The sequence below is a fragment of the Bos taurus genome, chromosome 14 (assembly GCF_002263795.3).
Source record: "Bos taurus isolate L1 Dominette 01449 registration number 42190680 breed Hereford chromosome 14, ARS-UCD2.0, whole genome shotgun sequence".
In the NCBI taxonomy this organism is placed as follows: domain Eukaryota; kingdom Metazoa; phylum Chordata; class Mammalia; order Artiodactyla; family Bovidae; genus Bos; species Bos taurus.
Genome location: NC_037341.1, coordinates 77440206 through 77496213, shown reverse-complemented (window position 1 = coordinate 77496213; position 56008 = coordinate 77440206). Strand labels below are relative to the sequence as shown.

At 40.5% G+C, this 56008-nt stretch overlaps 1 protein-coding gene across 3 annotated transcripts; it reads left to right on the top strand.

The window, feature by feature from the left end:
• Positions 1-11123: 11123 nt before the first annotated feature.
• Positions 11124-55461, top strand: LRRCC1 (leucine rich repeat and coiled-coil centrosomal protein 1). Of its 3 annotated transcripts, none has more exon segments than NM_001206791.1 (19): positions 11124-11271; positions 13885-14090; positions 14366-14431; positions 21146-21313; positions 24658-24833; positions 24928-25134; positions 30259-30455; positions 30727-30874; positions 31977-32125; positions 39287-39491; positions 40241-40380; positions 41286-41487; positions 42068-42253; positions 43000-43174; positions 44387-44550; positions 48932-49140; positions 49232-49369; positions 52642-52777; positions 54629-55461. In NM_001206791.1, coding segments are annotated over 19 exon segments (3084 nt in total). In that variant the 5' UTR covers positions 11124-11182; the 3' UTR covers positions 54752-55461.
• Positions 55462-56008: the final 547 nt, after the last annotated feature.

Below are 56008 nucleotides of genomic sequence, written 5' to 3'. Positions count from 1 at the left end.
AGTCCACACACCGCGGGGAGGAGTCCACACACCGCGGGGGGGAGTCCACACACCAGAGTCAGAACTCCACACACCGCGGGGAGGAGTCCACACACCGCGGGGAGGAGTCCACACACCGCGGGGGGGAGTCCACACACCAGAGTCAAAACTCCACACACCGCGGGGAGGAGTCCACACACCGCGGGGAGGAGTCCACACACGGCGGGGAGGAGTCCACACACCAGAGTCAGAACTCCACACACCGCGGGGAGGAGTCCACACACCGCGGGGAGGAGTCCACACACCGCGGGGAGGAGTCCACACACCAGAGTCAGAACTCCACACACCGCGGGGGGGAGTCCACACACCAGAGTCAGAACTCCACACACCGCGGGGAGGAGTCCACACACCGCGGGGAGGAGTCCACACACCGCGGGGGGGAGTCCACACACCGCGGGGAGGAGTCCACACACCGCGGGGAGGAGTCCACACACCGCGGGGGGGAGTCCACACACCAGAGTCAGAACTCCACACACCGCGGGGAGGAGTCCACACACCGCGGGGAGGAGTCCACACACCGCGGGGGGGAGTCCACACACCGCGGGGGGGAGTCCACACACCAGAGTCAGAACTCCACACACCGCGGGGAGGAGTCCACACACCGCGGGGAGGAGTCCACACACCGCGGGGAGGAGTCCACACACCGCGGGGAGGAGTCCACACACCGCGGGGGGGAGTCCACACACCAGAGTCAGAACTCCACACACCGCGGGGAGGAGTCCACACACCGCGGGGAGGAGTCCACACACCGCGGGGGGGAGTCCACACACCAGAGTCAAAACTCCACACACCGCGGGGAGGAGTCCACACACCGCGGGGAGGAGTCCACACACGGCGGGGAGGAGTCCACACACCAGAGTCAGAACTCCACACACCGCGGGGAGGAGTCCACACACCGCGGGGAGGAGTCCACACACCGCGGGGAGGAGTCCACACACCAGAGTCAGAACTCCACACACCGCGGGGAGGAGTCCACACACCGCGGGGAGGAGTCCACACACCGCGGGGGGGAGTCCACACACCAGAGTCAGAACTCCACACACCGCGGGGAGGAGTCCACACACCGCGGGGAGGAGTCCACACACCGCGGGGGGGAGTCCACACACCAGAGTCAGAACTCCACACACCGTGGGGAGGAGTCCACACACCGCGGGGAGGAGTCCACACACCGCGGGGGGGAGTCCACACACCAGAGTCAGAACTCCACACACCGCGGGGAGGAGTCCACACACCGCGGGGAGGAGTCCACACACCGCGGGGAGGAGTCCACACACCAGAGTCAGAACTCCACACACCGCGGGGAGGAGTCCACACACTGCGGGGAGGAGTCCACACACCGCGGGGAGGAGTCCACACACCGCGGGGGGGAGTCCACACACCGCGGGGAGGAGTCCACACACCAGAGTCAGAACTCCACACACCGCGGGGAGGAGTCCACACACCGCGGGGAGGAGTCCACACACCAGAGTCAGAACTCCACACACCGCGGGGAGGAGTCCACACACCGCGGGGAGGAGTCCACACACCGCGGGGGGGAGTCCACACACCAGAGTCAGAACTCCACACACCGCGGGGAGGAGTCCACACACCGCGGGGAGGAGTCCACACACCGCGGGGGGAGTCCACACACCAGAGTCAGAACTCCACACACCGCGGGGAGGAGTCCACACACCGCGGGGAGGAGTCCACACACCGCGGGGAGGAGTCCACACACCAGAGTCAGAACTCCACACACCGCGGGGAGGAGTCCACACACTGCGGGGAGGAGTCCACACACCGCGGGGAGGAGTCCACACACCGCGGGGGGGAGTCCACACACCGCGGGGAGGAGTCCACACACCAGAGTCAGAACTCCACACACCGCGGGGAGGAGTCCACACACCGCGGGGAGGAGTCCACACACGGCGGGGAGGAGTCCACACACCAGAGTCAGAACTCCACACACCCCGGGGAGGAGTCCACACACCCCGGGGAGGAGTCCACACACCGCGGGGGGGAGTCCACACACCACGGGGGGAAGTCCACACACCGCGGGGAGGAGTCCACACACCGTGGGGGGGAGTCCACACACCGCGGGGAGGAGTCCACACACCGCGGGGGGGAGTCCACACACCCCGGGGAGGAGTCCACACACCGCGGGGAGGAGTCCACACACCGCGGGGGGGAGTCCACACACCGCGGGGGGGAGTCCACACACCGCGGGGGGGAGTCCACACACCCCGGGGGGGAGTCCACACACCGCGGGGAGGAGTCCACACACCGCGGGGAGGAGTCCACACACCGCGGGGAGGAGTCCACACACCGCGGGGAGGAGTCCACACACCACGGGGAGGAGTCCACACACCGCCGGGAGGAGTCCACACACCACGGGGAGGAGTCCACACACCACAGGGGGAAGTCCACACACCAAAGGGGGAAGTCCACACACTGCGGGGAGGAGTCCACACACCACGGGGGGAAGTCCACACACCTGGGGGAGGAGTCCACACACCGCAGGGAGGAGTCCACACACCACAGGGGGAAGTCCACACACCACAGGGGGAAGTCCACACACCGTGGGGAGGAGTCCACACACCACGGGGGGGGAAGTCCACACACCTGGGGGAGGAGTCCACACACCGCAGGGAGGAGTTCACACACCAGGGGGGAGGAGTCCACACACCGCAGGGAGGAGTCCACACACCACAGGGAGGAGTCCACACACCACGGGGAGGAGTCCACACACCACAGGGGGAAGTCCACACACCAAAGGGGGAAGTCCACACACCGCGGGGAGGAGTCCACACACCGCGGGGAGGAGTCCACACACCACGGGGAGGAGTCCACACACCATGGGGGGAAGTCCACACACCTGGGGGAGGAGTCCACACACCACAGGAAGGAGTCCACACACAGTGGGGAGGAGTCCACACTCCGCCAGGAGGAGTCCACACACGGGGGCAGGGAATGAGTCCACACACCTCGGGGAGCAGTCCATCCACCACGGGGAGACGTCCACACACCATGGGGAGACGTGCACACACCATGGGGAGAAGTCTACACACCGTGGCGGGGAGTCCACACACCTCAGCGGGAGGAGTCCACACAGCACAGTGGTAAGTCCACACACCACAACTAAAAAGTAGCCAGCACTCACCACGAGAGAAAAGCCCAAATAGCAACAAAGACCCAGCACAAAGTTAAATTAATTAATTAAAAATAAATAAAATTTAAATTAAATAAATAAAATTTTTTTAATTTTTTAAAAAGAAAGGAAAGTGGAAGAGGAAGGGAAGCAAAACCATTTTTTTCTTTAGTGTACAGGTCTCCTATTCCTACGCCTGTGTGTGGGCTCAGTCGCTTTAGTCGTGTCTCTTTGCGATGCTTCAGATTGTAGCCCACCAGGCTCCTCTGTCCATGGGTATTCTTCAGGCAAGAATACTGGAGTGGGTTGCCAGACCCTCCTCCAGGGGACCTTCCCAATACAGGATTGAACTCGCATCTCCTGTACTGCAGGCAGATTCTTTACCCACTGAACCACCTGGGGAGCCCTCTATTCCTATAGGAACATAAAATACCCTTTTGTTATAGGTGAAAAGTGAAAGTGAAGTCGCTCAGTTGCCATTTCCTTCTCCAGGAGATCTTCCCAACCCAGGGATTGAACCCGGGTCTCCCACCTTATAGGCAGATAGATGCTTTACCATATGAGTCACCAGGGAAGTAAACTGCATTAAATCCAGGTTTCCCAAATTGGAAAAAAAAAAAAAAAAAACTTAGTGAAGGTAGCTATCTCCCTGCTTGTGTAGTGTGACTTTGATCTGCACTCTCAGCCATGCAGAGCTGGGGATGGCTTGCCCTAGAAGGGGAACACAGTATTATTCCCTCAAAAGATCTTTTGGACCCTCTGTTACTTTCCTTGGTCATAGGATCAAACTTTTGTTTAGCCCTTAAGAATGGGTGCTCAAACCTTATTACTACCTGCCTATGTACTCCAGTGTCTGTGGCAGGTTCTAGGTGTCCATGGAGCACAGGTAGGGAAGCAGTGAAATGTATAGCAATGGAAGATGGGAAAAAAAATAATTTTGTAAAGTTATTTTATTGTTTCCTCATGTGAGCAAGGTTTCTCATTGATGGTCACTGTTAATAACTTGAAGAGATTACCATTAAATGTTTTTGAATTAAAATGTTAAGTGTGTGTGTTTTGTTGTTCACTTCCGTCCAACTCTTTGAGATCCTTTGGACTGTAGCCCACCAGGCTCCTCTCATGGGACTTCCCAGGCAAGAACACTGGGGTGGGTTGCCATTTCCTTTTCCAGGGGACCTTCCAGACCCAGGGATCGAACCCACATCTCCTGTTCTCCTGTATTGCAAGCAGATTCTTTGCCTGCTCATTTTCAATATGAAAATTCTTTTAGCTTCAAAATTAATTTTTGAAACCATGTCAGTTCAGTTCAGTTCAGTCACTCAGTCGTGTCCAACTCTTTGCGACCCCATGGACTGCAGCACGATAGGCTTCCCTGTCCATCATCAACTCCCGGAGTTTACTCAAACTCATGTCCATCGAGTCGATGATGCCATCCAACCATCTGATCTTCTGTCGTCCCCTTCTCCTCCCACCTTCAATCCTTCCCAGCATCAGGGTCTTTTCAAATGAGTCAGTTCTTCTCATAAGGTGGCCAAAGTATTGGAGTTTCAGCTTCAGCATCAGTCCTTCCAATGAACATTCAGGACTGATTTCCTTCACGATTGACTGGTTGGATCTCCTTGCAGTCCCAGGGACTCTCAAGAATCTTATCCAATGCTGCAATTCAAAAGCATCAATTCTTCGGTGCTCAGCTGTCTTTATAGTCCAACTCATGACTACTGGAAAAACCATAACTTTGACTAGACGGACCTTTGTCAGCAAAGTAATGTCTTTGCTTTTTAATAGACTGTCTAGGTTTGGAGAAGGCAATGGCACCCCACTCCAGTACTCTTGTCTGGAAAATCCCATGGATGGAGGAGTCTGGTGGGCTGCAGTCCACGGGGTCTCGAAGAGTCAGACACAACTGAGCGACTTCACTTTCCCTTTTCACTTTCAAGCATTGGAGAAGAAAATGGCAACCCACTCCAGTGTTCTTGCCTAGATAATCCCAGGGATGGGGGAGCCTGGTGGGCTGCCGTCTATGGGGTCGCACAGAGTCGGACATGACTGAAGTGACTTAGCAGCAGCAGCTTAGCAGCTAGGTTGGTCATAGTGTTTCTTCTAAGGAGCAAGTGTCTTTTAATTTCATGGCTGCAGTCACCATCTTCAGTGATTTTGGAGCCCAAAAAAATAGTCTGTCACTGTTTCCACTGTTTCCCCATCTATTTTCCATGAAGTGATGGGACCAGATGCCACGATCTTAGTTTTCTGAATGTTGAGTTTTAAGCCAGTTTTTTTCACTCCCCTCTTCCACTTTCATCAAGAGGCTCTTTAGTTGAAACCATATGCATTTTAGAATAATTTTGTCAAATTCCATAAAAGATTCAGCTGGGACTCTCATAATGGAATTTCATTTGAAGTGTATTTAGGGAAAATTGACACCTTTATAGTAATGATTAAAGGTTTCTCTTGATTAAACTTTTTGAGGGAGCAGGGGGAAGCTTTTCTCTAAGCTTCAATTTCTTACACAAAACTTTGCATACTTCCTATTACTTATTTTACAGCTTACAATTTTAGTTGCTATGTTGATTTAGAAAATCCAAGGAAATTATATCTTATGCAAATAAAAGAAGCTTATCTCTTATTTTTAAATTCTTAAAACATATTTTTTTCTTACAGCATAAGTTCTAGTTCATTTCAAAAGAAAAAGAGGAATCCTGAATTTGCTCACGACTTCAATGAAAATATTTCTAATGTTTCATATTAAGCATGATATTTGCTATAGGTGTTTAGAAAATGCTGTTTAGTTATCTATACCATTGTCTACTCTTCACTTGCTAAGATTCTAATTATGAAAAAAATATTGAATCTACTAAACAACCCTTGGCTTCCTTAAGATAACTATGGTTTCTTCTTAATCAACTAATGTAGGATACATTTTGCTCATTTTTGGCTTAATGAATCTTCCCTCTTTTTTTCTGTTACTCCAACAGTTTCTCCATTTTATCTTAAAAAAAAAAAAAAAAACCCTCTGTTTTGTAGAGTTTTCCTACAGTTTTTCTAGTCTCTAGCTCTCTTTCTTCAGGAGCCCATAGTCTCTTACTCCCTCTGGTGTACGACCTCTGTACTAACGGCCAGGATGGGAAGGCAGTTCCACAGTCCTTACTTTCCTGTAAGAAGCCTCAAGTCCGGGCTTTCTCCCAACCTAGCAGAATTGTGCCTGGATGCTCAACAAGCCTCTAGTCTCTTTTCTTTTGTTCTTAGCTCCCCACCCCATCCCCACCACCCCGCAAAGAATGCCAAAGCCAGCCCCTCTAGCACTCCGTCAAAGGCCAGGATGTTCTGGCACGCTCTGTCCGTTGTTTGGAGGGGTGATGTACACAACCAAGTATAACTGGAATTCGTGAGCGATGCCGATTTTTTCAAGGCCACAAGTTACAAAGGAGACTGACCTTCTGTGCCCACGTCACGGACCTGATGTTCTGTACTGGGACCTGAAAGTATCACATCTTCATAACGGTTTGAAAGCTTTGGGTTTTATTTTGCAAAAAGCATGTACACATTTTATGTGGTTAAAAAGAAAAATGGTTTTGTATCTTGTCTGAAAAAATTGTCATAAAAGTGCCAGTACAGTCTAACAGAAAAAGATAAATGTAAATTACAGGATGTATAATGCCACCATTACATTTTGGTCTCATAGGTATGGGTAAAACACAAGAGGATATTTAAAAAGTATCAAAATGAAGAAAAAGTCAACAACTCTAGTTATCTTACACCCTGCATCCAAATCAGTCAACAAAGCTTGTAACATCTCAGGTATTTTTCTTTCCCATCAGTCCCACACCTAGTGCCTTCGTCCAGGTTTTCATTTTTCTCATCTGGTTTATGCAACTGTATCTTAATTTATGCACCCGCCACCAATATTTTCCCTCCAATCCAGCCTCTACTCAGTTTCTATACATATTATAAAACACAAATCTAATCCTGTCAGCTTCCTGCTTAACTATTCCTCCTTCTCATTTTCTTGCATCTTCTCCCGACCTCACTCTCACAACTGTGGGACCAGCACAGCATCACCTCATCATCACCTTTCTTCACACAAATATCAACTCCTAAGCTGACAATGGTTGGTTCTCCAAGATCTGAGTCAAGCCTAACTTTCTACCTTTCTGTCCTCATCTCTTGCCTTCTCTTGCATGCACACACATACACACACACACAGACACACCCTCACCACACACCAGCCTTTCTACACAACTTACCATTTACAGAATAGATACTATTATCTCTACCTCCTCAACAATACCAGCTCATCAACCTGTCTATCTCATGCTTGATTACACATTGATAAGATTGCTTCCAAATATATTGCCCATTTTGCAACCACAAATACTTCATAGATATCATGTAAAGCAAGTCAAAGGCAGACTGAAGTGCAATTCAAAAATGTAAAATATAGGGACTTCCCTGGTGATACAGTGGATGGGAATTGGACTGCCAGTGGGGGAAATGTGGATGCAATCCCTGGTCCAAGAGGATCCCACAAGCAGTGGAGCATGCACAGCCAAGTGCCACAACTACTGAGCAGTGCTTTAGAGCCCGCCAGCTGCAACTACCGAGCCCACAAGCTGCAGCTGCCGAGCCTGTGTGCCGCAACTACTGCAGCCTGTGCTCCACAGCAAGAGAAACCAGCGCAATGAGCAGCCGCTGCACCGAGACCAGGAGCGGCCCCAACTCGCCACAACTGGACAAAGCCCATGCACAGCAACCAAGACCTAGCGGAGCCAAAAGTAAACAAATAAATAAGCTTTTCCTAAAAGGAATTTTTTTTTTCAGTGTAAAATACAAAATAAAATTGCAGTGTCATTGCTGAAAGGGGTTGATTACAGATTATTTAGCATGATATTGTTTTTTTTTTTTTTATTTTAGAGCTGAGATCTTCTATAGAAACTACTTTAACAATCCTTTTTGCAGATAATTAGAAGCAAAACTTCAGGTTTCTAAGCATTATTGATTTTAACAGCCAAATAATAGAAATATAATTCACCAAATTATCATTCTGAAAAAAAACCAATCTTTCGGTACTGAGGCAATTCAGATACAATCTACAAGTTTTAAACTTGACTAACTATAATAAATATTTTGATTAATTAATTTAATGAATTATAATGCACTTAATTTTGGAGGAAAGATCTAGTACATTTAAAATCAAATGATTTATTTCTTATATCAGTTGTTTGTTTCAGGTTAGATTATAATACTTATCCCAATTGAAAAAAATCTCTATTTTAATTAACATTCAGTTATCGTATAAGTGACTTACCTGTCATCTAATCCTATCTCCTCCATAATTTACTGACCTAAAACAAAACTGTTTATTTAGCTTCTATTTCTGTTATTTGGCAATTTGCACGTGTTCAACTAAGTGCTTCCAGACTCATGCATGCATCTGTCTGTCCTTAGCTGGGGTGACTTATTTCTGCTCCATGTAGCTTGCTCAAATAGCAGCTCAGGCAGTCTTCCAAGAGACAGAGCAGAAGCATGCAAGACATCTTGAGGCCCAGGACTACAATTTCAATGAATTCTACTAACCAAAACAAAAAGTCACATATAAACCCAGAATCAAGGAGCTAGTAAAGAGTTCATACCTCCACCTTTTGTTAAAAGGAGCTGCAGACACATGGTAAAGCATGTAACTGTAAGAAACAGTGAATTGTGGCTACAAGCTTTAGAATATAATAGGTACATCTATACAGCATGTGACTAATGACAGTTAAGTCTGTAAATATTTTCCATTTTAGATTAGAAAGTTAGGCCTTTATTTAGATGGCCAATGTTGACACTGTTAATCAATAAACCATTTATAATAAGAATAGGAAAGAGCTTTATTCCAACCAAACTAAGGATTATAGCTCAGTAGGCACAGATTCAAGAAGAACTTAAATAATGTTCTGCTGGGCTGCAAAATGGGGAAAGTCTATATAGGCAAAAACAGCAAAATTATATAAATTCCTTGTCCAGAATTAGGATTGGAGCTGGCAAGAAGTATGGTTGCTTATTAAACAAGGATTTGTTGGGGTCTGAAATGGTTGCATAGTTACAAGGGGAGATTTGTGACCATAATGTTGCAGCTGGTGGCCACTAGCAGATACTGTTTTGAAAACAGCTGGTGGTGTCCTAGAGTTTGACAGAGCATAGAAAATTCAAATTCTCAAAGATGCAGAAATGTGTTGGAAACCACATCCACAATGGCCACTCAGCTCCATTTTGAATCAGTTAATCCATTTTGATTTTTAAATGCACTCTCTCATTTAATGGTGAAAGCAGATGTACTCTGCATGTTTGACATAACATAGAAGTTCTAGTTAGCATAAAGACAAATCATATAAAAGCCAGAATGACTTCTGCATGACTTATTATATGAAAATTTCTTCCATCACTAATGAGAAACCACTGAAGATTTTAGTTCAGGACACTGGCAGGTCCAGGGTTGAGCTACAACTTTTGACTCCATTTAAAGATACTCCCAGTGGCCTTCCCAGGTGGCATGGTGGTAAAGAATCTGCCTGCCAAGGTCGGAGATGCAAGAGATGCTGGTTCAATCCCTGAGTTGGAAAGATCCCCTGGAAAAGGGAATGACACCCCACTCCAGTATTCTTGCCCAAAGAATCCCATGGACAGAGGAACCTGGTGGGCTGCAGTCCATGGGGTCACAGAATTGGACAAAACTGAAGCAGCTAGGCACACAGATCAACTGAAGTGAACTGAACTGAATCTCATGGTTATTTTAGCCACACTATGGTTGTGTAGGGCTTCCCAGGTGGCACAGCGGTAAAGAATCTGCCTGCCAATGCAGGAGACATGAGATGCAGGTTTCATCCCTGGGTTGGGAAGATCCCCTGGAGGAGGGCATGGCAATACACTCCAGTATTTTTGCCTGAGAAGCCCATGGACAGAGGAGCCTGGAGGGCTATAGTCCATGGGGTCACAAAGAGTTGGACACGACTGAGTGACTGAAAACAACACAACAAAATTTTCCCCATGCCACATAGAATAATCTATCCAGGAGTGTTCTTTGACCTTACCTGGGCCCTGTTTGCTTACCTGGAATGACATTCTACACAGAACACACTGTAACCTAGTAAGACCCTGCTCGAGCATCTATTGATGACCTCATTTTAGAAACTTTCCCCACTACCCACAGAACTGTGCAGCTGGCCATAAATGCTATTGTGCTATTCCAAGTAACAGCATTGCTGCACAGCGGTTCTTCATTTCCGCTACTGAACGATGAATGCTTCCACGAACGAAAATGGGCTTGAAGTCCCTGGCACAAATAAGGCATCTCACAAATGTCTGTGGAATCAACAGGAGAGCCAATAGCCCCCCGGAGGAGGGGTGGGGAACAACTTAAAGATACGGAAGCCTATGCTTTGGCCAAAGAACTGACTCATTGGAAAAGACCCTGATGGCTGGGGAAGATTGAAGGCGAGAGGAGAAGGGGACGACAGAGGATGAGATGGTTGGATGGCATCACCGACTGAACGGACATGAGTCTGAGTAAACTCCCGGAGTTGGTGATGAACAGGGAGACCTGGCGTGCTGCAGGCCATGGGGTCGCAAAGAGTCGGACGCGACTGAACTGACTGAAGTGAAAATCTATACGTCTGTAAGAACAAGCTGCTGTGAAATCACCTTCAGAAGTCAGTCGCCCACAATACAAAAACCATACAGAAGAGGCACACAGGAAAGACCTATTCATTCCCCAAAAACCCAACGGCCCGCAAGATGTCTCGCTTTACGGTAAGTCCCGAGCGTTCGCCATAGATGCCGTAAAAGGGAAGGACGCCCTCTGTGGAGAATCTCCGGCTTCCGGCTTCGCGACGCCGTCCGGGCGGGAAAGGGCCCTCCGGCGGTTGGAGGGGGGGGTTTTCGCCCCGCCCCGTCGGGCCGGGCTTCCGCCGACCCGGGAGGCGTGTTCTGGGCTTTCAGGCCCTGCGCTGGGCGCCGGTTACGATCCCGCTCCCCGTCTCCGGTGCCATGGAGGCACCGGGGGAGGCGGAAGTCGAGAATGAGGACGGCGACAGCAACTGCGGGGATTTGTGCTTCATGGACAAAGGCCTGCGGAGGTAAAGGGCGCTCCCGCCGGCGGGAGCGGCCCGCGCAGCCCCGGGCGGGGGTCATGGGCCTCGGGCGGCCTCGGGGGAGAGCGGAGGTGCGGAGCGGCTTCTCCGAGGCAGCGCCCGAAGGCGTCTGGCTTCGGCCGCCGCTCCGCGCCACAGCCGCGCTGCTGAGGGGCCAGCCCCGTGTCCAGCGGGCCGCCCGCCCTCCGCTCCGGGACTGCCCGCGTGCCTGCCAGCCTTTGCTGGCCCTTTCTTCACCGCTGCTGTTCGTGTGCTCGCTCTGTTGTTCCTGGTCCTCCCGGGTTCTGTCCTCTCTGCTCCTTCCCTGTGACGGAAAGTGGCAGCGGAGTTGTCTCTGGCAGCTGTGAAGTAAGACTTGGTTTTGCCTCGGCTCTTCATTGGTTTTGCCTCGGTTCTCTTTGCCCCCATTCTGATTTCTCCTTTGCAGAGCGCTGTGATACGTGTATTGTTCACGTTTTTTGAAAATGCTACCGATTTCTCTCATGCAGCCCAAATATGTGCACGATACTAGGCCCTTGGTTCTGCGTTGCTGATTGGCCCCTGTGTGCTTTTTTTGTCTCACCCCTCTCCCTTTTTCCAGTTGACACCCTGTGATTAGGCACCGTAAGGCCCCAGGCAGGCAGTTCTGTGCCACCGTAGGCTTGTCTTTGCCTTTCCCCATACATGGTTTCTTTGTTGCCTGCGCTCTGTGCACACCCTGCTGATGATCAAAGCAGCTTGTTCTGGATCTCGATCTAAACTTTGCCAGAAAATGCCACGAAGATGTTTTTTCAAAGGAATATTTACATTTATAATTAATAATAGCTGCCACGTTGAATGCCATCTATGTGTGTGACTGTATTATCATCAGTCCTCAGAATTGTGCAAGGTAGTAATGTTACAGGGGACATATCTGAGACTCAGAAGATCTTTATAATTTTCCCAGCTTCATGAAGCTGGTGGACTAAGTTTGAATTCAAAATCATTTCTGTCTAATTTCACAGTCTGCTTTTTCAGACAGTTAACTATACTACGATATCTGCACAATATTAATTTCTGGAAACAATGTTTCAGAAAATAAATGGCTGTCATTAAGAGGGTGTGTTCCTAGCATAAGGTCTGGCACTAAATAATAGCTCATCCTGGGTCTCCTGCATTGTAGGCAGATTCTTTACTGTCTGAACCATGAGGGAAGCCCCAATAAATGACAAGCTAGATAATTGGAAAATATTAGAAATAATCACATTCAGAGAGTGCTAGTGTGAAATTTCGGAGAAGGCAATGGCACCCCTCTCCAGTACTCTTGCCTGGAAAATCCCATGGACTGAGGAGCCTGGTGGGCTGCAGTCCATGGGGTCGCTAAGAGTTGGACAGGACTGAGTGACTTCACTTTAACTTTTCACTTTCATGCATTGGAGAAGGAAATAGCAACCCACTCCAGTGTTCTTGCCTGGAGAATCCCAGGGACGGGGGAGCCTGCTGGGCTGCCGTCTGTGGGATCACACAGAGTCGTCTATGGGATCACACAGAGTCGGACCCGACTGAAGCAACTTAGCAGCAGCAGCAGCATGAAATTTAGAAAGGCATAACCTTTTTCTGCGAGGGGTTCTCATGAGCTTCGGTCTGAAGAGTAAAGCGTAAACTGAATGATCTGACAACATTTTCAAACTTTATGCGTTTCAATTTTAAATTTGAGATTCTTAATACTAATTTGGAAGCAAACCTGAATTCCTTGTTTTCCCTTTTTACTCCTTGACTGCTAACTCATTTTCCTGCTGTGAGATTTCCTACAGCTTTACTGTAACTGCTACAAAACATGGAAGAGATGCCCCTGATTTTCTGTGTCCCAGTTCCAGCATATCTAAATTATGTACACTGTAGCTTATATTCCTAGAACTCCTGTCTTCCGAAGAGACTCTAGTTTAAAATAGCAGCAGTTCAGAGAATGAAAAGATGAGTTCCATCTAGAGGAGATGCAGTCCAAGTTTCAGCAAGGGAGGACAGAGACTGTTTCACTACAAATGGCAAGAGTTAGTGGCTTATTTTGAAATCAACTACATTCTGAGTTAAACAGACATTGCAGACAGTGATGAGAGTAAGATTGTAAACTCAAGTGTCAGATCCATATTTATCCTGGCTCTATTAGGTGATTTGTTCAAGAACTTGGACAAGTTACCTACTTTCTGTAAATCGTATCCTTAAATACCTACTGCTTGGAGTTGTGAGGATTAAACGAGCAGGGGGAAACAGGTTTAGAGAGACTAATTCATTTACTCAAATAACATAGCAAAAAAAGTGCAGATTTGAACTTTTATAAATAATGCTTTTGCTTTATACTGATGACTGTTTGCATATAAAACCAAGAAATGCCCAGCATCCCTTTCCTTTCTTGACTGAGTTACTTATTTATATAAATGGTACCAAATGCAGGCTGGTTGTAAGAAACATTGCACCTTATGAGACATTTCAAAGCTAGCATAAGTACGAAGAATTTTATTATAGAATGAATAGAGTACCTGCATACTATCTACATGCTCTTTGGTTAATTTTAGTTTTTTTGGTCATGATTTTTAAGAACATTTTTTACTTGTTTTTAATAATATATATTTTCCTTTGTAGCATTTCAGAGTTATCTTTAGATTCAGCTCTTCATGCCATCAATCTTCATTGCAATAACATCTCGAAGATCACATCCATTGATCACGTTTGGAATTTACAACATTTAGATCTGTCATCTAATCAAATAAGTCAAATTGAAGGACTAAACACACTGACAAAACTATGCACTTTAAATTTGTCCTGCAATTTGATCACAAGAATAGAAGGTTTGTAAGTGCTTTTCATGTATTACTTTGGGTAAGGGAGATGATAAATATTCATAAATTTTTCAAAGCTGACTCTAAAAGTCATTATATAAAAAGTTTTTTTCTAAAAAAGTTACCAGTTTTTAAAAAAATTATTTTGCAAAATATCAATAAAATTGATTTCATTGTTATCAGATTGTAGATGTGCTTCAAAGCAATCTGAAATAGTATTGAACCAGTATATAACCCTAATTAGTTGATTATTTGAATCTTATAATGACTTTATTTTATTTTAGGTCTTGAAGCACTAAGTAATCTGACTAGACTGAATTTATCTTACAACCACATAAATGATCTTAGTGGTAAGTAGATAAGCTTCTGTTTTCTATAAAGCTGAGTATTGGTCACATGTAATGAGTGATATAGCTCTGCATGTTGTAGAACTGAATAATCCAATTTTTGACTTAAAATCTCATCTAGAGTGTTTCTCAGTCATATTTTTTTGATGGAGCTAAAGCTATAGCTGAATAAGAACTCAGGAGTGAAAACAAGAGTAACAAGTTACAGGAAAAATTTGGTTAGGAAGGACGTACTTTGGGAGAGACGTACTTTTAATCTTAGAGAATTGATGAGTTATCTGTTATCAATGTATAGAGAGGAATAGTTCCAATAGAACTTTTCACAGTGATGAGAATACTCTGTGTGTGCTGTCTGGTATGGCAACTAATAGACGGATGTGCCTTTGAGCTCTTGAAATGTGACTAGTATACACTGAGGAACTGAATTTGTAATTTTAGTTAATTTTAATTAAATTTTTATTTCAGTTTAAAAAGCCACATGTGGCTAGCGCTACCACGCTGGATGTAGCATAGGTGTGTAGCATTCCAAAGGCTATAGCAAATTGACTGTCACAAAAGGTTTTTTCTCTTTGATGTTTCCATGTCTAAGAACATTAAAAACTGTTAATCTTTTAATGACTTACAGTGATACACTAACAGTGAGCAAAATTTTATGATTATTCTTAAAATAATACGTCAGAACCAGGGAAATTCTGTAATTATCTTCATACTGCTGCTTGTCTGTCAGTCAGTCAGTCTCGTCCAGCTCTTTGCAAACCCAGTCTCTGCCAGCCTCCTCTGTCCATGGGACTCTCCAGGCAAGAACACTGGAATGGGTTGCCATTCCCTCCTCCGGGGGATCTTCCTGACCCAGGGATCGAACCTCTGTCTCTTGCATCTCATGTATTGGCAGGTGGATTCTTTACCATGGAGCTATCTGGGAAGCCCCTAATTATCTTCATCAGATCAGATCAGATCAGATCAGTCGCTCAGTTGTGTCCGACTCTTTGCTACCCCATGAATCACAGCACGCCAGGCCTCCCTGTCCATCACCAACTCCCGGAGTTCACTCAGACTCACATCCATCGAGTCAGTGATGCCATCCAGCCATCTCATCCTCTGTTGTCCCCTTCTCCTCCTGCCCCCAATCCCTTCCAGCATCAGAGTCTTTTCCAATGAGTCAACTCTTCGCATGAGGTGGCCAAAGTACTGGAGTTTCAGCTTTAGCAGCATTCCTTCCAAAGAAATCCCAGGGCTGATCTCCTTCAGAATGGACTGGTTGGATCTCCTTGCAATCCAAGGGACTCTCAAGAGTCTTCTCCAACACCACAGTTCAAAAGCATCAATTCTTTGGCGCTCAGCCTTCTTCACAGTCCAACTTTCACATCCATACATGACCACTGGAAAAACCATAGCCTTGACTAGACAGACCTTTGTTGGCAAAGTAATGTCTCTGTTTTTGAATATGCTATCTAGGTTGGTCATAACTTTCCTTCCAAGGAGTAAGCGTCATTATCTTCATAATCCTTATCAATACTGTATTTGAATCAGTCTTATTTCATTTGTTAGCTTTTCTCCCCTGCTAGGAAAATACTATCCTATGCCAGGAATTTAGTACACAAAAAATAAAATACAGTGACCTAGTCCCTACCCTTAACCAAAGTAGCAACAGTATTTTAATTTGTAAAAACATTTTTTCCCCCAAAACGTAAAAGTGTTAGAATTGAGTATTAACCATAGCTCTGTCTCTGCTGTATGATGTTGGGCAAAGTATATTGTTCTTTGGATGCAGCTTCCTTAACTGAAAAATGTGAATCTTGGATAAGATAGTTTTACTCAACAGGTATTTATTGAAGATCATTCTATCAAGCACTATTTAATAGTGATGAAAAAATATTATAACAAATAGATAAGTTTCTTGTCACAGGGCTTACATTGTAGTGGGGAAATAAAACAAATGAGATCATGTCAGCTCCCTAAAAAAAATAAGCAAAAGATTTGAGCAGACTCTTTTCCAGAGGCTATCCAAATGACAAGCACCAAAAAAAAGTTTTGCATCCTTAGTAATTAAGGAAGTGCAAATTAAAATCGCAGTGAGATCCATTTCATATCTCTAGACCAGATATAGTTAAAAAAACTTAAAGTACAAAATGTTGATGAGATAGATTAAAGCTTTCATACATTACTAGTAGAATTCAAAATGGTAAAACTACTTTGGAAAATAGTTTGAAGGTAAGCATATAATCATGCATTTCTACTCCTATGTGTTTACCTAGCAGAAATGAAAACATGTCTAATCAAAGACTTGTATATGAATGGTAAAACGATTATATTTCTTTTTAAAATTATCATGTTTATATGGGTATTCATAAACTCCACAATTAGAAAACACCCATATGTCTATCACCTGGTAAATAGATAAACAAATTGTATTACATCCATAGGATGGGTTATTACTTGGCAATAAAAAGGAATGAACTATGGGGTCTTCCCTGGCAGTCCAGTGGTTAAGACTCCATGTTTCCAATGCAGGAGATATGGGTTGGAGCCCTGATCAAGAGTCTAAAACCCCATTTGTACAGCCAAAAACAAAAAGAGAGTGAACTATTGATATATGCAGCAACATAGATAAATCTAAAAATGTTATAGTAAGTTATGCTAAGTGAGGACTTCCCTGGTAGCTCAGTTGGTAAAGAATCTGCCTACAATGCTGGAGACCCCAGTTCAATCCCTGAGTCAGGAAGATCCACTGGAGAAGGGGTAGGCTACCCACTCCAGTATTCTTGAGCTTCCCTGGTGACTCAGCTGGTAAAGAATCCACCTGCAATGAGGGAGACTTGGGTTGGCTTAAAACTCAACATTCAGAAAATGAAGATCATGGCATCTGGTCCCATCACTTCATGGCAAATTGATGGGGAAAAAATGGAAACAGTGGTGGACTTTATTTTCTTGGGCTCCAAAATCACTGCAGCCATGAAAGTAAAGGATGCTCCTTGGAAGAAAAGCTATGACCAACCTAGACAGCATATTAGAAAGCAGAGACATTACTTTGCCAACAAAGGTCCATTCCGTCAAAGCTGTGGTTTTTCCAGCAGTCACGTGTGGATGTGAGAGTTAGACCATAAAAAAAGCTGAGCGCGGAAGAATTGATGCTTTTGATCTGTGGTGTTGGAGAAGACTCTTGAGAATCCCTTGGACAGCACGGAAATCCTAAATCAGTTCTGAATACTCATTGGAAGGATTGATGCTGAAGCTGAAACTCCAATACTTTGGCCACTTGATGCGAAGAACGGACTCATTGGAAAAGACCCTGATGCTGCAAAAGATTGTAGACAGGAGAAGCAGGGGATGACAGAGGATGAGGTGATTGAATGGCATCACCAACTCAGTGAGTTTGAGTAAGCTCCAGAAAGCTGTAGTCCATAGGGTTGCAAAGAGTTGGACACAACTGAGGGACTGAACTGAACTTAGGCTAAGTGAAGGGAGCAAATCACAGAAAATTATATTGTATGATCCTGTTTTGTGTGATATTCTGACAAAGGCAGAGATACAAAGGCAGAAATGAAATTAGTTACCAGGGACTGAAGACAAGAGAAGACTGATTTACATAGGGACACAGTGATTTGAGTGATGAAAATGTTCTTCATCTCCATTGTAAGGGTAACATAACCATATATGTTTGTTAAAGCATATAAATTCTATGTATATATTTTCTATATAGAAAATATATAATTTTGTTGTTGTTCAGTCACTCAGTCATATCCAACTCTTTGTGACCCCATGGACTGCAGCGTATCGGGCTTCCCTGTCCTTCACCATCTCCCAGAACTTGCTCAAACTCATGTCCATCAAGTCAGTGATGCCATCCAATCATCTCATCCTCTATCGTCCCCTTCTGCTCCAGCCTTCAATCTTTCCCAGCATCAGGGTCTTTTCTAATGAGTTGGCTCTTCACATCAAGTGGCCACAATATTGGAGCTTCATCTTCAACATCATTTCTTCCAGTGAATATTCAGGATTGATTTCCTTTAGGGTTGACTAATTTGATCTGTCTGCAGTCCAAAGGAAAATATAATAAAACTATAAGTTTTAATAGATAATTCTTGTAATGACATTTTATCTGTTTAAAAACACTTTAGTAGGTAATGACAGTTTATATTATTAAGCACATGCAGAGACACGAAGTTGTGATCAAGCTTGCCAGGATAAGGAACAGGAAGAAGTCTCCTGCAACTAGAGCGTAGCAAATGATGGATTGATGTGCTAAGAAAAGAGGTGGGAAAGTAGGCAAAGTCAGATCACACAGAGCTTCATAAGCAGGGTGAGAAATTGGCATATTATTCGAAGAACAGTAGGAGGCCATTGAAAGGCTTTAAACCAGTAAATACTTAATCTAATCCATCTGCTTAAAGAATCACTGGCTGCTGAGTGGGTGAAGAAGAATGAAGTTTAGTAGGACAGGAGCTAAAGGCCAGTGGCTAGTTAGAAAGCTGTTTCCATGGTCTGGGTGTGAGGTTACGGGGCCTTGGACTAGTATGAAAATAGTGTAGAGGGGTAAATACATAAAGTTTACATGTGGAGTTCATAGAATTTGCCGATAGACTGAGATGAGGAAGTGAAGGGAAGAGGAATCAAAAGGCATTTTAAGAGTTTTCTTTCTAATAATGAGTGGATGATGGTGCTATTTCCTGACATGGGAAAGATTGGAGCAGGGGTAAGAATTGTGGATTCTCAAATTTGAGAACCTCGTAAGGTATACGTGTGTGTGTGTATGTGTAGGGATAAGAATTAAGGATTCTGTCTTAAATTTGAAAACCTCATTGGAGGGGGGTGTGTGTGTGATCTGCAGTTTGGGGGTAGGGCATCACGGTGGGTGTTGTAGATTCGGGACTTCAGTGGTGTTTGTTGCCATGACTCTGGGAGTTTCTGAGAGTCTGTGGCTAGAGGAGGAGGACCTGCAATGAGCCCCCAGGGGCACTTTAAAATTGAAACATAAAAGGGACGTGAAGTTGCAACTTAAGAGAAATAACAGGTAACAGGGAACTGGAACTCGGAAATGTGATGGTGAATTGAGAAGAAATGTTGAGTACGCATAAGAATACATGACAGGCAATCTGATCTTGTAGTGAGTGGTCAAAGAAGACTTCTGAGGGTGTGACAGATGAACAGAAGTTAGTGATAAAGCCTATGAAGAAAATAAAAGAGGCAGCTCTGTAAAAAAGATAAGTAGAAGTTAGCAAGAAACAAAGATCATTGAGGAGAAAAGAGTATTCCAGTCAGGTTGAAGAAATGGAAGGAAAAAAAGGAAGGTGAGTCCTTTTACATTATTATCAATAGTGTTAGTATAGTACTGTAATGGTCTTCCAGAATCCCCTGCAATGCGGAAGATCTGGGTTCGATCCCTGGGTCAGGAAGATCCCCTGGAGGAGGGCATGGCAACCTCTCCAGGACTCTTGCCTGGAGAATCCCATGGACAGAGGAACCTGGTAGGCTACAGTCCATGGGGTCACAAAGAGTTGAACACAACTGAGCAATTAAGCATGGTACTATATTGTGTACTTATGCTTTTATTATTATGTTAGGGCAGTTTTTGTATTAATTTTTATATTTTTTCTTCCTATTTGTGTTAATGTTTTCAAATAACTAGAAGTTTGTGTATTTATGAATAGAGAGTACTAAGCCAGGCAAAATTGGAAAACTAAGACCTTCAGTGGAGCAGAGTAGAGAGGTCCTTTTGAAAGAATGGCCCTTCTGAAAGAAGGGAAGCTAGGGCCTGCTGCTGCGGGTGATTCTCCTCTCATTGAGGGGTGCTCCTCCTCTCATTGAGGGGTGCTCCTGGAGGTTTTGACTGCCTCGCTGCTGCTGCTACTGCTGCTAAGTTGCTCCAGTTGTGTCCGACTACGTGCGACCCCATAGACAGCAGCCCACCAGGCTCCGCCATCCCTGGGATTCTCCAGGCAAGAACACTGAAGTGGGTTGCCATTTCCTTCTCCAATGCATGAAAGTGAAAAGTGAAAGTGAAGTCGCTCAGTCGATTCCGACTCTCAGTGATCCCATGGACTGCAGCCTACCAGGCTCCTCCGTCCATGGGATTTTCCAGGCAAGAGTACTGGAGTAGGGTGCCATTGCCTTCTCCGTGACTGCCTCACACACTTCGGTTAAACCTTGCTCAGCACACTCAGTTTTGAGTAAAACTCTGACCCCTGTGCACCGCAGCTGAAGTGCAGGCCGGCCAGGAGCTGTGCCGGCACCAGAAGCCTCTACTTCGAACCTAGTTTCTGACATCACGTTGCTCTAGATGAGTTTATGTGAGAAACGTTACCAGGGAACTAAATCAAAGGGATGATATTGGTGTTTATTTTATACTCAACCCAATAAAATTGAAGTATTAGCTTATGTCTGATAATTTAAAAAGGTGTGTTGGTTGAGAACTTGGAAGCCATTGCCTTATTCTTATTCTCTTAAAAGTGCATGGGCCTGGGGAGGCCCATTTTTTTGTTGGAGGAGAACCAGAGCCTAGGTACCCCGAGCTCTGGCCTCGAGAGATGCCAAACCCTCGTTTCTTCAAAACAGCAGCTCACTTTGCTAATACCCTGTTCGTTGGCTAGCTCTTTGCAACAGAGTCTTATTAATGCAGCTCCTTTGCCTCTTTAAATAAAATGAATATGAAAGTTATTTTTAATTAGCTGTTAGAAAAATGACTGCTGTGACATCACAAGAGCGTTGTTTGTATTGCAGGTTTGATGCCTCTTCATGGAATTAAACATAAACTTAGATATATTGACCTGCACAGTAACTGTATCGACAGTATCCATCACCTACTTCAGTGTACGGTAGGATTACACTTCTTGACTAATCTTATTTTGGAAAAAAATGGAGAGGATAATCCTGTCTGTCATTTACCAGGTATGAACGATTCACTTAATACTTTTTATAACAGTGATATTAAAAGCCTCTTTATTTTCTGCATCTACTATCTATGACCTCCTTGAATTTGTCTTAAACTTTGCAGTTTCATATTTTTGGAAGAATATAATTACACATAAATTATTAAGACTAAATTACTGTTAAAAGAGGGATACAAGCTGAAGAGATAAGATTGTATTTAGACAGTTTTATATTTAATAAATGATGCTTCAAAATTAAATTGTGTTAATGATATATCCTTATAGTATAATGCTGCTGCTGCTGCTGTATGTCGCTTCAGTCGTGTCCGACTGTGCGACCCCAAAGATGGCAGCCCACCAGACTCCCTCGTCTCTGGGATTCTCCAGGCAAGAACACTGGACTGGGTTGCCATTTCCTTCCCCAATGCATGAAAGTGAAAAGTGAAAGTGAAGTCGCTCAGTCGTATCCAACTCTTAGCGACCCCATGGACTGCAGCCTATCAGGCTCCTCCGTCCAATGGATTTTCCAGGCAAGAGTACTGGAGTGGGGTGCCATTGCCTTCTCTGATAGTATAATACTAAGCAACCATAAAAAAAAAAAAAGAATATAGAATCTCTATAGCTATTGATAGTTATCTCCAAGATATACCACTGTTAAGAGAAAAAAAAGCAAGCAAGTTGCAAAGCAGTGTGTATAATAGACTACTATTTGTGTTCAGAGGATAACTGTGTGTGTTTGCTGACTATACATATAAAATAGCTAGAAGGATTCACAAAAAGCTGATAATAATAATTAGCTTCAGTATTTGGTGGGTAGGGATCAGGAAATATGCAAAGGGCAGCTGAAAATCAGGAAATGTTAGAAAAACTTTTTACTGTCTTCTGAATTTTACACCATGTGAATGTCTTAAATTATTAATAAGTAATGATTTTTTTAAGAAGACAGCTTAAACTTAATATGATGTATAGAAGATGCTACTGAAATGCCATTTGATCTAATTGGAAATCATTGAGATCCGTGAAGATAAAGTGGACCAGACTGCCATTTCTAGAACTCATTTATCTCAAATTGCTTAACCTAACATCTGCTGGATCATGGAAAAAAGCAAGAGAGGCAGAAAAACATCTATTTCTGCTTTATTGACTATGCCAAAGCCTTCGACTGTGTGGATCACAATAAACTGTGGAAAATTCTGAAAGAGATGGGAATACCACCTGACCTGCCTCTTGAGAAATCTGTATGCAGGTCAAGAAGCAACAGTTAGAACTGGACATGGAACAACAGACTGGTTCCAAATAGCAAAAGGAGTATGTCAAGGCTGTATATTGTCACCCTGCTTATTTAACTTATATGCAGAGTACATCATGAGAAATGCTGGACTGGAAGAAACACAAGCTGGAATCAAGATTGCTGGGAGAAATATCAATAACCTCAGATATGCAGATGACACCACCCTTATGGCAGAAAGTGAAGAGGAACTCAAAAGCCTCTTGATGAAAGTGAAAGTGGAGAGTGAAAAAGTTGGCTTAAAGCTCAACATTCAGAAAACGAAGATCATGGCATCCGGTCCCATCACTTCATGGGAAATAGATGGGGAAACAGTGGAAACAGTGTCAGACTTTATTTTTTGGGACTCTAAAATCACTGCAGATGGTGACTGCAGCCATGAAATTAAAAGACGCTTATTCCTTGGAAGGAAAGTTATGACCAACCTAGATAGCATATTCAAAAACAGAGACATTACTTTGCCAACAAAGGTCCGTCTAGTCAAGGCTATGGTTTTTCCTGTGGTCATGCATGGATGTGAGAGTTGGACTGTGAAGAAGGTGAGTGCCAAAGAATTGATGCTTTTGAACTGTGGTGTTGGAGAAGACTCTTGAGAGTCCCTTGGACTGCAAGGAGATCCAACCAGTCCATGCTGAAGGAGATCAGCCCTGGGATTTCTTTGGAAGGAATGATGCTAAAGCTGAAACTCCAGTACTTTGGCCACCTCATGCGAAGAGTTGACTCATTGGAAAAGACTCTGATGCTGGGAGGGATTGGGGGCAAGAGGAGAAGGGGACGGCAGAGGATGAGATGGCTGGATGGCATCACTGACTTGATGGACATGAGTCTGAGTGAACTCTGGGAGTTGGCAATGGACAGGGAGGCCTGGCGTGCTGTGATTCATGGGGTCACAAAGAGTCAGACACTACTGAGCGACTGAACTGAACTGAACTGAACAATAAGATTCAAACGTAGAATATGAACATACATTCTTAAGATCTTTTTGGATAGAAGTTGGCTGAAGAGGCTCTAGTCTCATTAATATGCAGTTATAAGAAGGCTTTTCCCAGAATGGAAACCTGTTTTGATAGTTTTACTTTGCAGAAGAATATGTTAGGTTTGAGATCACCTGTTTTCCTCAGCCCACATAATAATAGAATCTCCCTGAAAATCAGAACAGATTTCTGTTTGGGAGGGAAATCCTTTTCTTAGAAGAAAACCTTATCCCTAAGACAATTTATTTTCCTTTACTAACCCACAAGCTGGATTTATTTTTTTCTAATAATCTCATCTCAAGAGCCTCTAGTTCCAATAGTTTGAACCCTTGCTTTTCACTTTCTTTCCTAGACAAGGTGTTTCTCTGAACACAGTTGCCCACTCCCCAGAGTTATTTGTTACTGAAATTACTTTTCTTTCCTTAAAATTTCTAATGTTAATTTGCTAGACTTCTTTCTTTTGGAGTTTTTCCAAACCACTTTACTTGCAGTTGAGCAAAATTAATTAAAGCATTTTTGTTAGCCTAAAAACCAAATTAATGTTCATTTGCCAGATTTCTCCTATTTAATTGTACTTAAGGAAGATGATCATATTCTTAAATACTCAATAGATTGACTATTTTCATCCTAGTTATATGTAAGAGGAGAAAGTGGAAATGTTTAAGGTAGTTAATACTTATAGACTCACTAGCAAAATTTTGATCTCTGATTGTTATTCTTAACATCCTGATTTACATGTGTACTAGTTGTATTACAGATAAGGAAGAGGTATGTTTGGCCTCCTGTCTAGAATACATTGCCACTTGTTTCGTGCATTTATACCTTTAAGGCAGTTTTATGAACAATGCAGAAATGATATTAACTTTCTGATTTCATCAGGATGATTGTTTAGAGGGATTTGGGCATAATGTTTTGTTTGTTCTGTATTTAATGATTGCACACTGGAGAAGATGAGTAGATTTTGTTAGTTTATTAGTTCCATTCCAGGACTAATTTTATCATTCAGGTGATATATGTGGTAGCTGATAAGTTTACTTTATTCTAAACGTAACTAACCTTTTTTTTATGCTTGAGTTTTCATTTGAATGATTTGTTTCCAAGGATACAGAGCAGTTATGCTCCAGACTTTGCCACAGCTCAGAATCCTAGATTGTAAGAACATATTTGGTGAGCCAATAAATATGGCAGAAATAAACTCATCACACCTACAGTGCTTCGAAGGTCTTTTGGATAATTTAGTTTCTTCTGAGTCTCCCCTAAATATAAGTGAAGATGAGGTATAGTACTGTTTTGTTTATTCTAATGTAAAGGGTGTTTTCACATTTTAATAAATATAAATGTAAAGGGTTCTGGTTTGCCTCCGTGTCCCAGATCACTGACGGGATGCCAGTGGCGCCCCCCGTCGGCGACACAGTGCCCTTGGATCAGTTTCCAAGCACACCGACAGACACCGGTTTGACATCGCTCATGTCTGTGTGTCCCTCTTCTGAGCCAGAGAAAGTGAATCATGAAAATGATCTTCAGAATGAGATGAAACTGCAGAAATTAGATGATCAAATTTTACAGCTTCTCAGTGAAGTAAGTATTTTTCCTGCTTTTCTAAGCAGTGTGTTTGTTGAAGAAAGAGATTAAGAAAATGGGCAATAAAATTGCATACAAGCTGACCAACCAGAAACAATCTATATTTCTGGCATTGGTGTGTATGTTTATCTTTTTCCTTTAAAATTGTGTTGTCTTGTAGTACTAGTAGTAACACACTTTTTTCACTCATTTTCCTCAAGGATCTTCTTCAAATCTTATGTAGTTCATTGGGTGTTCTGCTGTACTTCACATTGGTTCCATCCATCTACCTTTTACTTCAAATAAACAGAACTCTTTGGATTCAGTGCTTACTAACACAGAGGGTGTCTGAGCAACTTCTGGCCTCTACTTTCTCTTCAGTTGTTTTTATAATCAAAACCACTTCTTGAATTTACAGCTAAGTGGCAAGTTAAAATTCCTGCTTCGATTCCTGAGAGCGGGTAATAGAAAATGCTTATATGATTATGGTTCACTGGTTTGTAATAATTCTGAACTCTTATCTTTAACACTAGCAATGCTTAATAAACATGAAATCTACCTTAAGTGAGTACGTGTATAAGACTGTAAGGATCCCATGTGCCAGAAATCCCTGGAGGCTTCAGCTTGGGCCAAGAGGTAGATCAGAGGAAAGCTGGGACGGGAGTGCTGGCAGATGCATTCCTTGGCATCACTGGTAACACCCTACTGAGCTAGTAGGACCTTCATCTCCTCAGAGCTCATCTTCCATCTTTTCCAATGGCCAACTCTCCTGCCCGTGTCAGAGCTTAGATTTAAGCTTAACATCCTCATTCGAAGTGAATTTTTCAGCTTCTCTTAGGCCATCCTCATTTCATCCTCACGACACTTCAATCAAGTAGATAAGGATTAATATATTGTTGTTAAATAGAATAGAAACTCAGTTTATTTGAGTCCTTTATTTTAGTGAGGTAGAGTTGAACTTCAAACTCAAATGTCCTAAGATCCACTCTGGTATCCTTTCTGCAGTCATATGTCTCACTCAGTGATAATTCTTCCTACTTTATGACTGAAAATAGGAGTCTAGTTCGTGGGGGCGGGAGAGGATAATTTATTGCTATGCATATGAAAAATGTTTAAGAGAAGGACCTCTTTTGTGCAGTGCTGTGCTTAGTTGCTTAATAATGTCCGACTGTGTGACCCCATGGACTGTAGCCTGCTATGTTCCTCTATCCATGGGGATTCTCCAGGCAGTAATATCGGAGTGGGTTGCCATGCCCTCCAAGGGATCTTCCCAACCCAGGGATCGAGCCCAGGTCTCCCACATTGCAGGTGGATTCTTGACTATCTGAGCCACCAGGGAAGCCCAAAAATACTAGAGTGGGTAGCCTATCCCTTCTCCAGGGGAACTTCTGATCCAGGAATCAAACCCACATCTCCTGCATTGCATGTTGATTCTTTACCAGCTAAGCTGCCAGGGAAGCCCTTCTTTTTTACTACCTTACTGTAAAGGGTAAACATACAATTTGAATTTCAATTGATATATACACTTAAATTATAAGTAAAGTCATAAAGTTACTGAAAATGTGCTATAATATAGTGATAGTTATTCTTCCTAATTATTGTACTTTAATTATTATACTAATTGTGAGAATTCTTTCTGTGAAAGACTGCTTTGTCTTTAGGTTTTCATTTTTCAACACCATTTTATTATGAATGTTTTAAAACTTAGAGCAATATAAGAGACTTTCTTAGTGAATGCCAGTATACCCACCAATTAGATTCCACTATCAATGTTTTACTGTATTTATTTCATCATATGTCTATCCATTTATCAAACTATTATTCTATGACACATTTCAAAGTGAACTATACATGTCAGTATTCTTCCCACTGTAAATATTTAAGCCTGTGTATCTATAGAGTTCAGTGTTTTTTTTTAAAGTATTTACATTTACTTTTTTTTTTTTTTTTAACTTTTGATGTAAAATAGAGATGTTTGTATTCTCTGAATTGGCTCTACAATTCTCTAAATTGCCTGTTAACGCAGTTAACAGGCAATGAGTCTGATTTTGGTGTTGACCATTTGGTGATTTCATATGTGGAGGTGTCTCTTGTGTTGTTGGAAAAGGGTGTTTGCTCTGACCGGTGCGTTCTCTTGACAGAACTCCTGTTAGCCTTTGCCCTGCTTCATTTTGTACTCCAGGGACAAGCTTGTGTGTTACTCCAGGTATCTCTTGACTTCGTACTTCTCATTCCAATCCCCTGTGATGAAAAGGACATCTTTTATTAGTGTTAGTTCTAGAAGATCTTGTAGGTCTTCATAGAACAGATCAACTTCAGCTTCTTCAGCATTAGTGGTTGGGGCATAGACCTGGATTATTGTAATGTTGAATGTTTTGCCCTGGAAGTGAACCAAGATCATTCTGTTGTTTTTGAGATCGCACCCAAGTACAGCATTCTGGACTCTTGTTGACTATGAGGACTACTCCATTTCTTCTAAAGAATTCTTGCCCATTCCCTTCCATTTTAGTTCCTAATTCCTAAGATGTTGAGATTCACTCTTGCCATCTCTTGCTTGACTACGTCCAACTTGGTTTGGACCTAACGTGGACCTCAACATGGACCTAACATTCCAGGTTCCTATGAAATACCATTTTTTATAGCAACAGACTTCACTTTGACCCCCAGACACATCCATGACTGAGCATCATTTCCCCTTGGCCCAGCCGCCTCATTCTTTCTGGAGCTGTTAGTAATTGCCCTCCACTCTTCCCAGTAGCATATTGGACACCTTCCGCCTTGGAGGGGCTCGTCATCCAGTGTCATATCTTTTTGGCTTTTCACAGTGCGTGATGGGATTCTCGTGTCAAGAAAACTGGAGTGGTTTGCCCTCCCCTCCTCCAGTGGACCACACTTGTCAGAACTCTTCACTGTGACCCATCCCACTTGGGTGGCCCTGCGCGGCCCAGGGCTTCCTTGAGTTACACCAGGCCCTTTGCCACAGCAGGGCTGTGATCCAGGAAGGGAACTGAGCAGCAGCAGTAACAATGCGTGTTGCCCAGACTTCCAGGGAGGTAAACAGCACTGTCGTCTTAGAATGTTCCCTCACGCTGCTGCTCGCAGGCAGTCCTCTCCTGCATTCCACCCCCATCCCCACCACACAGTCACTTTTCTCGTGTTTTTTACCATATGTTATTTAATACTTCTTCCGGAACCTAATGTAAATGTAATTTTACAGCGTGTAACACTTTTGTGTAAGGCCTCTTTCACTCAGCATAACCTTGAAATCAGTCTGTTATTATGTGTACCGGTAGTTTGTTTTTATTGCTATGTAGTATTCTGTTGTGTGAGTATTCTAAAGTTTATTTTTCCGTTATCTCTATTGATATGCCACTGAATTCCTTGCAGGTTTGTGAATAAAACTGAACAATACAGTGCAAGTCTTTTTGTGAACTTATGTCTCCATTTCTTTTCAGTGAATAGCCTAGAACCAGACTTCCTAGATGACAGGGTAGGTGTTTGTTTAGTTAAATAACACGCTGCCCGTGCTTTCCCAAGGTGGGTGTTCACTTCACGCCCACCAGCAATGTGTGACTGTCCAGTTGTTCCACATACTCAGCAGGGTTTATTGTCAACATTGATCTTATTTTATCCATTCTAGTGAGCATATACAGGTATTAATTGTAATTTTAATTTGGATTTCACTGATGAATGGTGATGTTAAGCACTTTTTCGTGTGCTTATTGAATTTTTTGTGAAGTGTTCAAAAATCTTGCCCATATTTTTATTGAGTTGTTAGTCTATTACTGGGTTATAAGAATATTTTGTATCTTGAATGCTAATGTTTTGTCAGATACCTGTGAATTGCATGTTCATTTCCTTAATGGTCTATTGGTAAGTAGCAATTTTAATTTTACTGATTTTTGGGGGTCTATTTGTGGATTTGTCTATTTCCTGGCATTCTCTCCACATTTGCTTTTTATATTTTAAAGCTCTATATTTCTAAGCACATACACATTTATGGCTACTTTTTTTTCCTAATGAACTGACCCCTTTTATCATTCTTAAATGTACATTTATGTCTTTCCTCAATTTTGGAATTTTTGGACATCATTGCTTCAAATATTTTCCTGTCCCATTCTCTTTCCTCTTTTTTCAAATTTCACTTAGGCCTTTTGATGTATCCCACGGTCCCCTGCGGCTCTGTACATTTTATTAAATTTTTCCTCTGTGTTCTTCATATTGAATAATTTCACTGAGCTATCTTCAAGTTTACATATTCTTTCTTTTATCATCTCATTCTCTGTAGTGTGGCAGTCAGTTTTTACTTCAGACATTGTATTTTTTCAGTTGTAAAATTTCCATTTTTTAAATAATTTTTACTTTTCTGCTGAATTTTCTTTTCATTCATGATAAGCATTTTTTATATCATTGAGCATAGTTATGATCAGTATTGTAAAGTTCTTCTCTGTTTATTTTAACATTTAGGTCTCTGAGGTTAGGTCTGTTGATTGCCATTTCTCTTAAGAATAGGTCATATTTTCCTGGTTCTTCCTGTTGTGAGTAATTTTGGATTTTGTCCTGGACAGAGTGAGTGTCATTTTGTGAAGACTTTAGATGCTGCTATAGGCCTCCAAAGAGTGTTAATAATTTTGTTACAGCAAGCATTTAGTTTGCTTTGATTTAACTGCTGCTCTTTTGAATCCTTTACTGAACTTCCTGTTCCATACTTTCTAATTCTTCAGACTCAAAAGTTTGTGGTTTTTCCACTTGAGTTTTAAAACTCCCTACATAGTGCCAATTGTGGTATGTTCATAGGCTAAAAACCATAAGGCAGAAACAGTTAATTCTGGTCATTTTTTCAAGGGTCAGCTCTTCTTTAGAATAAGCCTGCTCTTGTTCACTTTCCAGGATCTCTAAGTAGTTTTTGTTTTATTTGTATTTCTGCCCTTGTTTGTAACTGTGATCTTGGGAGAATCAAATCTCATGGGATCATACTTGTCCATACTAGAAGCTGAATCCCTTGTCTTTAGTTGCAAACATACCTATTTTATAAATCCTTAAACTTGTAAAAAGTTTTAACATTTTAGAAAACGTCAAATTATATTTTTTTTACCAAAATGAACTTTTAAAATACTTTGTTGTTGTTGTTTTTTATTCTAGACTTCTAATTCTATAATAGATAATGTTCCTGAGAAAGATCCCAGACCAAAAAGAGACACAGATGTGACTTCTGAAAGTGACTATGGAAACAGAAAAGAATGTAGTAAGAAAACTTCTCGAAGATCAAAAATCCCCTATTATTCCAAAACTATTCAGACTATTAAACACCACAGTAAAAACAGCAGTACTTTTATAAGGTACTTCTTTTTTTGTTCTAGAAATTCAGATAAGACACACAGACGTTTATACTCCCGACTCCTTCCTTAAAGCTGCCTCGTGGTCTTATTTTTTTTACTTTCCTAATGTCAAAGATTTGACTTTTCAGCCTTGCCTGCTCAGGTTTGGTCAGTATATTCATATACATTTGTATAAAAGGATCTCTTTATGCTAGATTGTCATTACCTAAGTTGTAAAAATTATAAGTGTCATACATTTCTTTGGGTTATTAACTGTGTTTTTTATTCGCAGTTGTAATCGTAAAATGAAACCACCTTTCCTTAAAGAATTATATATAAGTTCGTCTTTGCCAAACAATAGTACATTAGAAGAATCAGAAAACCAGAAGACTGAAATAATGAAAGTAAACAATGATTGTCCAGAAGATGCCACTTACCGGGTATAATTTAAGAGATTAAGAAAAATTGAATATGAATAATCTTAGTTTTAAATACAAGTTAGTCCCAGAAAAATAATGCATGATTTTTTTAGCACAAAATATTTTATTGAGGGGATGAAGTTGGGTTATTTTCCCCATCCTGGTTTCCAGATTTTGTGTAATGTCACTATTTTTATAATTTTTAAAGGAATGGAAATTACACATTTTAGATCAGATTTTAATGAAATCATTTTGTTATATGCTTCAGAAGGAGAAAATAGGTCTAAATTTTCAAATTCTTCCTAAAACAGTGATTCCTAACTTAGGAGTCTTAGAGTCTTTTAAGTATCTAAGGAAATCTATAGTCTTCTCAGAGAAACTTTCTTAGAGAAACTCATAAAGTTTTTGAGTAATATTTTGAAAATAATTTCAGGGTGTTCATGGACTCTTTTGAAACCCAATTTTGGATGCATGGTTTCCAGATTTAGAGTCATTTAGGAATTTTTAGTACAGATTGACTTATAATTTTTACTTACTTTCCCTTATTTTACTTGTGAACAACTGGTTATACTTTTCATTGTAAAGTACACTTTACTTCCAATATTATGCTATTGGTTTTGCCCTTTTGTTCTCAGTTATAAAGGCCTTAGTATTTAGAAAGTAGTAATAGTCATTATGACAGTAATACTAGCAGTTAATGTTTATTGAAGGCTTCCCAGGTGGTGCTAGTGGTAAAGAACCTGCCTGCAAGTACAGGAGATGTAACATACGCTGGTTCGATCCCTGGGTCAGGAAGATCCCCTGGAGGAGGGCATGGCAACCCACTCCAGTATTTCTTGCCTAGAGAATCCCAAGGAGAGGAGCCTCGCGGGTTATAGTCCATAGGGTCACAGAGAGTCAGACACGACTGAAGTGACTTAGCACGCATTCACACATTCATTGAGTAGTTATTTTATGCCAGGCACTATTCTGCATGCTTTACTTTCATCTTTTGTTTAATTCTCACCGTAGCCCTTTGAGTTAGATACTTTTATTCCCATATTATAAACGAGAAAATTGAGGCAGTGAGAGGCTATGTAACTTTTCTGAGATCACATAACAAATATATTGGTGTATTTTTTAGGCACTTGTCGAGGAACTAGATGAAGAGAGAGAGAAGAGATGGAAAGCTGAACAAACTGAAAAGAAGCTTATGGATTATATTGATGAACTGCATAAACATGCGGATGAAAAAAAAGATATTCGTAGCCAGGCTCTTCTTACTACAGACAGGTAAGGGAAAAGTCTGTACACCTAAGGTTATCTCGGTAGGAGAAAAAAGTGCTGAACTTGGAACTGGAATGCCTTCAATTAGCTGCAGTATGATCGAAAACTATGCATGTGGTTTTAGTTTGAATTGAACTAGTTTTATTTAAAGACTTTGGGCTTTATCAGCTTTTTATATAAACAAAGGATTCAGGATATTAATTTGAGCCCTCAAGGTGGGAGATGTCAGATAGATAAAGTATTACAAGTGAAAAACAGGAAAAGCGTAGAGCAGGGATTGGCAGACTTGCTCTGTAAGTGGCAGGTCTGGGCAGACTTTCTCTATAGGTTTTCTGGGTCATAATCAGTCTCTGTGTGCTATTCTCCACAATGGACTTTGGTATCAGATAACCTAAGTTTCTTAATTCTAATGTTTTTATGCAGTCTTATTTCATTTCCCATTTTATCTTTTTTTTTTCTATATTATGTAATACAGGAATGTCTTATTCCAATATGTGAGAATACCACACAGTTTTTCTGAAATGACAATAACTTTTTTCTTCGGTTTCCTGTAGGCAATTATTTCTAAAGTTATGCTTTTTCTCAAAAGGTTAAAGGTTTTATCCATGGAGTTTCTTTTGATTTTTATCTCTTCTTACCCTTGAACAAGCACTAGATTTCTAGACTTGGTATTTACCAACAAATAGGCATTAGGAAGTTGCTCTTGGTTCCATTTCCTACCTATATATACAGTAGATAATCCCCTATCTACAGTCTTCATTGATTAGTAAGTTTGTGTATATGGGCCACAGCCCAATTCCCAGATTCTGTTTATACATATACCTAGTAAAGTTTTGTGGTCCTGATGTGGTATTTTCTAGCAGATTCTCTCATTCTTTGTACCTATGGAATATAAGGAAAATTGCAATACACACCATGTGTTCTATGAAAACCTCTGTAATTAGGCAAACTATGATGCTTTATGCTATTACTAGACAATCCACCACTTAGCCATCAATTTCTTACCTTATATGTTGTGGAAGTTGCTATTCCTGATAGAATAGTAACAACAGAATGGGTAACAGTCCTATAACCACTTAGAAGAAACAGCACTTCTATTTGCAGGAGGTGCACAGGTAGCCAGCATAGTTTAATGATAGATATATACAGACTGTGTGACTTGATGAGCCACAATCAGACAATGAAAGAGAGGGATTTATCTTCCTTTTTCATTTAGTTCTCTTTGCTTATTATTGAAATTCCTCCCAGATTTTGGCATTGTGTTTTCTCTTGTTTAGAGTCGTTTGTAGATACATCTTTGTTTTACTCTGCTTTGTAAGTATTATCTGCTGCTGCTGCTAAGTCATGTCAGTCACGTCTGACTCTGTGCTACCCCATAGACGGCAGCCCACCAGGCTCCCGTCCCTGGGATTCTCCAGGCAAGAACACTGGAGTGGGTTGCCATTTCCTTCTCCAGTGCATGAAAGTGAAAAGTGAAAGTGAAGTCGCTCAGTCGTGTCCGACTCTTAGCGACCCCATAGACTGTAGCCCACCAGGCTCCTCTGCCCATGGGATTTCCCAGGCAAGAGTACTGGAGTGCGGTGCCATTGCCTTCATGGAATATTAAAGGAAGCTGTGCCTGGGATTGCAAGCCAGATTCTGTTTTGATTGGAAAGCTTTGGACATGCCTCGTCTTTATCCTTCTTTAACCTCTCTGTTGTTGTGTCATGTTTCACATGTTACATATTCATTGTTCTCTTGAAAACTTAGCTTCAGTCTGTTCTGATTCATCTATCCCCCAAAATGGGTTTTGGAGATCAGATCCTCACCAGTCTTCATATTCCCTTATGTGACTTGGTAGGGACTCTGTATTCTTCATACCTACCGATACAGGTCTGACATCTAGGTACCAAGCTATTAGTACATATTATCTCAAAAACTGAGTCTTCTCTATTGTTTCGAGTCCTTAAGTTGTATCTGACTCTTTGTGACCCCATGGACTATAGCCCATCAGGCTCCTCTGTCCATGTGATTTCCTAGGCAAGAATACTGGAGGGGGTTGCCATTTCCTTCTCCAGGGCATCTTCCCAACGCAAGGATCAATTCATGTCTCCTGCATTGGCAGGCGGATTCTTCACCACTGAGCCACCTGAGAGGCCAAATCTTTGATCTCTACTGTGCTTTTAATGGCAAGCCACTTCAGTATTGCCTTGAGAATCCCATGAACAGTATGAAAAGGCAAAAAGATATGACACTGAAAGATGAACTCCCCAGGTCAGTAGGTGCCAATGTGCTACTGGAGATCAGTGGAGAAATGACTCCAGAAAGAATGAAGGGATGGAGACAAAGTGAAAACAACACCCAGCTGTGGATGTGACTGGTGATGGAAGTAAAGTCCAGTGCTGTAAAGAGCAATATTGCATAGGAACCTGGAATGTTGGGTCCATGAATCTAGGCAAATTGGAAGTGGTCAAATAGGAGATGGCAAGAGTGAACATTGACATTTTAAGAATCAGTGAACTAAAATGGACTGAAAGGGAAAATTTAATTCAGATGATCCTTATATCTACTACTGTGGGCAAGAATCCCTTAGAAGAAATGGAGTAGCCCTCATAGTCAACAGAAGACTCTGAAATGCAGTATGGGGTGTAATCTCAAGAATGACAGAATGATCTCTGTTCATTTCCAAGGCAGACCATTCAATATCACAGTAATCCAAGTCTGCCCCAGCCAGTAATGCTAAAGAAGCTAAAGTTGAACGGTTTTATGAAGACCTATAAAAGCTAGAACTAACATGCAAAAAAGATGTCCTTTTCATCATAGGGGAATGGAATGCAAAAGTTGGAAGGCAAGAAACACCTGGAGTAACAGGCAAATTTGACCTTGGAGTACAAAATGAAGCAGGGCAAAGGCTAACACAGTTTTCCCAAGAGAACGCACTGGTCATAGCAAACACCCACTTCCAACAACACAAGAGAAGACTCTACACGTGGACATTACCAGATGGTCGACACCGAAGTCAGATTGATGATATTCTTTGAAGCCAAAGATGGAGAAGCTCTATACAGTCAGCAAAAACAAGACACGGAGCTGATTGTGGCTCAGATCATGAACTTCTTATTGTCAAATTCAGACTTAAATTGAAGAAAGTAGTGGAAACCACTAGACCATTTCAGGTATGACCTAAATCAAATATCTTATGATTTTACAGTGGAAGGGACAAATAGATTCAAGGGATTAGATCTGATAGACAGAGTGCCTGAAGAACTATAGATGGAGGTTCATGACATTGTACAGGAGGCAGTGATCAAGTCCATCCCCAAGAAAAAATAATTCAAAAAAGCAAAATGGTTGTCTGAGGGAGGCCTTACAAATAGCTGGAAAAAAAGAGAAGCTAAAGGAAAATGAGAAAAGGAAAGATATGCCCATTTGAATGCAGAGTTCCAAAGAATAGCAAGGAGAGATAAGAAAGCCTTCCTCAGTGATCAACGCAAGGAAATAGAGGAAAGCAGTAGAATGGGAAACACTAGAGATCTCTTCAAGAAAATTAGAGATACCAAGGGAACATTTCATGCAAAGATTGGCTCAATAAAGGACAGAAATGGTATGGACCTAACTGAAGCAGAAGATATTAAGAAGAGGTGGCAAGAATACACAGAATAATTATACAAAAAAGATCTTCATGACCCAGATAACATGATGGTGTGATCACTCACCCAGCACCAGACATCCTGGAATGCGAAGTCACATGGGCCTTAGGAAGCATCACTATGAACAAAGCTGGTGGAGGTGTTGGAATTCCAGCTGAGCTATTTCAAATCCTGAAAGATGATGCTGTGAAAATGCTGCACTTAATATGCCAGTGAATTTGGAAAACTCAGCAGTGGCCACAGGACTGGAAAAGGTCAGTTTTCATTCCAATCCCTAAGAAAGGCAATTCCAAAGAATGTCCAAACTACTGCCCAGTTGCACTCATCTCACACACTAGGAAAGTAATGCTCAAAATTCTCTAAGCCATGCTTCAACAGTATGTGAACCGTGAACTTCCAGATGTTCAAGATGGATTTAGAAAAGGCAGAGGAACCAGAGATCAAGTTGCCAACCTCCATTGGATCATAGAAAACGCAAGAGAATTCCAGATACCATCTGCTTCTGCTTTATTGTATAACCAAAGCCTTTGACTGTGTAGATCACAACAAACTGGAAAATTCTTAAAGGGATTGGAATACCAGACCACCTGACCTGCCTCCTCAGAAATCTGTATGCAGGTCAAGAAGCAACAGTTAGAACCAGACATGGAACAACAGACTGGTTCCAGATCGGGAAAGGAGTATGTCAAGGCCGTATATTATCACCCTGCTTATTTAATTTATATGCAGAATATATCATGCGTAATGCTGGGCTGGATAAAGCACAAGCCATAATTAAGATTGCCAAGAGAAGTATCAGTAACGTCAGATATGCGATGACACCACCCTTATGGCAGAAATCAAAGAGGAACTAGAGAGCCTCTTGATGAAAGTGAAAGAGGAGAGTGAAAAAGTTGGCTTAAAACTCAACATATGGAAAACAAAGATCATAGCACCTTGCCCCATCACTTCATGGCAGACAGGTGGGGAAACAATGGAAACAGTGAGAGACTTTATTTTCTTGGGCTCCAAAATCACTGGAGATGGTGGCTGCAGCCATGAAATTAAAAGACACTTGCTTCTTGGAAGAAAAGCTATGACCAACCTAGACAACATATTAAAAAGCAGAGGCATTACTTTACCAACAAAGGTCCGTCTAGTCAAATCTTTGGTTTTTCCAGTAGTCATGTGTGGATGTGAGAGTTGGACCATAAAGAAAGCTGCTGCAGCTAAGTTGCTTCAGTCGTGTCTGACTCTGTGCAACCCCATAGACGGCAGCCCACCAGGCTCCGCCATCCCTGGGACCCTCCAGGCAAGAACACTGGAATGGGTTGCCATTTCCTTCTCCGGTGAATGAAAGTGAAAAGTGAAAGTGAAGTCGCTCAGTTGTATCTGACTCTTCGCGACCCCATGGACTGCAGCCTACCAGGCTCCTCCATCCATGGGATTTTCCAGGCAAGAGTTCTGGAGTGGGTTGCCACTGCCTTCTCCAAAAGAAAGCTGAGCGTGGAAGAATTGATACTTTTGAACTGTGGTGTTGGAGAAGACTCTTGTGAGTCCCTTGGATTGCAAGATCCAGCCAGTCAATCCTCAAGGAAATTTAGGATTTCCAATGAATATTCATTGGAAGGACTGATGTTGAAGCTGAAACTCCAATACTTTGGCCACCTGATGCGAAGAACTGACTCATCTGAAAAGACCCTGATGTTGGGAAAGATTGAAGGCAGAAGGAGAAGGGGACAACAGAGGATGATATGGTTGGATGGCATCACTGACTCCCGTGCACATGGGTTTGGGTGGACTCTGGGCATTGGTGATGGACAGGGAAGCCTGCCGTGGTACAGTCCGTGGGTCACAAAGAGTTGGCCACGACTGAGCGACTGAACTGACCTGATGGCTTTAATACCTAATCTATACACTTCCAAATCTCTTATCTATTATCCAGGCCTCCTTGATTAACAGATTGTACATCTAATCATCTACTAAAAATTCCTTGTCTACGTTTCTTTAAGTTCCTAAGATTAACATATCGTTAGGTCAACTTTTCCTGCTCCCTTATTTTATATTCCTTGTTCTAATAATGACGTTTCATATCGTCAGCCACCAAAGCTAGAAATTTCAGAATCATTTTTTTGCTTCCTTCCTCTTTCTCAGACTTCATAACCAGTAGGTATTGATACCCTCTTCATTCTACTTAAAAGGTGTTGAACCATCTTCTTTCTGTCCCCAAATTTTTGCATTAGTTTAGGCCCGTATCTTCTGCTCAGAGGATTACTCTAATTCTTTTTATTTGTAGCTTTTCTGCCCCTTCCACCATATATTTCACAGACTAAAGTCTAATATTCTCTCATGTAACATACCAAACTGGAATGGAAAGACCAGTTTGGAGACCACTCTCAAAGGCAAGAAGAGAGATATTAAGAACAAAAATTGGAGCAGTGACTCTCGTGTAGGAGTTGATAGGTACAGGGATTTTTCTCAATTATAACTTAGAGATTACACATTGGAGTGGCTGCCTGGCTCAGAAATTCCTTCATGAGGCTCTGTCTTTGCTATTCATTGTCCCCTTTTTAAACACTCCGGTTCTGTCATGAACTACCTCTCTCTGCCTATAATATTGGTCAAGAGAGGAACCCCTGACACGATGGGTAAAGGTAAACCTTAGCTATGGCCACAGTGACTGGTGCATGAAGCGGGCATATGAACCAAATTGGACTAACAGGGGCTCTTCCCAGAACTCAGTTCAAAGTTGAGCTAGAGAAAGGTAATTTCTGCTTGGTTCTCACTGCTGTCAGAACATGAGTCTAGAGATGTTTGTAGCCTTCCCTATCTCCCCTGAGTGCATTCTAAAAAACCTGCCATGGGAAGAATTCAGACCAGCCTGTAGGGAATCAGAGAGACCTTATGGTGTTCATATCCTTGGTTTCAGTGGTCCCTCAGAACAGTGCCATCCCTGCCTCTGAATTGGTTAGTTATATGTTTCACTAAATTCTCCTTTCTTCCTAAAACTGAGAATTTTCAGTCAAAAGACTCTGAGTAACACCGAGCTAGTATAGTACTAGGCTGTGGTACTTAATGTCTGGGGAAGATGCAGGAAGGTCAGAGTTGACTTGCAGGCATCTGTTCAGAGTTACTTCTCTTCTGTAGCTTTATAAATGGATGCGTGTCCTCTGCCAGATGTTAAGCTCCTTGAAGGCTAGGCTGTATCTTAATTATCTTACTTGCTTTTAAGCCCACATCTAGCACAATGCCTGAAACAAATAAGGTGTTTTTAAGTTTTGCTGTCAAATAGTAAAGTTCACAAAAGATAAAGATTCATTAATTTATGTAAAATGTTTTCCCTTTGACACAATGCTAGTTTCAGGGATCAGGGGGATGGCATACTGTTTTTCAGCTGTTTTTTAATCTAATGAGAATTTGGAAGATACTTCAGATCTTCCTCTCTTCTGTGTTCCTGCCTACAAATCTTCCTCTCTACTTCCTCTCTAAGCTTAGTATTTAGTACAGTTTTCATCTTTTTTATATGTATAGTATACTTACAATGTGATTTATGCTGTAGGCTAAAAGAAATTATTTTTAAAGAGAGAAATTCCAAGCTGCAGCTGGAAATTATGGTTCACAGACTTCAAAATGAAATTAAAAAACTAACTATTGAATTAATTAAAGCAAGAGACCAACAAGATGATCACATTAGACACCTGAGAACCCTGGAAAAAGCGCTGGAGAAAATGGAGAGGCAGAAGGGGCAGCAGCAAGCCGCACAGGTACCCTCTGCCATCTGTGCTTCCGCGGGTTACACGCTCATAGCGTCTCTCCTGAAACATGCTACGTCATCATACGCAGACAGAGATGTTAGGTTGGATGCAAAAATTACACATGCCAGTCATTTAACGTGCGGAATTATTTCTTGAATAAAGGCCGCCAGCATTCACAAAGCAGTTATAAGAAGAGTTGGTGGATATACTGCTAGTTGCTAGGCTTGTGTTTTATTAGAGCCAGTTTTTAAATGACTCCTTGGGGGTGCTTGAAGGCTTTTAATTTTTGTGTTTTCTGAATAGAAAATTTTTTTAAGGTTCATGGTGCAAATAAGATTTAGTCTAATATGTTTGATGCTTCTGCATGCATGCTGAGTCGCTTCAGTTGTGTCCAACTCTTTGTGATCCTGTGGAGTGTAGTCACCAGGCTCCACTGTCCATAGGATTCTCCAGGCAAAAATACTGGAGTGGGCTGCCTTGCCCTTCTCTAGGGGGATCTTCCTGAGCCAGGGATGGAACCCGCGTCTCTTGTGCCTCCTGCATTAGCAGGTGGGTTCCTTACCACTAGCACCACCTGGGAAGCCCTTGATGCTTCTAAGACTTAACTTTATGTACCCACACCGTTATGTAGTTAATTTTGGAAATCAGCTTAGTCACTAGGTCCTGTTACTTAGAAGACACTTTTCTTTGGGTAACTGACATTAAAATAGAAGCAGAGGAGATTATCTAAATACTGTAATTGTGTGCATTTTACTCAGATGCGACTTATCCAAGAGGTGGAACTCAAAGCTGCCGCTGCTGATAGAGAAATAAACTTACTTAGGACTTCTCTTCATCAGGAAAAGGAACAGGTGCAACAACTTCATGAACTGCTTGCATTGAAAGAAAAAGAACACAGGTAACTGAAATATGTATATGTCAGGAAAATACGGACATTGAAAAACAGAAAAAGTCACTTGGTTCTCTCTGCCCCTCCCCCCAGAACTAGACAGTGATGCAGCAATGTGAAGTCTGACAGAATTAGCTCATGAAAAATAACATGTTTATGTATACTTTAGAATCAGTCTTATTGTAAGAACTTGTAACTTAGAAACAAATCAGTTACTTTGTTAAGGTTGAAGTATGGATTTAGAGCAATGAAGCTCATTTTGCCTTTCTCTAAGTCCAACCAAAAGTTGATCATTATAATATAGAGAAAACTGTTTAATTGACTTCCAAGTAACTACTTGTTAAATTATCAGTATACTTTATTCCTTTGAAGCAGATTCAGCAGACTTTTTCCTGTGGAGGTCCAGATAGAAAATATTTCAGGCTTTTCAGGTCATGCCTAACTGTCTCTTTGTAGCCCAAAAGTAACCATAGACAGTGTGTAAGCAAATGGATGTGCTGTGTTCCAATAAAAGTTTATTTCCCCACAAGAAGGGCACCAGGCCAGATTTGGTCCAAGGGCTGTAGTTTTGCCCGGTAGACTCTATTTACTGTATATTAAAGACTCAAGCAACATAGAAGATGCAGTGAAGCAGAACCTGACTCCTATGAATACACCCAAAGGATATTAGAAACCATAAAATGACTGTGAACTATCTCAGTGAAGTTAAGACTTGGCATATCCCTGTCACCACTGAATGAACAGTCAAATAAACTTTTGTTCTTCCTGCATATACCATCCTATCCCTTATTTTGTGTTTGAAAGTAAGGAGCTGATCTTTAACAATAGGGAATATAGAATATTTAGTACCTAAAGGCCTTTAAAGTTTTCTTTCCATGTAAACAGCATCCTTTGATTTTTGTTTTTCATTCCAGGAAAGACATTGAAACAAGGGAGTTTTTTAGTGAAGCTGAGTTCCAGGAAGCCTTAGCTAAAGAAATTGCTAAAGAAGAGAGAAAGCATGAGCAAGTTATAAAAGAATATCAAGACAAAATTGATGCATTAAATCAACAGTATATGGATTTAGAAAATGAATTCCGTATTGCTTTAACTGTTGAAGCCAGAAGATTTAAAGATGTAAGAACTGGCATCTAGCTTTTTATTGAAAACAGAATCAGCAAGTTATGATTTGATAAGAGGACTACATTTTAGAATTCTAGCTCTATTTGCATGCTGCCTATAGGATCGTAAGCAAATTAGGTTCTTAGAGCCTTATTTCTTCACATAAATAATAGCTAATCTTCAGTGCTGTTGCCAAAGCTAAGTGATATTATAAATGGTCAAGTAAAGAGAGCACTCGAATAGGAATTAGGAAACCTGCATTCTCTATTATTTGTACTTTAGAGCAGGGATCGGCACACTAAAGTCTCTGGGCTATTTTTGGCCCACTACCTGTTTCTGTAAAGTTTTATGAAAACAGAGCCATGCTCACTTGTTTACACAGTGTCTGGCTGCTTTTGTGTCAAAATAGCAGGGTCCAGACCTTAAAACACATAAACACATATGGCCTGGCTGACCTGCGAAGCCAGTTATCTGTGAATTTCATGCTATTGCTAAAACTCAGATACTAAAAATGAAAAAAGTAAGCTGTTTCCAAAATCAGATATATTCTAAATATTCCGAGAACTGCTATTTATGATGCAATTTTAAAATATAGGTTAAAGATGGTTTTGAAAATGTTGCAACTGAATTAGCAAAAAGCAAGCATGCTCTTGTTTGGGCTCAACGAAAAGAAAATGAGTCTTCTTCTTTAATTAAAGACCTAACCTGTATGGTGAAGGAACAAAAAACAAAACTTGCAGAAGTTTCTAAATTGAAACAGGAAACAGCAGCAAATTTACAGGTAAGACACTACCATTATATTTCCTTTTTAACTTTTTATGTCATTTTTTTCAAGTATATTGTGATCATTTTAGGAAGTATACAATTGTGAACTAGATAACACCAAGTATATTTTTATGTGTGTGAAGACTAATATAATTAGGAGATAAACCATGGCTACCCAGGTTGTACTACTTACACTAAAATCGTATTTAAATAAGTAAGTGAATTAATTTTAGGCAGCATACTAAGTAAATAGATACCAGTTTTACAGTGATACAGATGGTTGAAGTTTGGAAAATATCCAAGGAATTATTGATACTAATTTTGTGGTAGTGGACGTCTTTACATACTAATATACCTAACTATAATACTTTTTTAATTACTTTATTTCTGTTGTCTCAGTTTTAAATATTAGTGATATTTTGCTCAAAAGGACTCACTTTATATAAGTGACCATTAGACTGTTGATGGAAATCCTTGGTGAGAAATTTTGAGTAATACATGTATAGTTGCTCTTTTAAAATATTAAATAAAATTCAGAGTTTTTACAGAAATAGCCTCTTAAAATTTGACTTTTTATTTAATGACCTACATTTATTTTTAGTCAATAAAATTAAAACATTTTCTATATAAAATTTAGGGACATTACTTTGTATTTGCTTAAATAACATTTTTTCTCACTATAAAATACAGAAAGAAAATAAAGAAGTACTTAAATATAATAATTACTTTGCATTCTTTTCAATGTTTTTTGGTGGTATACAGAATCAAATCAACACACTTGAAATTTTAATTGAAGATGACAAGCAGAAGAGTATTCAAATAGAACTTCTCAAGCAGGAAAAAATGCAGCTTATTTCCGAGCTAGCTGCCAAGGAATCGCTAATTTATGGTTTAAGGACAGAAAGAAAAGTATGGGGACATGAGTTGGCACTACAGGGTAAAATTCTCAAATTTTCAAAAAATAGCCCCTTCTTCTCATCCTGCAAACCAGTGTATTAGAAAAGGGAGGGTTAATTCTTCCTAGACATCCCAGGAAAGAAGGTGACGCTTTATACGGAAGGGTAACTGGTCATTGGTCAGTCAGACAGGAATGAAATTATACTAAGGAATTGAGAAGGAGGTTATTACACCCATTTTATAGTTATAACTCTGATATTTTGCTGTCTCTGATTTTCTTCCCAGTGTAATTTGGTTACATTTCTGAACAGGTATACCTTTATCATGCTCCACCTAAATAAGTTATTGAAAACAATTCTTTCTTATCTAGTGATTTTAAATTGTACATATGCAGCATTCATTTTTTTGCTAAGAAAATAAATGTTGCTAACATTTATCTTGTTACATGTGGAGAAATGTGAAATCAGTTATGAATAAAAACCATTTTAGGTTCAGGTAAATTTATCCTTAGTCTCATTCCCTTTCCAGTCACCATAAAGCAAGAGATAGATATACACTGTTTTAAGGCATTCATGGAGACTTCACAAATTATGAATAGTAGATGTTGACCTAAATGGAACATTGCTTATTTGACCATACCATGTAGGAATCTGTAATATGATTACAAATTAATTTTGTTTGTATGGACAGCATAACATGACCCATTAAATATTTTGTGTCTCAGTTAGTTGTTCACCGGAGAAGGCGATGGCACCCACTCCAGTACTCTTGCCTGGAAAATCCCACAGACACAGGAGCCTGGTGGGCTGCAGTCCATGGGGTCGCGAAGAGTCGGACACGACTGAGCGACTTCACTTTCACTTTTCACTTTCATGCATTGGAGAAGGAACTGGCACCCCACTCCAGTACTCTTGCCTGGAAAATCCCAGGGACGGAGGAGCCTGGTGGGCTGCCGTCCATGGGGTCGCGCAGAGTCGGACACGACTGAGCGACTTCCCTTTCACTTTCACTTTCACTTAGTTGTTCACAAAAGTAGCTGCTTGCATGGTTACTGTGGTTTTAGGTTCTCAAATACCCACAGCTTTTAAAAGGCCCGTTTCTTCTCTTTCCACTTCATATTATGCTGTTACGTATTTTGTTTCTTTATTCAGCTTCTTTTAGTCATTCTATCATACACTATAAAATTAGATGCTCGTTAAAAACAAATCTCTAAGGTCTTCTTAAGGTTTTTACTGTGATGTTTGTTTCTTAGGGTCTTCTCTAGTCCAAAATCATGGGAGAGTAGAGGCTCAGCTTGAAAGTTTGTACAGGGAGAATGAATGTCTGCGAAAAGCAAGTGAGCGTGACAGTGACACAATAAGAATCAAATGTAAAATCATAGACGACCAAACCGAAACCATTGGAAAATTAAAAGAGGTAAGTTTGACATTTTATTTTAGGAACGGCTCATAGGGAAAGTTTGAAAATGTGTGGATCGAACTACCTAATAAATATTTGTCTCAATGAATCCCAACTGTTGTGGAATTTAAGACATACTATCGTGTTTTTTTAATAATGTTTGCCACTTTGCTTTTAAAAGTTATATATAACATTTATTAACTTGAAATTACTTTTACCTCAAAATTTTATGGAGGGTGTTATTATGGCCCTCCAGAATAATTGAAACTAGTGTCCAGAATGGGTGGTGGTTGCTCTTCAGTTGCTGAAGAGTCACGTCCAGCTCTCTGCGACCCCGTGTACTGCATGCAGCACACCAGGCTTCCCTGGGCTTGGCGGCCGGTGGAGTTACGCGCACTCAGCGAGGACCAGCAGTGGGACGTGCAGGGCGCCAGGCATGCTGTCTGGCCACGCGTGGCGGCAGCAGGGCCTGTCCCTGCTAAGTCAGGGCCTGACAAAGCACGGTCCACTGGAGGAGGACAGGGCAAGCCACCTCAGTGTTCTTGCCTTCAGAGCCCCATAAAGGGTTAGGAACCAAAAAAGGTAGCATTTTTATTTAAACTTCGTGTTGTTTAGTATCTTCCAGTATTGCTAACTCAGTTCTCAGAATTCTCTGTGACAAAACCTTGTTGTTGTTCAGTTGCCCAGTCGTGTCCCGCTCTTTGCAACCCCACGGACTTCAGCATGCCATGAATAGAATGTAAAAGATTCGTGCTTATTTCCAAGAGACACTGTTTTTACCCTCTTCTTTAATATGGCCTGTCTTAGAGAAAACTAACAGCATCTCTTGTTTCAAAGTATATTACGTGAAAATTCCCAGAGAAATATTCTGAAAGTTAGCATGAACTCCAAAATTTGAATCAAATTTGAACTCCAGAATTTTCTTCTGAAGATTATCTTCAAGGAGTTAAAAAAATAGCCCAAGAAAAGGGATTTTAAGAAACTTCTAAATGGGATTATCACCCACAAAGTTAGGAACTCATTCTCTCTCTTTTTTATTTTATTTTTTTAAGGAACACATTCTTTAATTATAACTACCTAAGATTTGATTTTTCCCCCCTTGGTCATTTTTAAGAAACAGAACTTCATCAAGTACAGAAAATTAAGAAACATTATCACCATGTTGTTATATCCATAATTAGATTTAGACTATGAATGCTTGAACTGTGATTTTTGAACTGTATTTAGATAATATAATTACCCTAAACAATTACATCGTTGTTTTTGCTTTTGGATGAAACCAAAACTTCCATTATATCTGTCATACATGCCAAGCTACACTGAAAATTATTCAAAATTTTTAATCAGTAAGCATTTTTTCTATACTCAGTATAATACCATGTTTGACATAACAACTTCTGCAGTAAGACTACTGCTTATCAGTCTCTGAACAGAGTTTTGGGAGAAAATCACTAGTAATGAATAACACAGTGGAGCCAAAAAGGAAATTAGTTTTTAGATTTTTGGTTTTAAAAAAAAAAAGTTTTCAACTCATCATTTTTCTTTCTTTTCACAATTTAGTACATTTACTTTAAAGACCATTGTATCAACCTCAAAGATATGAGCATTAATGGTGCATCCCAGCTCATTACAGAACATACAGAGATAACTAGGTATAATTTCTTATAGCGATAAATTCACTGTGTGCTCAGTTGCTCAGTCGTGTCCAACTTTTTGCAGCCCTATGCACTGTAGCCCACCAGGCTCCTCTGTCCATGTGATTCTCCAGTACTGGAGTGAGTTGCCATTTCCTCTTCCAGGGACCTTCCCAACCCAGGGATCAAACCTGTGTCTCCTGCATTGGCAGGAAGATTCTTTACCATTGAGCCACCAGGGAAGCCCAAATATTTCACCATAGCTAATAACTTAAAGGGAGAATGAGCTAATCTGCAGAATTTGGAGTTCAATATTTTCAATTAAGTAGATTCTAAAACAGGATTTTTGAGGTTTGGTTTCCTCATATGTATTGTTTTGGTACTTTTAAGTATGGGTCACAAGATTCTCTGATGCTACAATGTTATTTTTATTAGCAGGGTTATTTCATAAGAATCTTCTGTAGTTTTTATGAATTCCTAATAATAATAAGCTTTAAGCTCAACATTCAGAAAACGAAGATCATGGCACTTGGTCCCATCGCTTCATGGGAAATAGATGGGGAAACAGTGGAAATAGTGTCAGACTTTATTTTTTTGGGCTCCAAAATCACTGCAGATGGTGACTGCAGCCATGAAATTAAAAGACACTTACTCCTTGGAAGAAAAGTTATGACCAACCTAGATAGCATATTTAAAAGCAGAGACATTACGTTGCCAACAAAGGTCCTTCTAGTCAAGGCTGTGGTTTTTCCAGTGGTCATATGTGGATGTGAAAGTTGGACTGTGAAGAAGGCTGAGCGCTGAAGAACTGATGCTTTTGAACTGTGGTGTTGGAGAAGACTCTTGAGAGTGCCTTGGACTGCAAGGAGATCCAACCAGTCCATTCTGAAGGAGATGAGCCCTGGGATTTCTTTGGAAGGAATGATGCTAATGCTGAAACTCCAGTACTTTGGCCACCTCATGCGAAGAGTTGACTCACTGGAAAAGACTCTGATGCTGGGAGGGATTGAGGGCAGGAGGAGAAGGGGATGACAGAGGATGAGATGGCTGGATGGCATCACTGACTCGATGGACGTGAGTCTGAGTGAACTCCGGGAGTTGGTGATGGACAGGGAGGCCTGGCGTGCTGCGATTCATGGGGTCGCAAAGAGTCGGACATGACTGAGCGACTGAACTGAACTGAATAATATATTAAGACTGCTCTCCCCTAAGTACTTAAGTATGAGAGTTGTGGGGAGAAAATAAATTATGGAAATGTTGGTCAAGACTACCTGATCCATTGCTTAGAATTTTTAGATGTATAACACACTGAGGAATTGAACCACATTTTCTAAGATACTGATGAATTCATTCCTAAATAAGCCTCATTCAGTATTTGTTTGTTTGCCTCCATCATCTTCCCAAAAGGGAAAAAAAGGCAAGGTGGGACAGGGGAAACAGGATGAAAACAGGAACTGCTAATTTCATTTTTTTCTTACTGGTAGAGACAGTTATCATTAGTTGATGTTACAGGGTTCCAGCATCCAGGCATGCACCTGTAAAGCAGATATGTTCATTGGCATAAGTAAGTCAGATGAGGCCTAATACCTGCAAACATTTAACAGATCACTGCAGATGGTAATTGCAGCCATGAAATTAAAAGACGCTTACTCCTTGGAAAGAAAGTTATGACCAACCTAGATAGCATATTCAAAAGCAGAGACAGTACTTTGCCAACAAAGGTCCATCTAGTCAAGGCTATGGTTTTTCCAGTGGTCATGTATGGATGTGAGAGTTGGACTGTGAAGAAAGCTGAGCGCCAAAGAATTGATGCTTTTGAACTGTGGTGTTGAAGAAGACTCTTGAGAGTCCCTTGGACTGCAAGGAGATCCAACCAGTCCATTCTGAAGGAGATCAGCCCTGGGATTTCTTTGGAAGGAATGATGCTAAAGCTGAAACTCCAATACTTTGGCCACCTCATGCGAAGAGTTGACTCATTGGAAAAGACTCTGATGCTGGGAGGGATTGGGGGCAGGAGGAGAAGGGGACGACGGAGGATGAGATGGCTGGATGGCATCACTGACTCGATGGATGTGAGTCTGAGTGAACTCCGGGAGTTGGTGATGGACAGGGAGACCTGGCGTGCTGCAATTCATGGGTCGCAAAGAGTCGGACACGACTGAGTGACTGAACTGAACTGAACTGATCAAGGTAGTTTTGATCTTTCATTAATCCTCTGATATGTAGTATGCAAATAGAGGATACAGTTGGCCTCACAGGACAGAAGATGAAAGGAAGTTTGGGGGAATGTAGAACCTATTTTCATGTGACATTCAATAGTGATGAAATCATACTTTAAAGTATTTGTTCACTCTAATGCAGAAGACACTTGTTTAGCAGAGTAGAAATAGTACTTTGTGTCATACATGCATCGTGAATATCAATCTTTGCTATATTCCATGTTAAATAAAATTGTCATTGTACTGTTTTTCTTCCCGTGTACTCCTTTTGTGTGGTTGGTAGTAACCTAATGAAATAAAAAGTGTACATAGTGTATCATTCTTAGTGGCATCGAAAACACAGTAATGGTGCTATTCCTTATTGATTGTGATTTTTTAAATGTTCTGTAGAAATCTTTTCTAAAACAGTCCCTGAACATTCAATTTATTTTTTAATCTGTAGTTTTTATAATAATTTTAAACCATATTGAATTTGGAAATAAGACATTTAAGATTAAGAAAAATAATTGTTTTTTTAATAATGATTTGTTTTCTGTAAAAATGAAGTGTTTACAGGAAAGAGAGGAACAAATCAAAATATTACATGAAAAAATCACTGAAATACAAAAATGTACTCAGGAACAACTTGAAGAAAAATCTTCACAACTGGATGAAATAGTTGAGAAACTAGAAAGACACAATGAAAGAAAAGAGAAACTAAAACAGCAGCTGAAAGTGAAGGAATTAGAACTTGATGAAATCAGAAAAGCTTACAGGTATTATACAGTATTTCCTATTGAGAAATAACATGTGGCTTAATAATTTCATGTAACCGGTTTTTTTTTTAATTATTTCTTTTCATATTAGTACACTTAATCAGAAGTGGCATGATAAAGGAGAACTTCTATGTCATCTTGAAATGCAAGTAAAAGAAGTGAAAGAAAACTTTGAAAACAAAGAAAGAAAACTTAAAGCAGAAAGAGACAAAAGTATCGAACTACAAAAGTAAGCATTAAGTCCTGAAGTATATGGGATATCTTTTTTTTTTTTTTTTTTTGCACATTAAAATGATGTATATCAAACCAAATTTATACAGAAGGTATTCCAATATCAAATGGCAAATTTCAACAATGCAAAAACCACAATTACCTTTGCACCAACCTATTAGATGTTGTTCTAAGTACTGGTGATCCCTGGTCTTATAAAGTTTATTTGCTTTTTTTTTTTCCTAGGTTTTTTTTTTTTTTCTTTCTTTTTTTTCTAATTTTATTTTATTTTTAAACTTTACATAATTTTATTTTTAAACTTTACAATATTAGTTTTGCCAAATATCGAAATGAATCCGCCACAGGTATACCTGTGTTCCCCATCCTGAACCCTCCTCCCTCCTCCCTCCCCATACCCTCCATCTGGGTCGTCCCAGTGCACCAGCCCCAAGCATCCAGTATCATGTGGGATATCTTTAAAGAAAACTGAGTACTCTTGCCTGGAAAATCCCATGGGCGGAGGAGCCTGGTAGGCTGCAGTCCATGGGGTCGCTAAGAGTCAGACACGACTGAGCGACTTCACTTTCACTTTTCAGTTTCATGCATTGGAGGAGGAAATGGCAACCCACTCCAGTGTTCTTGCCTGGAGAATCCCAGGGTCGGGGGAGCCTGGTGGGCTTCCGTCTATGGGGTCGAACAGAGTCGGACACGACTGAAGTGACTTAGCAGTAGCAGTAGCAGGCATGAGGAAGGTAAAAACATTTTGGACATGGTTATTTGCCAAGCTCTTAATTTCCATTCCATCTATAAAATGATTATAATAGTTCCTCCCTTAATATTTGATGGAAGTTTAAACTTTGTGTATGTGTGTATTTATGTATGTATATGATTTGTATGGGCTGTTTAGCATTTAAATAGTGCTCGATGCATAGTAATTGCTGTATATTTAGTTTTTATTACTAGAATTACTGTTTTCAAATTCTGTTTGAATGGAAACAACTAATATTTTTGGCTGTTGTATGTGGCATTGTGTGTGGAGTTTTGGCTTCCCTGGTGGTTCAGCACTAAAGAATCCGCCTGCCAATGCAGGAGACCAGGGTTCAATCCCTGGGTTGGGAAGATCCCCTGGAGAAGGAAATAACAACCCACTCCTGTAGTCTTGCCTGGGGAATCGCATGGACAGAGGAGCCTGGCAGTCCATGGGGTTGCAAAGAGTTGGACACAACTTAGCGACTAAACAACAACATGTGAAGTTTAGAGGAAAAAAATCACTGACTACCAGGGACAGAGAGCTTCTGAAGAATCTAAAACAGATGTCGGTAGCAGTTAGCCTGCACCAACGAGGATGAGAGCTGATTGTAAATAAGGGGAAGAAATCTGTACGCATATGCCATTGTTATATGGATTTTATAAAATACTCTAGAGGAAATGAGGGTTTTACCTTATAAACTATATGACTAGACTTGTTAAAATAATTTAAAGTTAACTGACCTAAAAAACAGGTAGCATGGTTTAGTGACCAGTTCTCATGTCAAAATATAGAATGGTGCAGATAATGTGGCATGTAGGTAGCCCCAAAATTTCATATAGAGGTAGGTTCCCCATTATATCAAATCTAATAGAACCTCGAAATTTGATTTTTCATATTTTAACTCAATGTAAATGAAAAGGTGAAAGGTGTTATTATACACCCCAGAAGTTTTAATTGATAATACAGTCCATTGTCTGCTAATGGACCCTGTTATACTTTGCTTTACAACCAAACATTAATGCAACGAAACATTGACTTAGAGCCTGTTTTCTTTCCTGCTGGTCATAGCTTTGCAGTATGAAGTCCTTTTGATCCTAAAAGACACAATCATTTCATATAACTAGAAGTTCCTAAACTAAAACCATAAAGCCTGACAATTTTTAGAATCTCTTATATTGTTTATTGTGTTTTTAAGAGCAAAACAATAAAAAGGCCTGATTTTTACCTTAATGTTCTTATGACTGAGATTGGTAGGTATGATTTTTAATTTAATAGAACTTTAATAAAATAAATAAATCATTGATCATAAAAAAGATTTTATTTGCAAAGGTTTTTATAACATATAAGTTGATTATTTTCTTATATCTTACTTTGAACCCAGCAGTAATTTTGTGAGATTAGCCAAACAGGCAGGATTATTGTGTTATAGTTGACAGACTTTAAATCCAGAGGTTGTGAACTTGCCCTTGGTCACATAGCTACCAAATGTTGCAACTGGAATAAAAGAAAGACTTTTGATTGATGATCCTAATGCTGAAAGTTTAGTCTCCCTCACCTGTGCCCAACGAAGTGTCAGAGACAAGAGTTTTGGGTGATGTAGAAAAGGATCACTTTGTTGCTTTGCCAGACAAAAGGGGATGCAATAGGCTTGTGCCTCAAACCCTGTGTACCAACATGGGAGGATTTGGCAAGTTTATAGCAGTGGTTCAGGGGTGGAGTTGCTGTTAAAGAGTAGGGTATGTGCAGGGCCTGTACTCTTTGGATTGGGCCTAAGGTGGTCATCTCCCTAATCTCTGCATCCCTTCTCTTCCCTGATAAGTGACTGTTCACATGTACCCATTGAAACTCAGGGAAAGTCTTGGAGGCTGGAATCTATTCCCTGCAAACAAGAAACGGGGGACACAGAAGGGTTTCCATGCCCAGGAGCACAGTTTCGGTCCTAATGTTCAATCCACTGTTGCAGTGGTCTGTGCCAAAACCAGGAAGCTTGTTCATTATGAGCTTAACATTTTTAATAAAATTATTCATATTTAATATTAAGAAATGGGTATTTTGCTTATAAGAAACATTTAGCACTGAAATTTTGTAAATACTGTTTATAATATGTTTATTAACATAGGGTTTTATCTGATAAGCATAAACACAGGAAAATCAGACATACATGCTTATAAACTTGAACCTGCCTATAGTATAGACATTGTAAATTATTATCATACTGCTAATACATGGAGGGAAAAGAAATTGACAGCATCTGTGAAGATGCTTATAAAGCATATCCTTAGACTCACAAGTGAGAACCAGTGTATCCTAACTTTCAGAGGATAATGTAACAAACTTCCACTTATGTTACCCTACTCTAAACTGTTACTAACAGATTCTGTTGGATGATGAACTAATAACTTTAGTTACCCAAGATAGTCTTTTGCTATTCAATGGAGTTATGCTCCCATTAAGACATGAATATGAGTGCTTCCATGTTAAAAAAAAAATCCTAATTTTTATACATCCAGGTAGATATGTGGTTTTGTTTTGTTTTTAAGGGATGCAATGGAAAAGCTTCAAAGTATGGATGATGCCTTTAAGAAACAAGTTGATGCAATTGTTGAAGCTCATCAAAATGAAATAATACAACTGGCAAATGAAAAACAGAAATGTATTGATTCTGCAAATTTAAAGGTACTGTAAGTAAAATTCACTTTGATAATCAGTATTAAATTGTTATAGCTAAGTAAATTGTTATCTTCAACAGTGATAAGGAGAAAAGGCAGCATGATTTAACGACCAAATAGATACGAAGAATGTTACTAATACACTCATGAAGCCAGACCAACATGTTGGTAATACTTAGATTAGTTGTAGAATAGAATTTTAATGAAACCAAGATTATAAATTTGATCCTGAAATGTACCTGCTCCATGAGCTCTGGATAAAAATTTATATATCCTTCACCAATTTGAGCTGGAAGCCCTTTTGGTTACACATAGGCAAGGTGAGAATGTGAATGTATTAAGTACAATCCATTACTGCCTTGGACAAGTTCTCAAGGATTGTTTTATTATGAATTAGGGTTCAAACTGTCAAGTTTCTCATTGACAAAGGAATGGGTATAGGATGATACTGAATGACAGGGAAACATCAGAATTAACTTATGAAGCTTTACTAATACTTATGTATGAGCTTTCCCCTCATACTTTCATCCACTAAGACTAGGTTCAAACCTGGATATTTTTAAAACTCAACAGGTGATTCTCATGTGACTCCACTGTTAAGATCCACTAAATGAGACAGTTATGAACTTTCATTTTTCCCAGATTTTGAAGTGTTAATAAGAAACACATATCTTTAAGACTGGAAATTCAGAAATCAGCAACTAGAAAAGGAAAAGAGTTAATAGAAAAGGAAAGGTATACTAAATATTTTATAATCAAGGTTGTGTAGTTAAATGACATTAAAGGAGCCTGTATAACCAGAAAGAGGGAATTAGGTCTTTGAAAATAATCACAATTAATAAAGAAATACAGTTGGTTCAAAATTTAGTTATTTCAGTGCAGTGGCTGTTTCATATATTTAAAATCTACTGAGTGTTGAACAAGAGTACACTAGGTATTATTAAATAATGTATGATATTAGGCCTTTAACTCAAAGCAAAATACTGTGTTTGATTTTGGACATCTTGCCATTATGATGTAATATCATAGGGAGGTGTTTGTTAGGGAATTAGAAAAATGGCACCAAAGTTTAAATGTGGTAAGACTGAAAAAAGGCATTACATACAGGTGATCATTTAAGTTAGGAGAAATGTTAATTTTTAAAAGGAAAACAATCAGGAAGTCTATATTAGAGATTAGGAAGAGGGAAGTAGACAGATAGGGATGACTATATTGGTAGTACCCTCAGGAATGTTGTATAATAGGAGAGAGAGTTTCAAGCAGAAATTAATAGTATCAAATACACTGAATCCTAGGAGAATAAATATGAGTTAACAGTAAATCATAAAATTATCTCTCAAAAAGATAATAATGTGTAACCACCACCAGCAGTTTTAGAAATGCAGTGTTTAAAGAGTTTCTTTGGGAAGGGAGGTGATTGCAGTTTTGAAAGTTTGTAAGGATAAGTCAAGAGTCATGATTTGACATTCATAAGCAGCATAGGACTGCTTAGGAATGAGAAAGCAATTGAGTCAGAAGATTAAGTCAGAAGACTGGGTTTCATCCAGATATGCTACTGAGAAGTACCACTACCTTGAACAAGTTTTCTGAACTATAAAATAGAGTTAAATTATCATGTGTTCATTACAAGAGCCTATGAGAAATAAATGGATAGTATACATGTGAATATTTTATATATAGTATGACATTGTTTTCCATATTAGTATTTGAATAGGTTAACATTTTATTAACCTCTTGCTTTAAATGAACATCAACATCACAAATTATAAAATATATACAAATCTTTTACTTTCTGCATTTTTAAAAATGCATTTTCACTGAGAAATTTAAATGTTATAAAATGTACATATTGATTTAGGTCCATCGAGTTGAAGAAGAAATGCGTGGACTTCTGGAAGAAACATGCAAGAACAAAAAAGCAATGGAAACAAAAATTAAGCAACTTGCTTTTGCTCTAAGTCAAATTCAGCAAGAAATTTGATGGTTCTGAGAACAAATTTAATTGAAATGGATCGGCAGGCCTATTGTAAAAATGATTAAATATTGTAATAGTAGTAACTGCTGTGACTTTGAAATGTCTCTTTCTACACATTTCATTCTGATTATATTTTAAAAGACTTTTGATCAAGTATTAATTGTATATGTAGGTTTTTTTATAATAAATTGTTGACAATTATGTGTATTAGAAAAACCTATCAAAATAACTAGACTTAAAACACTTTTTCTTGTTTCTGTGCTATACATTGTGTGGTCATTACACATTTGCCTATAAGTATGTTAATGGAAATTTAGTATTTTGACTACATGAGGGAAAGTATTTTAATACTGTTAACCTTACTGTGTTGATGAACTAATTATATTTATTGGTTGTCCTTCAGTTGAGGTAGCTCCATTCTTTTAAAATGCTCATAAGTATAGCCAAAAAATATTTTAAATCTGTATAAGAGATGTGGTATTTTTAAGAATGCATATATATGTCTCCACATGACTCATAATGACTCCTTTTTAGTTAGTTTATGAGAATTCTTACTTTACAACTTAAAACACTTTTATTCCATTTCATATCAGTTCATTTATTCCTATTTCAGTTTTGTCATCTCTTACGTTCCTGTGTATGCAGAACAAAGATCTGAACACTATTCTCCTTACTATTTCTGAAAGAAAGAGAATATAATACCAAACTCTAACTAATAACCAGTGAACTATGTTTTTTAAAATTAAATGCAATCAGAAAAAAATGTAAAGAGAGGGCCCCATTTATTACAGGCAAGGTTTATACTGAAATCTGTGGGACGTCAAGCATATCAGCACGTAATGGGAGCCTATAGGGAGATGGGAGGACATAAGAAATATTGGGGAAAATAATAGCTGGAACCTTCCTTAATTTGATGAAAAAGACAAATCTACATGTTCAAGAACTTCAGTAAAACCCAGGATAAATAAACACAAAGAAAACCACACCTAGACACTTCACAGTCTAACTGTTGGGGGAAATCTTGAAAGTAGCAAGAAAATATGATTTAATGTAAAGGAATAATTAACAGTTGAGAAATTTCTCTTCTCATGAGAAATAATGGAGACTAGAAGGCAGTGAAGGACATATTTTAGGTACAGGAAATAACAATAAGTTGAGAATTCTACATCCAACAAAATTATCCTTCAAAATAAAATGCAAAACACACTAGATGCAGTGGGCTGACAAAGTTTTCAACAACAACAAAAAAATCAGCTAAGAATT

What these genes read in the sequence shown, in the direction of transcription:
- LRRCC1 (XM_010812249.4), top strand. Translation starts at nt 21,151, where the DNA reads ATGCCTCTTCATGGAATTAAACATAAACTTAGATATATTGACCTGCAC. An exon ending in AAGCCAGAAGATTTAAAGAT is followed by an intron (nt 41,488 to 42,067) that starts GTAAGAACTGGC and finishes TTTAAAATATAG; the next exon opens with GTTAAAGATGGTTTTGAAAA. An exon ending in TTGATTCTGCAAATTTAAAG is followed by an intron (nt 52,778 to 54,628) that starts GTACTGTAAGTA and finishes ATATTGATTTAG; the next exon opens with GTCCATCGAGTTGAAGAAGA.